The sequence below is a fragment of the Pleurodeles waltl genome, chromosome 2_1 (genome assembly GCF_031143425.1).
Source record: "Pleurodeles waltl isolate 20211129_DDA chromosome 2_1, aPleWal1.hap1.20221129, whole genome shotgun sequence".
Classification (NCBI taxonomy): Eukaryota; Metazoa; Chordata; class Amphibia; order Caudata; family Salamandridae; genus Pleurodeles; species Pleurodeles waltl.
Window position 1 is genome coordinate 598,317,884 of NC_090438.1, and position 72,089 is coordinate 598,389,972.

A 72,089-nucleotide genomic window follows, 5' to 3' on the forward strand; every position below is an offset into this window, starting at 1 on the left:
TGTGGAGCCTGTGGATAGTGAAGACGAGGAAGCAGAAGAAGAGGACATCGACAACAGGAACACAGTGATCCTGCAATACTTCCAGTGAGACACATGTAAGAAGACAAACCTACCTGCTACATCTAATTTAAATCTACTACCTCTCTACTGTCTGTCATTTGATCACTGAGTTGACACTTTCCCTTACGATTTCACAGATGTGGGTCCCACTTTGTGACATCTGCTTTGTTTCCTCATGGACTAGAGCTGTGTGACATAGGTATGTTGACATTACATTTGAAAGAGCATTTTGGCACTGTAATTGCTAATGTAATATTTCGAAATCACAGACGACTGTAAGGGTGTTTATTTAAGTGCTTAATATTGGAGGGGGTTGTAAAATGGTGAGGGGTGATGGCAGAGTCCAGTCTATTAGTCTCACAGGTGCATTGTCCAAAGGGGCATAGGAAGTGGAGCTGGGGCAGTTTAATTATGGACAGGGTGACAAGGTGGGACAGAAGGATGACAATCAGGGTGGTCTCATTTCTTGGCGGGGGTCTTGGTATCGTTCTCTGTCTTTGTCCTTGATCTCAGGGACCGCTTGCGGGGTTGTTCTCCCTCTGCAGGGGGTGGGGTGCTGGTGTGGTGGTCCTGTGGCGGTGCCTCCTGTCCACTAGCGCCTGCAGAGGTGGTGGGCAGTTCATAGTACAGGCTAGTGTCAGGGGCCCCTTGTAGAGCCACAGTGTCCCTCCTGGTATGGAGGAGTTCCTTCAGCACCCCTACAACGGTGCCCAGGGTAGAATTAATGGATTTGAGTTCCTCCCTGAAGCCCGAATACTGTTCCTCCTGCAGCTTCTGGGTCTCCTGAAACTTGGCCAGTATCGTTGCAATCGTCTTCTGGGAATGGTGGTGGGCTCCCAGGATGTTGGAGAGGGCCTTGTGGAGAGTGGGTTCCCTGGGCCTGTCCTCCCCCTGTCGCACAGCAGCCCTCCCAGTTCCCCTGTGTTCCTGGGCCTCTGTCCCCTGAACCGTGTGCCCACTACCCCTGCCCCCAGGTCCCTGGTGTTGTAGGGGTGTAGGTTAGCCTGGGTTCCCTGTAGTGGTGGACCCAAAGCTGCTTGACGTGTCCTGGGGACAGAGGTATGGGCCCACTGGGTGGGTGTTGTGCTGGTGTTTCCAGAGGGGGGAAGCTCTGTAGTGGCCTGTGGCTGTGTGAGGGGAACCGACAGTCCCGAGGTCCCAGATGGGTTGGGCTTGTTGTCTAGATCCAGTTGGACAGAGCTGCTGTCATCTTCTGTGGGTGGAGTGGACATGTCTTGACCCTCCTGTCCAGTGACGTTGGGTAGAGGTCCTGCAGGGATGTAAAAGCATGATTATTGCATCTGTGTGTGCCATGGTGTGCAATGGGTGGGTGACCGTGTACCCCAGTGCTTGCATTCCTGTGTAGGACCTTGTGTGATGATGGTTTAGTGGGGTGTATGGGTATGAGCAGTGGCCATGCTTTGGTGATGGGTGTTCATGCTTTGGTGTTACATGCAGGGCTTGATTTTGGGATGGGTGGTTTGTGATATTGGGACATGTGTGAGGAGTAGGAGTGATGGGAGTGAGGGTGAGGGTGGGGGTATGTGATGGCATGCAGGTAGGGTTGGGGATGTAATAGTAAAGATTTGACTTACCAGAGTCCATTCCTCCAGCTACTCCTGCAAGGCCCTCAGGATGCAGAATAGCCAAGACCTGCTCCTCCCATGTTGTTAGTTGTGGGGGAGGAGGTGGGGGTCCGCCGCCAGTCCTCTGTACCGCGATGTGGTGTCTTGAGACCACGGAACGCACCTTCCCCCGTAGGTCGTTCCACCTCTTCCTGATGTCATCCCTATTTCTTGGGTGCTGTCCCACTGTGTTGACCCTGTCCACAATTCTTCGCCACAGCTCCATCTTCCTAGCTATGGAGGTGTGCTGCACCTGTGATCCAAATAGCTGTGGCTCTACCCAGATGATTTCCTCCACCATGACCCTGAGCTCCTCCTCAGAGAACCTGGGGTGTCTTTGCCGTGCCATGGGGTGGTGGGGGTGATGTGTGGGGTGGTGTGTGTTGTGATGTGTGGGGTGATATTTAGTGATGTGTTGTGTGAGGTGCGTGGATGATGTGTGAGTGATGGTGTTGAGTGCCTGTGGATGCTGGTTTGTAGATGGTGTTGTCTCTCTCTGGCCTTCAGTCACAATTGTTGTCGTAAGGGTTTGTGGGTGATGTGGGTGTGTGTTTTATATTATATTGGGTGTGTGGGAGTGGTGTGTGTATGTGTATCAGGTGTGTGTATTTTGAATTGTCCAATGTGGTAGTGTTTTGTATATGTGTGTGTATTTTGAGCGCGGCGGTGTGTACCGCCAATGGAATACTGCGGTTGAAAGACCGGCGCGTGGATTCGTTGGTCGTGATAGTGTGGGTGTATTCCTGTTGGCGTGACGGTGGAGGTTTTGTTATTGCCAGTTTATCACTGATCTTTGGTGTAGCAGACTTGTGTGGGTGTCTAGATTTTGGAGGATTCCGGCCTTTGGGTCATAATGACCGTGGCGGAAATCCGCGGTCGCGGCGGTGTGTTGGCGGTCTTCTGCACGGCCGTATGCAGCTTTTACCGCCAATGTTGTAATGACCCCCATAGAATCTTGACTTACTTGAAGAGGAGAGGAGTACACATTGCATTATTGCAGGAGACCCATCTTAATTCCAGTGAAGTTGACAAATCACGCTGTAGATGGAGGGGGCAGGTATTTGCCACTACGCACTCAACCTTTGCACGAGGCGCACTAGTATGGGTAAGAGCAGGGGTCCTGTTCGAGGCTACGTCTGTTGACATTGACCAAGAGAGCAGGTTTGTGATTGTTGAAGGTAGGCTACATGGTAAATAGGTGGTTCTAAGCTGTATATATGTCCCCAATCAGGACCAGGTCCATTTCTTGTGCCGCCTCTCCGGCCACCTCACCAGGCAGCTGGTGGACAATTAGTGGTTGGAGGGGATTTTAATTGTGTCCTCCATTAGCTCAGGCACTAACATTCAAATTGGCTAAGGGGTTGAGAGACTGGATGACTCACTGGGGACTGGAGGATGTGTGGCAAAATCAGCACCCAGGGGAGAGGGATTACTCCTACTACTCGGGTTTGCACCAGGTGCATGCCAGAATAGATAGAGTAGTGTGCACTGGGGAATAAGAACGCAAAATAACGCATTCAGAGTACCTGGGACGCACCCTCTCAGACCACAGCCCTCTACTTATTATCTGGCGCTGCGCGTGGATTAGATCGCCTATCCCGATGTGGAGACTTAGGCCAGGAGCTTTAGAGGATCCACCCTATAGGGAAGCACTCAGAGCCCATCTACTGGAACAAATTTTTGTCAATAAAGGGTCCACAGATGCCAGGTGTATGGAATGAGAGGCCTTTAAAGTGGTAACCCAGGGACATTGCATGGAACAGACAGTGGGGATCACACGACACTGGAGTGTGAGCTTGTCAGCCTAGAAAGGATGATACATGAAGCAGAGAACTTAGAGGGCAGGGACCAGACAGCACGGAATAGGCTCCTCGAGGCGAGAGCATCATACAATTTAGCTGAAAATCAGTTCAGGCATCACAGTTACCGGAGGTATCAGGCAGCCATACATGCGGGGGAGGGCAGATGGGCAGGATGCTGCCATGGCTGGTGAGGCTTCAGGGGGGAGGTGCCCCAATAACGAGCGTATGTAATACAGCAGGAGTCCGTGTACATCGGCCGGCTGAAATTAATAATGTATTTTTGGATTACTGTAAGACCCTGTACAGAAAACCAGTAACGGCCTTTCATGAGGCGTTTGGAGCTCATTTGGACTCATTGCCCCTGCGCACCCAGGCGCTGGAGGATAGAATCCCTTTGGGGAGGCCAGTGACACTAGAGGAAGTTAAGGTAGCTATATTAAATTTAGCAGCGGGAAAGACGCCGGGTACGGATGGACTTCCTATGGAATTTTACAAGACATACTCAGATATCCTATCGCTCATGTTAGTCGAGCTCTACGCTGCTGTTGGGTAAGCTAACTGAGACAATGAGAGAGGCATTGGTAGTTCCCCTGCTCAAGACTGAGGAGCATGAGGCACCAGTGACTGCCTTTAGGCCACTTTCTATGCTGAATTGCGACTTTAAGATACTAAGGCCCATATTTATACTTTTTGACGCTAAACTGCGCTAACGCAGTTTAGCGTCAAAAAGTTTTGCGCCGGCTAACGCCATTCTGCAGCGCCATGCGGGCGCCGTATTTATTGAATGGCGTTAGCCGGCGCAAGCAGACCGGCGCTGCCTGGTGTGCGCGAGAAAAACCACGTACACCAGGCAGCGCCGGCGTAGGGGGAAAATGGCGCATGGGCGTCTTAAAATGGGGCAAGTCAGGTTACGTCGAAAAAATCGTCGTAACCCGACTTGCGCCATTTATTTTCGACGCCCATCCCCCATCAACATGACTCCTATCATTGTAAAGATAGGAGTCATGCCCCCTTGCCCAATGGCCATGCCCAGGGGACTTCTGTCCCCTGGGCATGGTCATTGGGCATAGTGGCATGTAGGGGGGCACAAATCAGGCCCCCCTATGCCACCAAAAATTATTTAAAAAAAATAAAAAAAATACTCACCTGAATGTCCCTGGGGTGGGTCCGTCCAGCCTTGGGTGTCCTCCTGGGGTGGGCAAGGGTGGCAGGGGGGGTCCCTGGGGGCAGGGGAGGGCACTCTGGGCTCATTTTGAGCCCACTTGTCCCTTAACGCCATGCCTGACCCAGGCGTTAAAAAGCGGCGCAAATGCGCCGTTTTTAGCAACGCCCACTCCCGGGCGTCTCTTTTGCCCGGGAGTATAAATACCACGTAAAGGCCTGGGAGTCATTTTTTAGACGGGAACGCCTCCCTTGCATATCATTAACGCAAGGAAGGGGTTCACGCTAAAAAATGACGCACATTCCGGGAACTTTGGCGCTATTCGCCTCTAACGCCATAGTATAAATATGGCGTTAGTTTGCGTTAGTTTTGCGTCGAAATTGCGTCAAAAAAAACGACGCAATTTCGGCGCAAACGGAGTATAAATATGCCCCTAAGTAAGATCCTGGCTAGTAGACTGGTGCAACATATCCTCTCCCTGGTCCATGAGGATCAAAATGGTTTTATACCAGCACGATCCACATCCCTCAATCTTAGGCATTTTTTTGCCCTCCTACATATGCCGAGCACCGAGAGACTGCCCGGAGTGGTGTGTCCTTTGGTGGACTTGGAGAAAGCGTTTGATTCTGTAAGGTGGGACTACCCTAGAGCAGTGATGCTTCGGATGGGCCTGGACGAAGGGTGGGTGAAGTGAATTGAGCTGCTGTACAGTGAACCAATGGTGCAGGTGTGGATGGGCCGTATGGTGTCAGCCTCCTGTCCTATATTCAGAGGTACTAGACAGGGATATCTGTTGTCTCCTCTGCTGTTTGCACTGGCTGTCGAGCCCTTAGCAGCTAGGTTTTGGGCGGAGGGCCGGGGCAGAGGAGTGATGTGGGGTCAAGTTGAAAATAACATTTCACTCTATGCGGATGACATATTAATATACCTGAAGGAGGGTGAAACTGGGATTCCATGGGCACTTCAGTTGCTGGAGGAGTTTCACAGTCACTCGGGTCTTAGGCTCAATAGAAATAAGACTCACGTCTTCCCGTGGGGGGTGGGGGATCCGCGGTCACTATCCTGTCAGGAAGATATTAGATGGGCGCCCAGTACTTTTAAATGTCTGGGGGTACAGGTGTTCATTATCTAGGGGACCTACAGGATGGTAACCTGGGTAGGACTCTGCACTCCTTGAGGTCTTCAGTGGCGTTTTGGCGCTCTATTAAATTATCCACAATGGCACGGATCTCCCTCTCAAAAATGATCATGTTACCCTGTCTGCTATTTCATTTTTCCAATATCCCGGTAACGATCCTAGCAAGTTGGTTCAGGGAACTGAATACATTGCTTTGAGAGCCTATATGGGATGAGGGCCGTAGGCGAACCACCTTATCTGTCTTATGTCGACCTGTTGAAGAGGGCGGGCTCGGGTTTCCAGACTTCGAGCTCTATTACTTATTGTGCCAACTACAATGGATGGCTAGATGGTTTATAGGAAAAGGACGACTGGACTGGGTGACTTCCAGAGGAGAGATCAGGGGGGACTTGATATTGGCGGGAATGCTTAATAACCGGCGGCAAATGTCCTGTTGACAGTGGCCTCCGCATGTTGGAGGAGGTGCTTGAGACGCATGGGAACGAAGTCAGCTTATTCACTGGTGCTATCCTTGGCTGCGCTGCCCCAGGGCACCTCATGGAAGGTATTACCAAGAGCTCAAGTTGGGGCCTGGACACTGGCAGGAGTAGGGACCTTGGGAGACTTCTTTAGGGACAGTGTGATGAGGTCCTTCACTAATATGAAGGAGGAAAGTGGAATCCCGAGAGGTCAATTCCTGCTATATCAAGCACTGACACACTCCATTAAGGAACATTGGCACACTGTGAACGCTGAGCCAGAGGTTCATTCAATTCTTCACCTTTTACTGACAATGGGGTGAGATACTCACCTCATTACTAAACTGTAGAGGGCCCACTGTGTGGGAACACTTGGATCCCTTCAAGAACTTAGGGCAAGATGGGAGACAACACTGGGTAGAAGCATGACAGACGCGGAGTGGCGGAGGGTGCTGGCACATCCCAGTAGGATATCACGCAGCACCTGCCTATGGTACATCCAGTACAATTATGTCCATAGAACATACATTACACTGCACAGGATACAGGTGATTTACGGGGGAGACCCCCGGTTATGTCCCAGATGCGGGGATGCATATATGGACCTAGACCACATGTTGTGGCACTGTTCTGAGATACAGAAAGGCTGGCGGCGTGTCAGGTGACATGGAAAGGGTGTTGGGAGTGAGTGTGCAGATGGACCCCCCTGTGTGTTTGCTGGGTCTGAACCCAGGATCGGCCTCCCGGAAAACTAGAGGTAGATTCCTGGAACTGGCCCTGGCACTATTTAAAGGCCGAATTGCTATGCATTGGAAGTCCTCTGGCGGCCCTTCAGTGGTGGTCTGGAGACGCGATGTGTCAAACTGGGCGCAAGCGGAATTGCAGGCACTGAGGTGAGAGGAGGCCCGGGGAGACCGGCAATGCCCAATCGCCCCACTCTGGACTGAATTACTAGAAACTAGGGAGGCACTGATCTTAGAGGGAGGAAATGGATCACAGAATAGGGAGGGAGTGGTGGATGCAGCCCACCTGGGGCCCAGTACGGACAATACAGAGGGCTGAAGTGGACTAGGGGGGGAGAGAGGACGGTCACTATAAGAGAAGACTCTAAAAGAGAATAATGTGATACTAAGTAGAGAGCACCTTGAACCCTCTAGGTGACATTCATGATAACTAGCTGTTGTATAATGTGAAGACATCCCAGTGGAAATGCCTGGGGGAGGGGCAGTGATGGGTAAAGCCCGCCCTTAGGTACGGGCCCTGTTTACCCTTGACCACAAGTCAGCATCAGAACTGTCTTACCAGCGCCTAGTTAAACTTCCTAGTTATAATGATATATCAGACATGTTGATATAGTGTTGCAGAGCGGGAAGACATATAATGGGGGAAAATTATGTGAACTGTTGCAGCAGAGGACAGGAGAGTTGTAACGAAGTGTAAATTACATATACTAGCATATTAAGAGATTTCCTGTACTGCATACTAACTGTAGTGAAGTTAAATATAACTGCATTGATATCTGGATGCTCTGTAACATATCTTGTTAATCCTAAAAATACTTCTTTTACGAGAAAACTGTCAATAAATATATCTTTAAAAATGAATGTCTTCGGGATCCTAGCAATCTGCTTCTGGTTATAATCGTATATGGTGTTGGAGACAGTTTCGATGGTTCTCCTCTGGCATTGAGTTTATGCAGCAGCTACCTATAATCACTGACCAGGAGAACCAGAATAAACACACAATAAAACCCTGCCCCCTCCTTTCCCTGAATAGAGAAATCAATGCCCTTATTTGCAAGCAAAACAGGGAATACACTTTAGAAAGGCAGATTCTGCTGGACCTGTTAAAAACAAGAAGAAGGTGTTTAAGAACATGATTAAAAAGAGATGCAAATGACAGATTCTGAATTAATGTAAGGGAAGCAGCTTTTAATGGTGATTCAAGGAGTTTCTGGGCATTGGTAGCAGCTGGGTGTGGTTCGAGGGCTGGTTCACTTCCAACGGTCATCAACAAAGTTAGTTTGTCTACTTTTATATCTGGCCTCAACACGTCCAACGGAATCACTGTGGAGCTTCAGACAGCTGGTAATAATCCCTCATATACCCACACCTCCAGAAAAAGAATTGAGGAGGTTAATGGAGGCATGCGCAGCTCTGCAGCAATGGGTCCGGACGAGATCCCCATTCTGGTAATAAAATATGACATTCTTACCTGGAGTAAAATCTTGTACCAGGTCTTCCAGCGCTGCTATGAAACTAGAAAAATTCCCCTGTCCTGGAAGGGTAGTATTATTGTTCCTCTATTTAAGAAGGGGGGCCGCAGCTGTCCCAAGAACTACAGCTAGATCGCTCTGTTGGATGCGGTAGGCAAAATATTTGATAAATATTTGCTTTCTCAGATTAGTGACTCGGCAGAGAGGAACAAAATCATCCTTCTGGAACAAACTGGCTTCAGAAAAAAGCATGGTACAATTAATAACATTGGGCCCTCCAGGTAATACATTTGATGTACATCTCCCTAAGAGGGGGTAATCTATGCAGCCTTTATCGATTTTTCTATGGCATTTGACAAAGTGGGCTGTTCCACGCTGTGGATAAAGCTCTCAAGTTTTAGTATGTCAGATATCTTTTTAGATCTGGCAATCACTCTGCACTCCTCCACCTGGTGTAGGGTGCTGTTGGGGGGCAATAGAGGCATGTCCCACAAAATGTTAAATCAGAATAGTTTAAAACAAGAGTGCATGTTGGCCCTGCTGCTGTTTTCCTTGTACATTTCTGATTTACCCTCTCACTTAACTCGGGTGAGGGTTTTGCCCCCATATTGGGAAGAAGACCTATATCCTGTTTGCTCTATGCTGACGATAAAGTCAGTCTGTATCGTACACCTAAAGGGCTAACCAATCACCTCTAAGCCTGATGGCAATTCACAGAAGCTCACTTTTTAAAAATGAACTGCTCCAAAAGCAAAATTCTGTGTTTCCATGGTAAAAAGGCTTAAATATGGTCATTTCCGCAGGTCATTGGGAGCTCAATAACTTGAAAAAATAAACTCATGCATCTTCTTGGGTAAAGCCTTTTAAGGGACCCTCAGAGATAGGGTGCACATAGAATAGAACCAACAAAAGGCTCTATCTAGGAGACATTTTAAACATCTTTTAGAAGTTTATCCAGTGAAGACCTCCCTCCTTACTTTATGGTCTAGAGCATATAGGAGTTTCTAACTGGGGTTTCTTAGATAAACTAGAGGGCTTTGTCCTGAGGAGCCTAACATCTGTAAACTCAGCACTCTCAGCAGCAACCCTAAGGCTTAAGATGGACTTGCGTAGTCCATATGTGCAAGGACTAGCCGGGGTTATACGATGAGTGGTTAACCTGATGAATAGTGGTGATGATTTTCTGAGGTCACTGTTAAAAAAAAGAAATCTTAGTTGGCAGCAGGGCTAAATACACCATTGACCGGAATTTCAAACATGCCACAGATCTATTACACTTAGATCCTGCTTCTATTTACATACTTTCTCCATTACAGCTACAATCTATTATAAGTCAAGCAACCTGGTCTGCAAGCCTTCACCTGGATGAGAAGGCCTGTGCTCACAGGCGGGGTTTCCAATCTGTGACTAATACTATAATATTGATGAAACTGCAGCCCTTTCATAGCTGGACCCTGCCTCACGGGGTCAGGCGATTCTGGCTCCTATTTCGACAGGGGCTGCTCCCTTTCAATACTTTATGGGCTAAATTATATGGTACCTCAGCGATTTGTAATTTCTGTAAAAAAGGTGATCAAGATCTGAATCATGTTGTATTCATCTGTCCGGTCTTATGGCCCTATCTGCTTACAACTTTCCCTACGCACTGCATCTGAAGTTATGCGGGCCTTCTTTACTCCCTCAAATGAAATGTTCTGATATTAAATTGTTAAGTTTATTAAATGCTTTTTAAGTTTGCGTTAATCTTAATATCAAATTGTTTTGTGGAAATGAGGAATGTAATGTGTACAATAAGGTTTTGGGTCCCTACTCTATGGTCTTTTTAGATATATATCTTATGTGGACCTCCATGGGAGTTCCGTATCATAAATAAAATAAACTGCAATAGAAGTCTTTTTTGCACAGTGTCTTACATTTGGAAGAAAAAAATTTAGGGAATGACAAGGGCCAATAACACTTGTTCTGCTATTCTGTGGTACCCCAAGAATCCCGATAAAAATGGTACCTCACTTGTGAGGGTAGGCCTAATGCCCGCAACAGGAAACGCAACATGGACACATCACATTTTTACATTGAAATCTGACATGTTTTTTGGAAAGTGCTGAGCTGTGGATTTTGATCTCTAGCTCAGCCGGCACATAAGGAAACCTACCAAGCCTGTGCATTTTTTTAAATTAGACACCTAGGGGAATCCAAGATGGGGTGACCTGTGGGGCTCTCATCAGGTTTTGTTACCCTGAATCCTTTGCAAACCTGAACATTTGGCCAAAAAAACACTTCTTCCTCACATTTCGGTGACAGAGAATCCTGGAACCTGAGAGGAGCCACAAATGTCTTTCCATCCAGGATTCCCCTAAATCTCCCTATAAAAATGGTACCTCACTTGTGTAGGTAAGTCTAGTGCCCGCGACAGAAAATGCCCCAAAACACAATGTGGACACATCACATTTTCCCAAATAAAACAGAGCTGTTTTTTGCAAAGTGCCTAGCTGTGGATTTTGGCCTCTAGCTCAGCCGGCATCTAGGGAAACCTACCAAACCTGTGCATTTTTTAAAACTAGACACCTAGGGGAATCCAAGATGGGGTGACTTGTGGGGCTCTTACCAGGTTCTGTTACCCAGAATACTTTGCAAACCTCGACATTTGGCAAAACAAAACACTTTTTCCTCACATTTTGGTGATGGAAAGTTCTGGAATCCAAGAGGAGCCACAAATTTCCTTCCACCTAGCGTTCTCACAAGTCTCCCGATAAAAATTATACCTCACTTGTGTGGATGGCCCATGTGCCTGCAACAGAAAAAGGCCAAAAACCTGTAGAGATTGAGGGGATAGCACAGCAAGTTGATAAGCACATATTTTTCTTTTATACATCTTTAGGCAGACTCTGCTTTGGTGATCCACACAAGGGAGGTATCATTTTACTTGGGAGACTGAAGGGAACGCTAGGTGGTAGGAAATTTGTGCCTGAGCTGTGATCCTACAAAGAAAAGTGAGGAAAATTTGCTTTTTTAGCAACTTTAGAGGTTTGCAGAGGAGTCTAGGTAAGAAAATGTTAGGGGGATCCATGCAAGGCATACCTCCCTGGACTCCTCCGGGTATCTACTTAAAAAAAATCTGGGTTTGGTAGGTTTCCCTAGATGAAGGCCGCACCCAAACATAGGTATTTTTGTAATAGATCATTTCGATGTTTCCACATACTTCTGGGATGTTCCAAACACTAAAATTGTGAAAAGAAATGCACTTAGGTTATGTTAAAAAGACCCTCACCCACCAACCAAGTTGGTGGCATGCTTCATCATCAATGTCCCACCAGAGACACGTAGGTTGTCACGGGAGTGCTGCAACACCTGATTTCAGGTTTTGTCATTTTTACCGCACATACTGGTTCGATTTGGCAGGAGGGTGAGTGATGGTTCAGTAGATCAAATTTTATTAACAAGAGATTTCACAAAAATTAAATGTACTGTTAATAACGAAAGGCCAAAAAAATTAACCAATGACTCACAGCTCGTGAGCCGTAAAGTTGCGACAAGGCACCAACCGCTTCACAAACCATTCACACACCTTTCATTCATGACATGTGCAAGGCCATTCACGCAGCCAGCCATGGGCCCAGCACATTACAACACTCGCATTGATGGACAGCGGCACTCAAGGGCCCATCCCTTTTACATACCCTCACGCCTGATACAGCAATCACACCAGTTGATGGGAGTGTGTGGACTGCTGTTTGGCTGGCACCGCCAGCCAAGCACCACTCCACGCACGCCACCAGCAAAACACCACTCCACGCACACCGCCAGCCAAGCACCACCCCACACACACCACCAGCCAAGCACCACCCCACACACACTGCCAGCCAAGCGCCACTCCACATACGCCACCAGCCAAGCACCACTCCACGCACACCGCCAGCCAAGCACCACCCCATGCACACTGCCAGCCAAGCGCCACTCCACACACACCGCAAGCCAAGCACCACTCCATGCACACCACCTTCACTTTTTTCTTTTTAAACAACAAAGAAACCACTAACTAATTATAAATAAGTACAAAACTACAATCACAAAAGCTCTAACTCAATACATGAAAGTAATTGCAACTGTGAAACTGAATACATGAAAATATAAAACAGCAGTTCACGCTCATGGTAGCTCCCAGTAAATCTTCTGTGTGTGGTAACTCCTGAAACAGCCAGCCACACACACAAGGCCTAGGCTTTGAAGGACAGTCCGGGCAGTACATCCGGCTCTCCCTTCAGATACCTCTTCTGGTATAGACTCTACATTTCTTAGTGGGCAAGTTTTTTTGGGGAGTGGGAGGAATGTGATCAGGAATGTGGCAATCTTTCAATCTAGCCAAATCCTCCACCACTGCTACTCTAGGAACTCTTGCCTGTTCCACCACAATAAAGTTTTTTATCACTGACTCCTGAAATTTAACAAATTTCATCATTGACTCAGGGGAACAGTCCTTGTACACAATAAAAGCATTAAAAGTTGCCAAATTAACAAATGGATGGCCAACTTTATATACCACACGTAAGACTTATGAAAAGCAGTGTAAGGTTCTAACCTCTGATCTACTCTATCAACAAAACAAATGTGCTTATTGTAGTCCAACATGCATGCAGGTTTGTGCACTTCCGCAACCTGCCCCAAACAGTCACAGGTGAAGTACTCTCATCATGGATGGTAGTTAGCATGAACACATCCTTGCTGTCTGCAAATTTCAGAGCTAGCAGTTCATTATTACGCAAGGCACTACACTGTCCCCTCTCAAGTTTTTTTCAGACAAGTTCCCTTGGATAGCCTTTCCGGTTAGAACTGATTGTGCCACAAGCAAAAGTGTCCTTTATGAAATATTCCTTGAACAACTGCACTCCAGGGTAGAAGTTATCTACGTACAAATGGTAACCTTTGTCAAATAGTTGTCTACCAAGTTCCCTCACAATTTTCTCACTAACTTCAAAAGTGGGTGGACAACCAGGGGGGTCAATACTGGAATCCCTACTAGTGTAGACCCAGAAATTACACACATATCCTGTAGTACTTTCTGACAGCATATACAATTTAATTCCGTACCGTGCCCTCTTGCTAGGAATGCACTGCTTAAAAACAAAACGCCCCTTGAACAGGACCAAAAACTCATACACACACTTATTTCTTTGCTTGGAACATACACCTCTGAAAACCAATCTACAAAATGATCAAGGACAGGTCTAATCTTAAATAGACAGTCACAATCAGGGTGATCTTGTGGGCTAAAGCTAAAGCATTGTCAACAAAATGCAGCATCCGAAGAAGAAGCAAATACAGATTACGAGTCATGGTTGCAGTAAATAATGCCGTTGCCATCAAGGGACTAGTAGACCAATAGGAAGCCAGTGACGGCTTCCTTATCAACCCCATCAAAAAAGTCAAACCCAAGAACTTTTTTATCTCTTCCAGATTTGTGGGAATCCACTGGGTAGCTCTAAACTGAGGCCTACGTTTGGCAGTGATGTCCCTCAAGTACTGCTCCACATACAAATTAGTCTGCTCAACAATCTCTCCCAAAAATACATCGACCATAAACAACTCAAAAAAATTGACATGCAAAAAGTTTTCCGTATTTACTCTACACCAGTAAAGGCAGGCAACTGTGACTGTTCCATGTTTGGGGAAACCCAGGCGTCAGATCTTCCAATGGGAAACCTTTCAGTCCCAGGCAGCTAAACTAGTGGCACATCAGTGTCCTCCTTCAAAACATGCCCTTCAACTGCATTCAGAGTGTCTTCCTCATCAGAAGATTCCGCTCGGATAGAAAACTCACTGCCAGAATCTCTCACTTCCTCCTCTGCCTCAGATGTAGAGTCAGTCTCATAATCATGGTCAGAACATGACTTAAAAAGCATGCCAACAAACTGCTGAGTGGTCACTCTGTGGCTAGCCATGATCCTTTCTACGAAGTGTAACTTGACAAATGCGCCAACAACAACCAGCACTGTCTAAAACAAGCAATAATCTAAGGGCCAGATGTACCAAATGATTTTACCCATTCTGTGTCTATGGGAAAAAACTTTCGTACATATGGCCCTAAGTGTGGCGTTATCAAAAGAGTTATGTACTCAAAAACTATACCACTCACTTGCCTGAATAAGCTAGACTCAGCAGCAACTACTTTGCACAGACACAGCAATCACCAATGATATCCCACTAAAAAGAAAAAAGAAAAGCAACTTAGAGATAAGACAACATAAATCTCATTGTGCACAAATCTATGGACAATTTCACACACACTCCTGCATTTAGTACAAGACCTACACACATGTCATTCATGCATAGCAACATTACTCCTTTGGAGTAAATTTTTTTTACTTACATAAAACATGCAAATACGCAAACCGCAGGTCAACTACTGCCAAAATCACAAGGAGCCACAGCAAAGAAAGCAAAAGCTTTGAACTAGAACAAAAAGAAGAAATAAACTGCTATAATCACAAATGTAAAACCTTTGCCAGTTGACAAACACCCCACCACCAAGCATTTAGACATTTTCCATGGTGCCTAAGTGGATTCTGTCCCCCTTGGGGCAGATGGGCCTACAAAAAATAGTCTGACCTGCCCCCAAAGGGGGCAGAAATGGCCAACAGTTATGTGCCCCCTTTGGGGGTCAACCCCTCCTAAAGGGGGTGCCCCCAACACAAAAACACAAATGGAAAAAAAAATTGCTGGTGTCTTGGTACCTTGTACCTTCCTTGGGGCAGATGGGCCTAAAAGAAATAGATTGATCTGCCCCCAAGGGAGCAGAAATGGCCATCAGTAATGTGCCCCATTTGGGAGGGGGCAACCCTTACCAAAGGGGCCATCCCCCCCACACAAAACACACACACAGAATCCCTGGTGCCTAAGTGGGTTCTGCCTCTCTTGGGGGCGGATGGGCCTAAAAAAATAGGGCTATCTGCTCTCAAAGGGGGCAGAAATGTCCAACAGTTATGTGCCCCCAACACAAAAAACAAAGGGAAAACAAATCGCTGGTGTCCTGGTAACTCGTACCCCCTTTGGAGTAGATGGGCATCAAAAAACAGGCTGATCTGTTCCCAAAGAGGGCAGAAATGGCCAACAGTTCTGTGTCCCCTTTGGGGGTGACCCTTGCTAAAGGGGGGGCCCGCAACACAAAAAAACTAAGGAAAAAAAAGATCTGTGGCGTCTTGGTGGCTTCTAGGCCTAAACAATATAGGCCGATATGCCCCCAAGGGGGCCAGAGATGGCCAACTCTAATGTACCCCTTTTGGGGGGAAACCCTTGCCCATGGGGTGCCCCCCCAGACACAAAAAACACACAAACACACACAACAGAATCCCTGGGGCCTAGTGGGTTTTGACCCCCCCCGGCATAGAGATCGGCCGAAAACATGGCTGACCTGTAGAAGGAGTCACCTTTTACAGGTCGTCTCTCTCCACGCGCAGGAAGCAAATGGCTTCCAGCGTGTCCCCGGCAGCATTTGATTTTGTTGGCGTGCTGTGAGCGCACTGACGTCATCAGATTGGTGGGGGAGGTCAGGGAAGCAATTCCCTTTCCATCTGTTACCGGGGGGGTGGGTGGTCATCCAGGGCACCTGAGGGGTAAAGATGAGATTGATGACCACCTTCTGGATGTTGTCACTTGTGCTCCATGTCTGCTAGTTTGCTGTCCTATGTGTGTGTGTGTGTGTGTGTGAGCTGTCCTCTTTATACGTGTTACTCTCTTTGATCACTATACTTCATCTGCATAGTCTGTATACTGACCTCTCCACTAAGTGTGCTGCCCTGTGTGTTTATTTATTTATTCGTTCATTAGTTTTTTTATTTATTTGTGTGTTTGTTCATTTATTTATGTATTTATTTATTTGCCGTTTCATATAATGCACAGTCAACCCCTTGGGGGAATCAGAGAGCCCTACTTTACCGTGAGAGAACCAAAACCATAATGGTTTTACAACAGTAAGATAAAAAAGATCAGACCTGTAGAATAACATCTAAAATATGATAATGTTGGTCACAGAATAAGAATTCATGAATGGCTGTAAAGGGTCTCTTTTTGAGACTGGTATTCCCCTGTTATATTGTGAGAGGTTGCTAAATGAGAAGGACTTTAACTTCTCTATTGATATGTACTCATATCAGCAATTTATGGTAAGAGTAATGGCATTCCATACTTTGAAAGCGTTCACCAATAAAGTTTGCTTCAGGGTTCTAGTTTTTTAAGTACAGCAGTTTCTAATGATATAGAATCTGTACTTCGCAGAGAGAAGAAGACTCCAGAGTTGAATACTTGTTTGCCATGTAGCTTGGTGACCTTCCATCATAGACTTGGAAACTATGTAGGACATTTTAAAAATGAGCAGAAAGAAGTGAGCAATGGAGAGCCACTTTAGTGTGACAGAACTGGGGTGATGTGCACTGATCCTCCAGAGCGGGAGAATAGGCATGCTGCAGAATTGTAGGCTATTTGAACTTTGGGAATGCCAGTTGTTAAACCTAGCATCCTTGGTGTGGTTTCCTCTGTCTTTTTGCCTCTGCTTCCTTTATTTTTGACTGCATGCTGGACTTTGTTTCTGCTGGTTTTTGGTACTCTGTGCACTTTATTACTGCTGACCAGTGCTAAAGAGCAAGTGCTGCCAGTATAAATTGTAATTATGATTGGTTGTCCTGATTGGAATATTTGATTTACTAATAAGTCAATAGTAAATTGCACTAGAAGTGCCCAGGGCCTGTAAATCAAGTGCTACTAGTGGGCCTGCAGCACTGATTGTGCTACCCACATGAGTAGCCTTGTAAACATGTCTCAGACCCGCCACTGCAGTGTCTGTGTGTGCAGTTTGCACTGCCAATTCGACCTGGCAAATGTACTCACTTGCCAGGCCCAAACCTTTCCGTTTACTACATGGAAGTCACCCCTAAGATAGGCCCAGGTGACTCAATGGGCAGGGTGCAGTGTGTTTAAAAGGTAAGACATGTACTGGTGTGTTTTCCATGTCCTACTAGTGAAATACTGCCAAATTCGGTTTTCAGTATTGCAAGGCCTATCTTTCCCATAGGTTAATATAGGGACTACTTTAAATATCTCTCAAGTGCAGTTTCTCATTGGGAGTAGATAGAGATGTGGAGTGTGGGGTCTCACAATTTAAAAATTGATCTTTTGGTAGAGTTGGTTTTTAGATTGACTGTTTGAAAATGCCACTTTTAGAAAGTGGCCATTTTCTTGCTCAACCATTCTGTGTCTCTGCCTGCCTTTAGAATCCACTTCTGGGTCAGACTGACAGTTGGGCTGTTTGTGAATTCTCTCTAGACATTGACACAAAGGGGGCTGAGGTGTGCCCTACATATCCTGATGAGTCTTTCTGGACTAGAGTGGGGAGGGAGGAGCTGACACCTGCACCTGAAAGGGAGTGTGTCTGGGGACATGCCTGGGCAAGGCAGGCATCTTGTGAACAACAGAGACTTTCCTTTGATGTTTTCCTACTTCAAAGAGAGAATATAAATAGTGGACCCAAAACCCCAGACTTTTTTAACCCTTCTGGATCAAGAGGAACCTCTGCCAAGGAGAAGAGCTGAAGAGCTGGAGGAGTACTGCCCCTTTGCTGCGTGTGCTTTGCTGGGTAGACCTGCAGTTGATGCTTCTGTCTTAAAGACTGGACTTTGCTGTGTATCCTACTTGTGATGTTTCTCCAAGGGCTTGGACTGAGCTTGCTTCCTGTTAAGAAGTCTCAGGGACATCAAAGAGTTCACCTTCCAGCCTCTGGGTGCGCTTGTTGTGGGCCCTAATTCGCTAGGTGGTGCCTATTCCAGTATCTGGGACCTTGAGAGTGAAAGCTTGCCCAAAAACAAGAAGAACCAGGTGCACCAACTCCAGACATCTCCAGGACTGATGCTGCTGCCCGACTCTGCGACGCGCCTGCAACGAAAGCTGTGGTCCCCGCTAGAGTGTGACAATTGCGACTGGCACAGCAGGCCCAATGCCACCACTGCCCCACTGACACCCCACAACTCTGTGAGCCCAGAGTGCTGTGTCACCGATGTCTGTGACACCCAACTCCGCCATGGCGTATGTAGCCCTGTGACGTGATCGCGACCCCGTGAGGTCGTCCAACGGATCTTGACCCATCGGATTCATCAACCCTGCCGGATCATCATGAACCAACGTCTTGCACTGACGCTGCATCCCCTCCACTGCAGTAAGGAACCAATGCCACACTGGATTTAGTAATGCCTCGCCTCCCTGACCCCGTGCACTGACTTGTTTCCTTGTTTACCAAAGATACTGTACCTGGGGGTCCATGCAACTCTGTGACCAGCACCGCCCTCCTTGCGAGTGGTGTCAGATGTGTTGGGAATGACTCCGTCAATGACGTTGTGAGAGCCATAGTTGGGGCTATTGTGTTTCTAAGCACTACAGTTTAATCTTTGAAAATTTGTATCTTTGATTGTGTATGTTGGATTTGTGGCATTTGGATCTTTTTTTACTCAGATAAATAGTGGCTATTTGTCTAAATTGATGTCAAGTGTTTTTGTGGTATTTTCACTGTGTTTATTGTGTGAGTTTGCACAAATACTTTACACGTTGCCTCTGAGATAAGCCTGAGTGCTTGTGCCAAGCTACCAAGGAGTTGCAGAGGGGTTTTCCTAGGTGTGTGTTTCCCTTACCCTGGCTAGAGTGAGGGACCCTGCTTGTTGAGAGTGCAAACTGACTGCTAACCAGAAACCCCATTTCTAACATTGGTGATCAGCAGTGAGGATAGGACTTGTATTTGTACTTTACATACAGTGATTGGTGTACACTGCTGTTTTATTGCAGACCATTACACCACCACATACTGTTTTTTTCTCTTGAATTTCTTTTGCTTTTCTTCTTGTCCTTTTTGGAATCTCTCTGCCTTTTGAGACTTTGCACCCTTCTTGAACCTTGTCCACAAACATGTCTCAGTCTGGGGAGCCATCAGCAGTTGTTGGAAAAGTGGTGTTTGAGCTGGAGAAATTGGAGGATTACACAGTGGCCCAGCTCAAGCAATTTTGTAAGGAGTTCAAATGCCCAATTAAAAGCTCCATCAAGAAGGATGAGCTTCAAAAGGCGCTGAGAGCCTGGTTGGCAGCAAATGAGACTAAGGAGCACACCGCAGAGGAGAATATGGCTGTGGATGAGGAGGTGCAGAGCGTGCATGGTGATTTGGTGGATAACCTGGACTTTCCTGGAGGGACTGCCTCCAATGCAGGCAGCAGTGTTTCTTCTAGAAGTCTGACCACAGAGAAACTGAGGGACAGACAAGCAGAGAGAAAGCATATTTTGGAGCTTGAGAAGCTCAGGCTGGAATTGGCCAAACTGGATAGAGAGGCAGACGCAAAGAAAATGGTACTGGCCATAAAGGAGAGAACAATGTTGTTAGCTCATGAGCTGTTAGCTCATGAGCTGAGCTTAAAGTTGCTGCATCTGAAGGGCAGATTCAGCACAGATCGTGGCAGCAGTACCCCAGTGTAACCTGAGAAAAAAGTGCACATTCCCAAAGATCTGGTAAAGGACTATAAGAGGGAGGATGACACATGTGAGGTTTAAGGGTATGAGTCAGCTCTTCTGTTGATTGCATGGGAGCACTAGTATAGTCTTCTCTAGAGCTGTGCAGGCACCTAATTGACAGCATGACTGACCACAGCAAGCTTATCCAGGAAGCTGACCAGGGTCCAAAAGAGGTATGGGGGAGACTCCGCCAAGGGTGGACAGGGTCCCCATCAGACGAAGTGAGAGGGTAAGGGTAAATAGGGAGGGTTCTCTAAAAAGCCCAAACCAAGTTCCCATGGTAAGGGTTCCCATTACCCAATTGGGAAAAAGCCATGGATCTCTACAGCGAAGCGTGCAGAGAGGGGTCCCGTAAGTGCAATGCGTGTGATCAGGAGGGTCACATGAAGGGGGATTCCACTGGTGCACGGTCACAGTGTTTGGCAGGTGTAGCACTTCGGGTGGAGTTGGTTCCAGGAGAAGGGTGGGAGCCAGCTGAAATGACCCTTGTCTCACCAGCGGACAGTAAAATGGTCCAGAGGACCCTCATGCATGAGAACACTAAGAAATACAGGCAGTGGGTGACCATCAATTGACAGAGGGTAGAGGCTCTGAGAGACATGGGAGCCAGTGGTGTGATTACTGCCAGGTGTCACCTGGTGTCTGAAGAGCAAGTGGTTCCCAATGTGCTTCACCAAGTAGTTGCTCTAGACAACTCAGAGCACCCCTGTCAGGTGGTGCAGGTTCCTTTTGAATCAGGGGTCTCAGGTTCCTTAAGGGTAGCTGTGAGTCCAACTATGCCTGATGATTGTCTGCTAGGTAACAACCTGAAGGATTCCCCTTGGAGTAAGGTGGAACATCAGAGACACTTGGAGATGATGGGTCTGCCTGGGTGGGCATGCATGACCACTCAGTTTCTGGCAGCCAGTCACGGTGATCAGGAGGCCCTGAAGTCTGTAAGAGTGGCACAGGTGCCTGCCAGGAAGAGGAAGGGCAAGGGGCACATGAAACCCACCCCATAAATTCCACAGTTCTGGAGGAGGCTGACCCTGAGGGGGACACCCTGTAGCCTACAGGTGAGCAAGTGGCTGAACTGGGGCAGGTGCCTGAGCTCACCCATTGGTAGCAGGAAGGGGGTCCCACCAGGGAGGAGTTCTGTGAGGCACAGAAGTCATGTCCTTCTCTTGAGGGTCTGTGGCAACAGGCTGCAGATCAGGCATCTGGCAAGAAGTCTTGATCACACTGGATTCACTGGGAGGATTGCCTCCTGTATAGTGAGCCTAAGGTTGCTGAGACTGGGGCAGCATGTGTGCTGGTGGTACCTGAGCACTTTAGTACCTTCCTACTGGGGCTGGCTCGTGATGTGCCTTTTGCAGGACATTTGGGGCAGTTCAAAACTTTTGGGAGGATTGTTACCCACTTTTACAGGCCCCAAATGTGCAGGCACTCTGATACCTATTGTAGGTCTTGGCAGATGTACCAGGCATGTAGCAACTGTGGGGGCGGGTGTATTCAAGGTTTCCCTCCAACCGTTCCCTGTTGCCAGCATCCCTTTTGAGCAGGTGGGGCCTCTGTTCCCCAAGACAGCCATCTGCAACAGGTTCATCCTGGTCTTGGTGGACCATGCCACTCTGTACCTGGAGGCCATCCCTCTGAGGTCAGTGACAGCCCCGTGGTGGGCCAGGCATTAATGGGGATTTTTACTTGCATGGGGTTCCCCCAGGAGGTGGTATCTGACTGGGGTACCAACTTCATAACTACCTATATGAAGTCTCTGTGAAAGGAGTGTTGGGTAACCTAAAAGTTTACCACTCCTTACCACCCCCACAGAAATGGTTTGATTAAAAGATTCAACCACACCCTGAAAGGTATGGTTATGGGTCTGTCAGAACCCATGAGGCGTAAGTGGGACGTCCTCTTGCCATGCCTTCAATTTGCATACAGGGAGGTACTGCAAAAGGGAGACTTTTTTGCCCCGTTGAGCTGTTTTATGGCCAGTCTATGAGAGGACCTCTGGGTCTGGTAAAGAAGGGCTAAGAGAAAGCTCCCAATAGCCCCCCAGGATGTATTTAGCCATGTGCTGGCCTTTAGAAACCAGACTGCCTGCTTCACAAAACTATCTCAGGCAAACCTAGAAGGCAGCCTGGAGGACATGAAACGGTGGTAAGAGCAGAATGCCACTCTGTTTGAGTTTCAGCCTGGCCAAAAAGTGTGGGTCATGGCCCCAGTGGAGCCTCGTGCTCTCCAGGACAAGTGGACTGGGCCTTTGGAGGTGGTAGAGCGCAAGAGTAACGTCAACTATCTGGTGAATTTGCAGATTCCGAGGAACCCTTTGAGGGTCCTACATGTGAACCGCCTCAAACCACATTTTGAGAGGTCTGAACTGACCATGCTCTTGGCAACAAATGAGGGGATGGAGGAGAGTTAACCTTTTCCTGACCTCCTGTCTGCCCAAGACAAAGATGGGTCTGTGGAGGGTGTGAACCTCTCTACAACACTGACCCTGGAACCGCAGAGGGACTGTCACCAGTTGCTGGGACAGTTTGCCTCTCTGTTTTCCTTCCCCACAGTGGTCACTCAATTGTGTACAGATGATGGGGACAGTCCACCTGTGAAGCATAAGAACTACAGGGTGACTGGCAAGCTAATAGCCAGTATCAAGGATGAGGTTTCCAAGATGCTAGAATTAGGGGTGATAGAGTTCTCTAGCAGTCGTTGGCCCAGCCCAGTGGTTTTGGTTCCAAATGCTACTGCCCCGGTGCTTCTCCTGAACTTATGTTCTGCGTAGACTACCAGGGACTCAAATGTCACTACGACTGACGCGCACCCCATCCCCAGAGATGATGAACTCATAGATTGGCTAGAAGTTGCCAAGTTCCTCAGCACGTTTGACTTAACGTCTGGGTACTGACAGATTGACTTGACCGATGTCAGAGTCATGCCCTTTGGGTTAAAAAATGCCCCTTCACCTTTCAGAGGCTGGTCAACCAGGTTTTAGCTGGGCTGGAGGATTTCAGTGTTGCCTATCAGGTTAACATTGCAGTGTTCAGCTAGAGCTGGGAGGAACACCTGCAGCAACTTTGCCAAGTATTGAGGGGCCTGCAAAAGGCAAGCCTCACTACTAAGGCTAGTAACTGCCAAATAGGGCAGAGATCTGTGGTTTACCTGGGACACCAGTTGGGGAGTGGCCAGGTGGCCCCTCTGCAACCCAAAATTGATGTCATTCTGGCTTGGAAACCCTCCCCAGGACCCAGACAAAGTAGAGAGCCTTCTTAGGTCTTACCAGTTACTACAGGACGTTTGTCAAGGAGTATGGCACCGTTGTTGCCTCCTTGACAGAGCTGACTTCCAGGAAGCAGTCCAAGAAAGTGATCTGTACTGAGGCTTGTCAGACTGCTTTTGATGCCCTGACGGCAACTATGTGCATGCCACCTGTGCTGAAGGCTCCCGACTTCTCCAAGGAATTAGTTGCCCAGACTGACACTTTAGAGATGGTGTGGAGGCAGATCTAGCACAGCTAAACAAAAGGGGCCTAGACCAGGCAGTAGCCTTCATCAGTAGGAGGTTACTCCCCAGGGAACAGAAGTGGAGAGCAATTGAGAGAGAGGCTTTTGCTCTGGTCTGGGCACAGGGGAAGCTGAGGCCCCACTTGTATGGGACTCCTTTCTGGGCTCAGGCAGACCACAGGGCTATCAGATGCTTAATACAGATGCGGGGTGAGAACCCAAAACTGTTGAGGTGGTCCATCTCCCTACAGAGTGGAATACCGCCCTGATACAGAACACGCAAATGCTGATGGTCTGTCTAGATTCTTCACTTTAGTGATGAGAACTCCCATGAGGTTGGGTAGTTCTCTCCACTTTCAGATGGAGGGGAAACATGTTAGACCTGGCATCCTCGGTGTGGTTTCCTCTGTCTTTTTGCCTCTACTTCCTTTATTTTTGAATGCATGCTGGATTTTGTTTCTGCTGTTTTTTGGTACTCTGGGCACTTTACCACTGCTGACTAGTGCTAAAGTGCAAGTGCTCTCTGTATAAATTGTGGTTATGATTGGTTATCCCTGACTGCCATATTTGGTTAACTAGTAAGTCACTAGTAAAGTGCACTAGAGGTGCCCAGGACCTGTAAATCAAATGCTACCAGTGGGCCTAAAGCACTGATTGTGCCATCCACAGTAGTAGCCCTGCAAATATGTCTCGGACTTGCCACTGCAGTGTCTGTGTGTGAGGTTTTGCACTGCCAATGCAACCTGGCAAGTGTACTCACTTGCCAGGCTCAAACATTCCCTTTTACTATATATACGTCACCCCTAAGGTAGGCCCCAGGTAGCCCTATGGGCAAGGTGCAGTGTATTTAAAAGGTAGGACATGTACTGGTGTGTTTTCCATGTCCTGATAGTGAAATACTGCCAAATTAGGTTTTCACTATTGCACGGCCTATCTTGCCCATAGGTTAACATGGGACTGCCTTTAAATTTCTTTTAGGGGCAATTTCCCGTTGGGAGCAGATAGCAATATGGAGTTTGTGGTCTTTGAACTCACAATCTAAAAATACATCTTTTGGTAGAGTTGGTTATTAGATTTTCTGTTTGAAAAGGCCACTTTTAGAAAGTGGGCATTTTCGTGCTTAACCATTCTGTGCCTCTGCCTGCCTGAGGAATCCACATCTGGGTCAGACTGACAGTTGGGCTGTTTGTGAATTCCCTCTAGATAAAGACACAAAGAGAGCTGAGGTGTGTCCTGCATATCCTGAAGTGTCTTCCTGGGCTAGAATGGGGAGTGAGGAGCCGACACCTGCACCTGAAAGGGCTGTGCCTATCCTCACACAATGCAGTCTCCAATCCCCTGGAGTGTGTCTGGGGACATGCCTAGGCAAGGCAGGATCTTGTGAACAACGGAGACTTTCCTTTGAAGCTTGCCTACTTCAAAGGTAGAAATTAGTATAAGTAGCGGACCCAAAACCTCAGACTTTTAGAACACTTCTGGATCAAGAGGAACCTCTGCCAAGGAGAAGAGTGAAGAGCTGGAGGAGTAGTACTGCTCCTTTGCTGTTTGTGCTTTGCTGGGTTGGCCTGCAGTTGCTGCTTCTGTCTTAAAGAGGACAAAAACTGGACTTTGCTGTGTATCCTGCTTGTGAAGTTTCTCCAAAGGCTTGGACTGAGCTTGCTTTCTGTTAAGAAGTCTCAGGAACATCAAAGACTTCAACTACCAGCCTCTGGGTTTGCTTGGTATGGACCCTAACTTGCCAGGTGGTACCTATTCCAGTTTCCTGACCCTTGGGAATGAAAGCTGGCCTACAAACAAGAAGAATCAGGTGCATTGACTCTGGACGACTCCAGGATCGATGTCGCTGCCCGACTCCGTGAAGCCACCTGCAACCAAAGCTGTGGTCCCTATGGAGTGTGACGACCGTGACTGACAGCACAGGCCCGATTCTGCTGCAGCCCTGCTGACACCCCGTGACTCCGTGAGTCCCAAGTGTTGTGTCACTAACATCCGCGGCACCCAACTCCATTGCAGTGCCTGTAGCCCTGTGGCGTGACCACAACCCCATGAGGTCACCCAACACATCTTGACCTGCTGGATTCATTGATCCCACTGGGTCATCGGGAACCAGTGCCCTGCTCTGATGCTGCATCACCCCCTCTGCTTTGCAGTAAGGAACCGAGGCCTCACATGATCCAGCGAAACCTCACCTCCCTGACCCCATGCACTGGCTTGTTTCCTCGTCTACCAAAGGTACTGTACCTGGGGACCCATGCGACTCAGTGACCTGGCACGCCCTCCTCCCAAGTGGCAATGGATTGTTGGGAATGACTCCATCAATGACATTGTGATAGCCCAAGTTGGAGCTATTGTGTTTCTAAGCGCTATATTGAAGTTTAATCTTTGAAAATTTGTATCTTTCCACGTGTATCTTGGATGTTTGTCATTTTAGTCTTGTTTTACTCAGATAAACATTGGCTATTGTTGCAAACTGGTGTTGAGTGTTTTTGTAGGGTGTTCACTCTGTGTATTTACACATTGCCTCTGAGATAAACCTGGGGGCCAGCATGAGTTATCCTAGGTGTGTATCTCCATTACCCTGACCAGAGAGAGGGTCCCTACTTGGACATAGTGCAAACTGACTGCCAACTGGAGACCCTATTTCTAACTTCAGTCAATAGCGAATTGCCCTAATCATGTCTAGAGAGGACTAGTGATTGAATACCAGTTTTAAAGTCACCTTCTGAGATAAAAGACTTAATAAAACTGAGGAGTCCAAATTGGTGCTGTTTCTTCTTTGCTGTAGGGTTAATGTAGGTGTGGGGATTTAGGTTTTTGTTAAGAGTAAATCCAAGGACTTGGCATGTTCCAGAATGGATGGTTTGCATTCATGCAGGTCTGAAGAACCAAGACAGGCATTTACCAACGTGCTGCAGCATGATGTAGAGAGAAGAAGGAACTCTTTTTTGTGTTGGTTCAGTTTGAGGTGATAGACTTGTATCGAGGATTGGATGTTGTAAAAGCCTTTTTTAAATTGGCTATGTTCTACTGTCAGGAGACCTTCAAGTACAGCTGTTTGTCAACTATAGATGAAACCATGTGTTAGATTTTTTCAGGAGAGAGCTGTGGGGTTCCAGTACAAATTGAAAAGTGTCTTGGTGAGGATGGGGGCATGGTATACTCCTTTGTGAATAGGTAAGGGGATGGAATGAAAATTAGCTAGTCTTACCTGTGGACGGATTTCTTCAATAATTTTCACAATGGAGGTGGGATTTACCGTGTCCAATTGTTCTGTGCTTGCTTGTAAGGATGAGGATCCCTTCTGCCACGGTGTGAATTCCCAAGAGTTTTTTGCTGCATGCCGTTTTGTCGCCTTTGAGGAAAAAGTTCTGTATTTTTGCCTTATTCCTACAAGTGTCGGGTGTGTTTCTTCAACTACCCCCAAAGTATCAGAAATGTAATGTTGTTTACATACAGTATGTCTTTTGTATCGTTAATGAATAATGAAAGTTTAAGTTAATATAATTCCGATTTTTGGGTTTCCGTTTAACAAAATAAACAAGTGGCAGAATTTGTAATTCCTAAACCTGACACTGTTTTAGGCAAAATATTGTTCCTAAATAACACGTAATAATAGGTTATAAATGTAACTTAAATTCAGTCATCTCCGATCAGTGTGCACAATCCTGGCTTGCACTGACCTTAAAAGGTTACACAAATGTTAATGAACCGGCAAAGCCTGATTTCAATGTAAGACATTTGGTCCAAACCATTCTCCGCCATCAACAGGTTAGTTAGGTTTACAATCTTTTGGGAAAAGAGAAAAGAGCAGTTTCTGTCCCCCAGAGTGGGGCCTAGCCTTCTATGCCCCCTAAGTGGCCATCCCTCTCAAGTGGAAAAGGACAAAGGATTAAAGGAGTGCCGAAGCGTTTGCAAAGAAAAAGTGACCACTGAAGTCTTGAACTAGAGGGGAATTTGACGTCAGTCTGATTTTCACCCACGATCACGATCAAAGTATTTTTTTTAAAGATTTATCACGGCTTTTATTTTTAAAATATCAAAGTGAAAACTACGCAGTTAATATTACATATTTGGTAGAATTTGTACCACCACTTTGCAGTATCTAATATCTTAATATATACTCACATTTGGGACAATCAGCTTCTGTCTGAATCCCTTACAGGTTGTACTGAAACCAACTGGGCTGCCCTGGGCAGGGGTATCATTGTGGACCTGCTTCATTGTTACATTCTGCTTCGATTTGAACAATTATGTTAGTCTTTATTCTTCTTTCAACATATTTTTTATTGAGCATGTCATAAAAAAAATGAAATAGCTTCAAGTATGCATCAAACACGTCACCAGTACCTCAAACAGAAAGAGACAATCTGCTCGACCCACTTCCTAGAATCAACAATATCAGCTCTTCTGAAACTGACAGGATACACCCAAAGGGAAGTACATCTAAACAAGCATTTACAATGCAATGGGTCTCGCATTTGCTTGAGTTAGAGCTATTAGCTTTGCACATGCATAACTGGACTTTTTTCGCCACAGAAAGTTTTCAACCGTGCTGCATAATTTGGTTCTCTCTGCTATATAATTCCAGTGGCACGGCATTATACCTAGGAATAGGGCGGAAAACAGTGAAGCCTCTCACTACAGCGCTTTGAAACTGGTATGAAACACTACATGAAAATAGACTAATATTATTAATACGGATAATAACAATAATTATAATAATAATTGTTGTTTTTTATTAGTAGAAGAGTAAGTGTTCCTATTATGAACTTTGCTTTTGCTGATATTGGCTATTTTGTCAAGGTCGCATCAGAGAATAAACGGGTCCCATGTCATAAGACTGCTTTCAATTGCAAACTAATTCAAGATTGCCCGACCTAGCATGGCCGTCTATCAGTCACTCACTGTGACGCCTTTGCCGAGCAACGGCAGAAGGTTTGATATTTGCTTTTATTGATAGTTTTGTGTTGGTGCCCGCAGCGCTATAAGCTGATATTTACAGACTTTAGAAGTGTGAAGACCAACGTTCATTTCTTGCCTAAGGTTATACTTTCAAATTAACGCAGCTCTCGAAGCCTCTTGACGTTCTTTGGGGCCTGCATCCTTCCTGCAGAGCCTGGAATGACCCTAATGTCTGCAGTGCACACTGATGGCTACCCACACTCGGGCTACAATTAAGTCGCCCACATATACGATTAATTTATGATTCTTTACTTTTGTCTCAGACAGCAGATGTTGGCCTAGTGAAAGTATCTTTTTTTTAAATTACATGCAGAATGCAATTTGTTTCCTCATTGATTCATTCAAATATTATGACGAAAGAGAAGACGGGGTGGCGTGTCATATCTAAGCAGTTTTGCACCAACTGTGACACATAGTACATTTGCTGCTGCGTGGAGGGGAGCAAAAAGTAGGGGATGCACCGAGTCTGTTAACTGCCCCCGATATCATTAGATGTGTTGAGATAGTCCACTGTTTTATGTCTATCTTGTAATTTTATCCGCATTAATAAAACACATGGCTGTTTACGTAACTCAAAGTACTATTTAAAAGGCGTAGAACAGTAGTTTCATGAGCGTCTCCGCTGCATTAAGAATGTCTCCATAAATGTGCAATGAAAATAGCATGAATGTGCGCTGCATGCAATGCAACATCTGGGTAATTATAGAAACAAATAATTAACACTGTTTATGCTGAGACAACAAACCAACCATAGAGCAGAGGAATACCTTGAAAGAGACGAGCAAGTAGCAGTTTATTCAATTCACCAGGCCCTTGTCAGTGCATCCTAGCCACAAGCAGCATCGCCGGTGAAACCCCTTCCGGTGACGACACGTATTAAGTGTAGGAAAAAGGACCCTAAAATCGTTAAGACTATGGAGTTCTGGAATGCTACAATTGGGGGAGAGGATTTGGGTTAACAAAGACAACAGGAGTTTGTCTCTAAACGCAAGCTGCAGCTTATTTGCATGCAGTAAGTCTGAGAAATTTTTAAAGGCGATTTCGTTCGGGTCGACCTTCGTTTTCCAGGGGTACTCCCTCTGAACCCTCACGTCGATCCCAGACCAAACATATATATCACAGCGGGAAACGCGCTGAGCGTACTGCAAAAGAATTGACAACACAATCTGAAAGCGATTACCACAAGTCCAAGTTTGTATGTGTTGAGTGCTTCAAATACGTGTTGTAATGCAGCGTCAGGAACTCACTGGTTTCGTTTTCACCTTATAACCCAGACACTTTATGTCTCGCACATCGAAGAAGTCTCGCTCTTTGTCAGACTCACGTGACATCAAGCAGCCACGCTCACACCTTGAATCCACATGTTTTCTAACACCAGTTCTAAGTAGAAAGCCCTTAAATTCCAAACATGATGACTGATGTGCATCACATAACAGCAGCTGGAATCCCCGTCAAAACACTTTTTAGCCATGCGATCGACCCAAACTGGTGCTCCCGTAATGCAAGGGCTGACAGAGCTGCGCCTAGAGGCCTTTTATCAGTGGAGGATCCAGATCCATGCTCTGGAGGATCACAGCAGAGTGAAGGAGATCTGCAAGCATGCCCTGATGTCACACCTGAATCACCAAGTAAATCAACAATACACCCCCACAGTCGAAGGTGCATACACTGCTTCCCCCCAAAAAAAACACAGAGATGCAGCTGCAAGAGGTGCGGGGCACTTTCAAAGCGCCTCTCTGATCGAGACACCCCGGCCACAAACCCTGGTACTGATATCCCACCTCTCTAGGCCACCCCAACTCTGCATCAACACACCACCACTTGGACTTCACCCATCGGTGAGAAAAACACTACCGCCCTAGACTGTAAATGCTCATCAGTCGGCCCTCGACGGCCCATCAGGGTCAGTAAGCTCTATATAAATACAATTACACATACCTGTTGCAAGCCAGCAGAGCCAAAGGAACAGCAGCGTCGGTGGGCGGAGTGGGCTGGGGTGTCGGTCAGCGCCGAGGGACAGGAGGCGGCCGCTCTCCTCATGCCCGTCTATTCAGGGCTCATCGGGCCAGGAGTTTGACAGCAGCAGGAGGATGTGGGCCTCCGTCCTCGGTCCCGATCACGTGGTACGGTCACCGGAGTCCAAATGCAGGAGCCAGGCAGCTTAATCGGCTGCAACAGAAACTGCAGCTCTTGGAATGCAATAGCCTCATGTTTGCTTGAGTTAGAGCTCATAGAGTTGTAAATTACTGACTGGACTTGTATTGCCAGACAGACTGAAAACAACAAAAGGAAGAGAGCGAGGGTGAACTGGCCTTGGAATAGCCCCCCTCTGCTGTTGGTTTATCTTTACAGAGGGAGCTGGTGGGGAGGAGGGATTGAACAAGCACCCTCACTGTTGAGATGAAACAGGCAAATGCCAAAAAAAAGTCCCTTACAGAAGAGATAAACAGTACACAGTACTTTGTGCTGCTCCCAAAGTGAAAAAAGGCAGGACAAAGAGGCAAACTGACCACTAGCAAGCAAGGATTTTTGAAGGACACTGCAACTAACAAATCAGAATGCTGGAACTCACTCTATTGTATACTTTAGTATACAGCAGGCAGAACGCTAACGCTGGACCTAAAAACAAAGCACTCACAGGTTAGGGGTAGGTCCCATGGTAGTGTTCACCCTGGACATTGCATTAGCAGTAAAACAAACTGATTAAATTCAGTAAAAGCCTGTATAGAATAACATAAGAAAGGTAGCGCAACACTCTGAAGCATTCGGACATCTACACCCAGAACAGTGGAGGGTACCTCTGGAGGGAGGGTGGCAACACTCACTTATCAGCGCGACAGGTGGATATCAGCCAACATTATGGAATTAGGCATCAAAACATGGGGCTATTTAGCCTATAAGAAGTGTGATGCTCGCAGAACTTTAATGAGGCGTTAGTCTATGGGTAAGGGGAATGTGAAAATGAAAGGTATGTGTGTCTAAGGCATCACAAATTTCATACATAAGATAGTAAGGGCTATTGATCAATATATTTACATGGCTAGGGCGATGGTAGGGTGAGATACCTGATATATATATAGGAGATGAATAGTTTCAAATCCAGGACCAACAACTGGGTGGTGAATGGTAGAAGATAGGCTTCCCTTCTTACCTTATGTGTGTAGTATTTGAGTGAGTGTGAGTATGTGGGCTGAGAATGGGTGTACCTGGGGAGAAAGTGTATTTTTTGACCAGTATCTACCCTATATCTGACTACTATGTGGATGTATTTGAAAGGAATGGGCCTCAAATGTCCTTGTGCACTTCCATGTGATCATTCAGTTTGTGGATTACTGACTCATGCAATGCCCTTGTTCCATTTCTCTGAGCTGTGTTTGGATTTTGAACAGACTTTTATGGAAGACGTTTTGTGGCATAAAACAGAGATACCAAATTATTTTTGACAGACAGTCTACAAGTCAGCACTACACTAATCTAATGCAAGCATCCCTAATGATTCTTGACTTCATTACACTCTAGTAGGACCAGGATTTCAAACCCTCTTCTGATCTAGAGGATATTAAACAATCACCTGCATGCCTTAGGTTGCTAAAACTATTTTCCTGGGAAATAAAAGATACGTAAAAATGCATGTTGAATTACTTTGAACAGATGTATATATGTGAACATGCTTGTTTCAAAATTTATCAAAATCCCTCTTTCACAAGCATTCTGAGGAGGAATGTGCAACGTTTTGATTACATGATTCTAGTCTTGTAGTGTTCTCCATTATTGCCCTACTTGTCGTTCACAGATATTCCTGCTTTTTCCATGCTTATGCACTTAAATAGTTTTCTCTCAGTGGTGTTAAATGGCGATGGTAACTCATAAGCATACTATGATTAGCGTTTCTCTCCAGTACTCTGAAAATAGGCCACACTGGTAACTATTGAGCGCTTTGTATACACCCAATGGTACCTAAAGAAACAGCTTAAGAGTGTTTAGAAGTACAGCATGGGTGTAGCCATTAAAGAAGCAGTATCTGGCTGTTGAGAGAGTATAATGCTGAAGAGCACAGAGGGAGTGAGCACAAGGAGAGGAACCTTCATTACTTAAAAGGAGCAATTGGAGGACACAGAGGAAAGAATAGCAGGAGCCTCTGACAGGCTTCAGCAATGGAATAATACGGTACACAATCCATAGCAGAGTGATGGAATTATTATAGGGTTCAGAAATAGAGGGGTGCCTCGAGAGACCTTCAAACTCCTCACCCACACTCACAACGCACTGCACAACACTGGACCAGAATACCTCAACAGATGACTCTCCTACTACACCCCGACCCGGCATCTCTGCTCCGCCAACCTCGCTCTCGCAACCGTCCCACGCGTCTGCAGAACTACAACCGGCGGTAGATCATTCTCACACCTCGCTGCCAAAATGTGGAACACTCTTCCCACCCACCTGTGCCAGACCAAAGACCTCCTTACCTTCGGGAAACTTCTCAAGACCTGGCTGTTCGAGCAGTAGCAGCACCTACCATCCCCTGGATCCCCCCCCCCCCCCCCCCCTCAGCGTCTTGAGACCCTCACGGTGAGTAGTGCGCTTTACAAATTCCTGATTGATTGATAGAGACCAAAAGGGACATTTGGTAGACACACAGGGAGGACACATGTAACTATATTGTAGTTTAAAAAGTTGCAGGTGCAGTCATTTCCAACATATTTACCCACTGTTTTGCATTATGAGTCACCCATATATTGTTCAACAAGTGCAGTAGTTCCTACAGATTCCTGGCACGGAATCTAAGTAGTTTTCGTTGCTCTGTGTGATAACCCTCTTTCACAAATGCATATCTTGGGGCTGTTTTTCCATTCCACTATTCTGAATTTGATTTCACATGTACTCAAACATGAGCTTACTATCACCATTATCTTCTTCTGAAAGTAGAAAAAACTCAAGCTTATTCCCCAGTCAGACCTCATGAGGTCTCTCATGGTTGACTTTGCCACTTACACCTTGGATCCAATGAGATCTGACTATTTGGTAACAGTTCTGCAATTTACTTCCCATCTGTGCACTCACAAGACATAATATGCTTGAAAAAGTTGAACGCACTGCAGCTCTGACAAATTTATTGCACGTTGTAGTGGATTTTAAATGTATATATATGTTCAGTGACCAGGTGAATCTTAGAATTTAAATCTATATATCAAGTTATTAACATCATATCAAGTCACGAAGCTGGACTCAGGTCCGAATTTAGGTTTAAGTGCTCCATGATTTCAGCACCCAGACAACCTCCTTTGCAGCTCCTTTCCCCAACACTGACACCTTTCTAAAAGTAGAACTCCTACTCTTATGTCATTATCACCAAAAAGATGTTTAACAAAACATTGTGGATTAAGGAGGGTGAGAGGGTTATGAAGCATGATGGAAACCAGCACCCCCAGACAAGTGACTATCTGTTCATTGATGCATCTACAGATTTGTTAACTGCACAATTTCTGAAGGTTGAAGGTGGTCAGAGTGTAACCTGCAAAATAATGTATACAAAGAGGAGAGGCTTTACGAAGAAATGTGATAAAGGTTTCTAGGCATAGTAGTCTGAGATTACCAACAGGTCTGATGCAGTTCCCATGAATAACTGAAGAAATTAGTAAAAAATAAAAAAACATGCTTTAAAGACTGAAGAGTTTGACTTCCCCTTCCATGGGGCCCTAGGAATAGTCATTTGTTCTGTATATACTCTATCTTACTTCTGTCTATTTCTGGATCTCAAACTTTAGCGTGCAATGCAATATTGTTTCGCACAATAGGGTTTGAGTTAGCAGGTGAGTAATAATATTCTAAGTTGTGCTGAACAGGGCCCCCAAAAATATGTCTTGCCCATTGTCCTCACAGCACTTAAGAGGACACTGTTATAGACTTCTTTCAACCAACAAATTGTTTAAAAAAGGGAAAGGGCAGCAGACAAGAGGAGAACACAAAAATGACAGAAGCCATAACCTTTACTTAGAACAATAACAATTAACTGCAGTTATTTGTTACTTTGATTTACAAAAACGAGGAAGAGCAAACTCGAATGGAGCAGATAAGACTACTTCTTATTTGTTTTAACTTTCAAGGGGGTCTAGTCATACTTCTTTTGCTTTGTCTTAGTTTTCTCATTTTGACCCTTAACAATTTCTGTCCTCTGTGCTGGGCTGTAAAAGGGAAAGAAACAGATATTTTTAAACCACTCAACTAAAGTGAAATCCACAGGGAAAAAATAATAAAATCGTATCGCACACGCACCTCCATCCACTTTATGATGTAAGTAATTTAATCATTTTAAAAGCACTTAAACAGTCAGCGGAGAATGGCAATCCTATGTCACCCGCCCCCACTTTCAACCCAACAATAGTGATTTCCCTGCCACAAAATGTTCAACATGTTCAGTTTTGGCACTGAAAATATGTATTTCTTTACGTAGCTCATGAAGGAAGTCGGAGGCACGATGTACACCCCGAACACGATTTACAAAATATGTCGAAGCCCTCGCTTTGTAAAATCAAAACCTTTGCAAAAAACAATAATTTTGTTTTATTATATAGGGCTTCATATTGCACCTAGGCCATTTTTGGGGGGCGCCCGTTAGAAGCTAGGCGGTGTTATATTCAGTCATTCCCCCTAAGGTTACTGATATAAGGGGCATCAGTAACATCGGCGGAGGGAAGGTGTCAATATTCCATGATATGGGATTTCGTTATGCAACTTTCCGGGAAAGGTGTTTGAGCACGGATAAGTTTCCGGGTGAAATATTCCAGAACCCCGTGTTCTGTGGATGTCGTAAGGGGGCGTGTTCTATTACCCGGGCATTAGGAATGAGATGCTAAATGATGTAATAACTTAGAAATTTAGTGAAATCAGAAGGATGCAAACGTGAGCTGGCATTGGCAGTATTCGAACTTGTGGCCCTCAGGTAACAGCAAACGTATAATAACGAACTGCCTTTACAGCATGCACGCATTTTTAGTTAAACTCCATATTTATACTTTTTTAGCGCCGCATTGGCGTCGCTTTTTGACGCAAAAACGGCGCAAACTTACAAAATACAATTGTATTTTGCAAGTTTGCGCCGTTTTTGCGTCAAAAAATGGCGCAAATGCGGCGCAAAAAAATTATAAATATGGTTCTGCAGGGAAATCCTAGTTTTCCAGACTCCTAATCCTCCTCATAAATCGCAAGTGGGTTTTCTACATGGCAAAATAGACATAGCTGAAATGTGCAAAAGAACATTTATTCTTAGATTTTTTTCTCTATAAAGGAAACATTTTTTCATGTGGAATACATGTTTCCTCGACACTCCATGAAAATGCATTTACTTAATTACTTATCTGTGAGCGCTTGGAGTCAAATCACAGTTATTTCAGAGCTAGGCACCTTTCGAAGTGCAAGTTCACGATTGAGTAGTGGCTCACTAACGCCTGTCGGATATTCCTCACTATCAGTTGTATAAACTAGTTAAAGGCTAGCAAGAATAACTCTAGTAGGAGATTCTTGGAATGAACATAGTTGGGTTCTGCCCTCAATGTTAGATTCAGAGTATGCGTGGATGTCCAAGTTAAAAAACAAGCATTGGCAAAGCCAGTCAGTCTCTGCAATGTCTGTGCTATTGGCGATGTCAATGTGGAATAAAGAGTTGAAGCTGTGTTGACTTTTTGCCTTGAAAGCGTTCACCAGAGAAACCCATAACCCATATCCCAATTGCTAATTGACATATTGTGCTCAAGTGCTAATTTAATTTATTGAATGCAAAAACACCTTTCGTGTTGGCCTAGCCAGTGTGCAGCATGGCATTTGTTGCACCCTCTCTGATTTACAGGGCGAGGGGGGCCGGGATAAAAAAAAAACAAGCATTGGATAAAAGCAAAAAATGTTACGTCTTTAAGAAGGGATAGTGGAGGGATACTGTACCTGATTAATGCTCTTGAGGAAGGGAAAACAGAGGAAGAGGCATGACAAATGCATGTCACGGACAAATGAGGTGAGAGACTGTGAGAGAGACAGTGGTGCCAGCAAATGGGAAGTCTGTGAGTGGGCTAAAGCCCACAAAGAAGATACAGCATGTCTCAGTTTGAGGCAGTGCATGCGCTTCATCTAGAGCCAAGACCTAAAAAAGTGTAGTGAGTAGTTACTTTTGTTATTCATCACTCATCTGCAGAAGAGCTGCCTGGGTGCATGCATTTAGCCAAAGCTATAAAATGCGCAAAAAGAATGTTGCCTTCACCAGCGTTACTTAAACCTTGTTCAAGCATGTCGCTTAAATCTGCTGACTAAAGTAGGTTGCTTCTTCGAGCCCCTTTAGAAGATAAACGCTCAGTCAATGCTGGTTGCTAAATAGCACGCGGAACCTGATAGTACCCACTGCATCAAGGTCACAAGAGCGCCTACTACCACATGGCTTTAACAGTATGTGAGAACCCCCTCGTAGTATCAGCGCGACCAGACAGCACACGTAGAGCACGAAATATAAAGTTACACACACACTTACATGGAGAATAAGGGCTGTGTATAAGCGCCTTGCAGAAGGAGAGAACAGACTAAGGCAAACATGGATGCATTACAGTTTCTCCAACACAACTAGTTGTACTAATAAGTGTGACAACTAGCTCAGCCTGAAGTTGCATCACAAAAGGTCAGCTATGTACTTGATAAACATCATTGCTTGGCATGCGGTCATAAGGCACTTAAAACTACAGAACAAATTTCTTGCAGCCCAACCCCCAAATTGCTTGCAGCTTAACATTCCTGAATGAAGCTGTTTAGAAACGCTGAAAACCATTCTAGGGAAGGGGAAGCAGGATCTAAGGTTAGATATGTAGCACTCATGTAACACCCACCTCCCCTGTTATGGGTAGGTTATGCTGCTCAGGATCTGGTAAAGAAGGCTCCAGCAAACAGCCAAAAAGAGTGAGTTTGGGTTATCATCCTCACAAGAATGACTGCACTCACCTCCCCACTCAAAAAAACAAGGCTAAACTGCACAAATATCACACACCTGGGCCGAACAAGCCAATTATATCCTTGACAAACTGGTTTTCAGAATAGTTTGCCTTCTTAAGGAATGACCCAGAGCAGTTTGCCAAATGTAGACCTTTAATGGCGTGCCGTTGAGGGATGATGCAAGTCGGGGGAAACAGCCCTTTAAGGCACATCAACGTGCCTTGGAAGGCCATTTTACCCGACTTGCATCACATCAATGTGCCCTCTATTAGGACCATCCCGTAATGTGAAAATCCAAATAAACGGGATAGGTATGTTATGAGCCATAGTGAGTATTACTAATCAGTTGTGCTTCTGAATTGGCAGGCGTCACCAACATTATACAAGCGGTAAACATCACTTGCATTTTATGAATTGACTGCCTCAAGGACACATATTGCCTAAGGCTTACTGACGTTACAAACGTAGGCCATAAAACAACTTAATGTTTTGCCTACAGTTCAGGTTGCAGAGCACAAGGCTAGGCTAAGCACTACCAGATACAGATTTCTAAAATGTAGTCACCCGATGGCCAGTATGGTTCACAGAAGCATATAATCATTCTAAAAAAAAAATCAAAGATGTTACTTGCAGCACAAGTGTAATTAGACCGTTGCAAAAAGGTGGAGGTACAGTCTAGATAAAGCTACTAGTTGAAAAACGGCTTTGAATGGAGCAGTACAAGTCACCCACACTTAAGGCACATGGAGCAGCCTTAATCACAGAGATACACTTCCAAATTCACACTCAGAACAGGTCCGTGAAAGTTCTCATCATTGGAAGACTGCTAGGAATTGTCTTACCTATGTAGTCAAAAATGTTTCAGTTTCGGGCCTGGCCCCTTTCATATTTAACTTAAGCAAGCCAGTAAACACAAGGTACTTTTACATTCCATACCTAGGCAAACACATTTCTAGAGGATAACAAAGAGGTACTCCAAAAAGGAGAGGGTCCAAAGACACAAACTTCCTGTATAGAATGCCTTATTGGTAACGTGGGAGCTTGACCAGAGGACATGGACCCAAGTCCTCCACAAGGAATACAATGATTAAGAATAGGTAAGGTCCCACTTAAGCAGTCTTTTTAAAGTCAATATGCCGTTAAGTTCAGTGGATTTGATGTATGAGATTACGACAAAACACCTTTGTTGCTCCAATGAGAATTTTTATTTCAGAAGACAAGTAACACCCAGTTGAGATAAAACTGGATGTGTTCTTTAGAAGAAACAGAGGATCAGCCAACACGTGTTTCGCCCCACAGGCGCGTACGCCAGGGCTTTCTCAAGGCATATATACAAAATGCAGCTTGCAGTGTAAACAAATCATATAAGCATTATTCCATTCTGCTTGTCTGTATAAAGTCGGTGCTGTGAAATATTAAGGCAATCGCATCCGTCGCCGTAATAAAAAAAAAAAAAAATTACGGCAAAGGTATTACGACCTAGTGGAGAGAAAAAGTACTAATTTTAGCCTCCCTTAAGTTGACATGAACCTCCAACAACAAGGAATATCTAAAAGAAGGGAACAGTCACTATAGCACCAAAGGCCAATTCATATGACTATCGTACACATCTTTTTAATGGTTATTTCAATCTGTGTGTCCATTCAACATTACATGTCCCTTTTTAATGACGCTTCTTTACCCCTTACAGTGCACATTTGAAAATCCATAAAAATAAAAGTGCATACGTAGAGAAAAGGTAAGCATTCTGGAATTTTCTCTGTTCTGCTCAGTGATTTTATTTTCTTCAAGGTTCAGCAGAGCCCAGGAGAGCACTTTGCATCAAGGCCGCTCAAGAAAAATGTTTAGAATTTTCATAAGGTAATCACATGGTCGGGGAACCTGGATCATTTGGGTGGTTTTGGTTGAGTGTGTGACCAGAAGTTTGTGGACTGTGGAACCTAGTGGCTATTTTCCAGATTGCCTGGATCATCCATGGCTCTTCCTACCTGCTGCCTCTACAGTATGACTGTCTATTGACCAGGATGTATGATCTTTTAAAAATGTAGGCCAACGCTTTTAAATTAATTGTTGGAACTTCATTGTCATCATTCAGTGAACATCAGAGTTTTGAGGTTATGGTAGATGCAGGCTGGATTTATTTATAGGGTATATTTCATCCATTGTTAATCTCTTTAACTGTCAGGCTATTGATTTATTTCCTTCTGACTTGCATGGGTCACTGTTTCTTGATTTTGTATTCATTGACATCTCTGTTAAAATCTATCACTCCACTTGTTGATTATTTGTGAAAAGCTCAGGCAGAAGCACTATTGAAATCAATAAATTAAATAAAATTGAGTAAAATGAAATGTAAATATAAATGGTATTTATATGGTGATAGTAATGCAACAATTAAACAATCCTAAAGTAGCCAACATTGCATACTTCTACACTTACCTGTGACACAGTCCTACTGAAGCAAATTTAGATCTCTGGCACACATTTGACTCTTATCGAAAACAAACCTTAGCAGTGCCAATGGGTCATGCTTATAAATGAAAGGACCTCTTCAGTCATTGATGGGTGTAGGCACTCAATAAGCCATCATACACGCACTTCCATCACACAGATTTGCTCTCACTCACTCATTCATCCATACACTGAATTTTTCTTACATTCACTGACTCACATACCTACTATGAAACACACACACAAACAGAACATTTACCTAGAGGGCATTTGCTTGAACTAGCAAGTAAAATTAAATGGGTGGTTGTCTTGCAATGGTACTGTATATATTGTATTATTGTTTTAAAGTTCCAGCATGGCTGCCATGTTTAGAACCAACACGTTTGCCATATTGAAAGTAGAACTATGACAATACCATTGCATGATGGTTGTTTGATTTAGAGGTAGTGACTGTACAGAATGCCCAGCACTGCAGTTGAATTGAGCTGCAAGCAACCTATTAGCTCTGTCTTGGGAGCTATAGTATTCTTTTAAAAAAAGAAAATAAAAAGAGGTGAAGGAAAGAAATTAATGGAACATATAAAGGAAGAAAATATAACACTAATGGACTGGCCCACCTCCCCTGGCACTGAAACACACTCATCTACAGGTATGTATGCACATGTGTTCAGACAAATGCCATGACTCACAGGGCAAGAGAAGCAAATGGCTGAGCAGACTAACTTATTAGCCCATAGACAGTCATGAATGGAAACACAGTATAAATACCACTCATAAAGACCAATGGGTGAAGAGGGCTAACCCAAAGCTCCTCTATCTATGCATAAGATATGTATTTATAAATATATATATGTATGTATGTTTCGATAATTCTTTTTTATTACAAGTTCCTGGCAGACAACTAAGCCTGTAAGGCCACAAGGCCTTTGGGTGATATTCCACCATTAATTATTGCAGCACAAATCTTCTGTCCCGCTTGTTTGTCAAAGAGGATAATCAGCACACATTTTCTTGCCTATAAATATAAGCTGTGAGATTTTGTGTAACAAAATAAATCTACAGGCTTTAACAAGATGCTTTAACAATCCATCCTTAAATTTATATTTAGCTCTAAAATATGCCTTTCATAGGGTAAGCTGTGAGATATTGTGTAACAAAATACATGTACAGGCTTTAACAAGATGCTGCAACAATCCATCCTTAAATGTCTATTAGATCTAACAAATGCTTTTCATAATGTCCAAATCAAGCCTACTGTTTTTGACATAATGTTTCATAAAACAACAAATAAGACACATGGCTCCTGAAAACGCTTTTGACAATGAACCAGTCAAGACACGACTAATCATGCATACAGACTTTACATTTTACATTGGATTGTCACCATATCTAACTGAAACCTACTTTATTGAGCATAAGCGTTCCAAACCACCAGGTGCACCGTAATAAAATTGCAAATATGTTGCAAATTATGTTTGTAAAACAATACAAAATCCATCCTAAAAGGATCTAACATTGATTATTATAGTGGAAATCTTCTATTGCTTAATGCGCCACCAGCACCAACATCCCTGTATACAATAGAAATCTGTGAGGTTCCATGTAATGAAACACCACTCTACAGGCTTTAGCACAGTATGATAACAAGCCACAAGTATTGTGAAAATGCTTTTCACTATAAGTCAGGCTTACTGGATTTGTCATAACTTTCCGTTTTAGGCATATCAAATCTATGTAATATGATTTTCCAAATAAACTAATGAGGCCTACAACCTCTACCAGTCGCTTGATGCTATGTATACAGTTAAACAATTACAAATTGACAGCCGGTAAACAATACACAGCCCCTTTTAAAAAGAGCTAGAAAAAATTACCATAGTGAACATCTACTCCCATGTTTTGTAGGGGTTGACCTTTAGTAAAATCCTTGTTGTTTTAAACAGAGTGATCACAATACACTCTTAAATGCCTATTGATTTAATGTATGCTTTTCACAATACGTACCTCAGACCTACTGTCCGTATCGTAACTTCCATTAATAAACAGATTAGGCCCATAACCTTAATCATTGGCTTGCTTCCACAACCAGCTCCGACATACTGTATTGAGCATAAGGCAAAATATAATACAAGACCTATATATCATTGGAAACATGCAAGATCTGCTCCACCAGATGCCTTTCTGTGGACTACCAACATGAAGGCAGAGCCTAATCCCCTCATTCAATAGTACTTCCTAATTCTCTTTATCTATTGATCTCATAAGGAATGGCAACAACTGAGATGTATAGCTAGACATAGTGAGGCAGGAGGTTTCCTCCTGCACAATCCTGCTCAATAATACATTACATGACAAAATAATAGAATTCAATGCTCAATGCCAGGCATAAGAATGGTGGCCTTTGTTACTGGAACCGGTTACCTGAGTGTCAAAATACATCACTGTTAGTATTAATCCGATAGATAGTTTTGTATCAACAAATGACAGCAAAACCAACCAAAAAAGAAAAATACAAGTGTTTGTGTTTTCATGAAGATTTTAGTCACCGATTATCAATCCCTGATATTTTGATATTCATTTAACCACTGGAGAACCACTGTTCCAAATGGGAGATGTTGAGTCATTTGACATTCTGGAAAATTTTCAGAGAACTACCAAGGTGCTTCTGCATATCCTTGATCCAGGAAACTAGATTAGAACACAAAGGGGGATTCTAGCAGCACACTTTTTACGGGAATAAATGTGCTTCCCATCAGTGTATTTTTTAATTCAATACTCACAAACTTAACTTTGCTCAATATTGTCATTGGTCACAACACCACCAGGTCTGTGACTCTGTTAATATCCACGTTATTGTCATTGATGTGTTTCAAGTGGAACAGTTGGTAACTTCAGATTGTTCAAATAATTGCTGTGCACATAGCAAAATAAATTAAATGTTTTCTCTCTGTCTATGTGTGACACTTTGTTTTCATGTATGAGAAATTGGCCCTGATCCACATGGTATATATGAGAAGTAGTTGTGACTTATTCTTGCAATACTGCTGTATTATTCTGGAATTTCAGGAGTTAGCAAAGGGTAAACCTGGCTTACTCCTGGAATTCAGGTGTAAGATAGGAGTACTACAAGAGTAAGTCAAAGCAAAGTCTTTGTGGATCAGGCCACAACATTTTACAAATATGTACTAAATAATTTGAATTACGATTGTTGGTGATAATGTTGCGAAATGCATTTAATTGTTCAACGCCATAGTTATATTTTTGTTACGATTTTAGATTATTTATTACAGTATTGTTTATGCTGATCATCACGTTTATGGTGCATAATGTGCTTTTCCATAATCAAATAAGACTTTTTTTGCTAAATTTAGTCCCACATTTTCAGTCTCTTCATCTTGGTCATGGTAGTCTTTTACATGCTTTAATCCTCTATTTTATGATTGAAAGTTCTGGATGCGGTTCATATCTTCTCTGGTTCTCCCTTTTAGATTTTGTATATTTCTTTATTTATTTTTTGTCTATAATACAGACTTGGATATGCCTGGTTTGACAAAGAAGCATTTTGGAGGTTTCCAGTTTGTTTTTTGTTTTTCTACTTCTTTTAGGCACTATTTTTTCTTTTGTGTTTGAGGTGCAGGCTGTTTTTGAAACATTTCTGTGGAGCAGCTTCTTTTTTGTTTTGCATCATGTGGCTTTACCTGTATTATATGTTTTCAAGCTTTTTTACTATATTAATTCTAAATTTAGGAATGTAGGATCCCTTGATGCCTAGGACCTTGAATAAACTTTTTTTTTCTTTATATTTATTAATTCAATAAAAGTACCAAAGAGCCTTCCAAATAATACATAGTAGGTGTTGAAAGAAAATTCACTGGTTCATCAATATCAAAATTAGTCACAGCTGTAAAAATTAATGTATTTAGTCTTCTTTAAAACATACTATTTTTATATGTTTTCTATTCTAAAATATGCAATATAGCTAAACAATGCCACAGGTTATTGCACAGTTTATGCAAATCTTTGTTTATATGTGAAATTAGATTATCATCTGATTCTAAATGGGGAGAGGACTGGTAGTTCGGGCTGGACTGTTCCCATGGGGAACAGGGTCAAGACTGATTTGCATATGGCTGGGTCTAACCTGGGGTGGTGTGGTGGGTTAAAAAAAGATGGATGAAACCCAGATCTTTGTGACTGGGGGTGAATGTTTGATTTGCTCTGCATTCTGTCCATCATCTGTTCTTTTTGCATTTGTTGCCCCAAGGGGGAAGGATATGTCCAGATGTGGGTCCGGTGCTCACTATGCCACCAGATTCAAGATAGCCTAGCTGATGAAGGGTGATACCCTGAAACCGGTCCCAGGAAGCTTGTTTCTGGTCCAGGGAGGACCTGGTCTGGCAGTTCGGGCTGGACTGTTCCCATGGGGAACAGGGTCAAGACTGATTTGCATATGGCTGGGTCCAAACTGGAATGGCATGCTGAGCAAAAAAACTGATGGATTAAACCCAGATCTGTGACTGGGGGTGAATGTTTGATTTGTTCTACATTCCGTCCATCAACTGTTCCTTTTGCATTTGTCGCCCCAAGTGGGAAGGGTATGCCCAGATGTGGGTCCCGTGCTCACTATGCCACCAGATTCAAGCTAGCCTGGCTGAAGAGGGGTGATACCCTGAAACTGGTCCAAGGATGCTTGTTTCTGGTCCAGGGAGGACCTGGTTTGGCAGTTCAGGCTGGACTGTTCCCATGGGGAACAGGGTCAAGACTGATTTGCATATGGCTGGGTCAAAACTGGAATGGCATGGTGAGCAAAACAACTGATGGATTAAACCCAGATCTGTGACTGGGGGTGAATGTTTGATTTGTTCCACATTCCGTCCATCAACTGTTCTTTTTACATTTGTTGCCCCAAGTGGGAAGGGAATGCCCAGACGTGTGTCCCGTGCTCACTATGCCACCAGATTCAAGCTAGCCTGGCTGAAGAGGGGTGATACCCTGAAACCGGTCCCAGGATGCTTGTTTCTGGTCCAGGGAGGACCTGGTCTGGCAGTTCGAGCTGGACTGTTCCCATGGGGAACAGGGTCAAGACTGATTTGCATATGGTTGTGTCCAAACTGGAATGGCATGGTGAGCAAAAAAACTGATGGCTTAAACCCAGATCTGTGACTGGGGGTGAATGTTTGATTTTTTCTACATTCCGTCCATCAACTGTTCCTTTTGCATTTGTCGCCCCAAGTGGGAAGGGTATGCCCAGATGTGGGTCCCCTGCTCACTATGCCACCAGATTCAAGCTAGCCTGGCTGAAGAGGGGTGCTACCCTGAAACCGGTCGCAGGATGTTTGTTTCTGGTCCACGGAGAACCTGGTCTGGCAGTTCGGGCTGGACTGTTCCCATGGGGAACAGGGTCAAGACTGATTTGCATATGGCTCTGTCCAAACTGTAATGGCATGGTGAACAAAAAAACTGTTGATTTAAACCCAGATCTGTGACTGGGGGTGAATGTTTGATTTGTTCTACATTCCGTCCATCAACTGTTCTTTTAGTAATTTAATTACTCCAGCATGTATCCCAGAGAATCAGAAGAGAACATACCCATTATGTTTAAATGTAGGGCAGTTCCAGATTGTTGATTCTTTATGAAACTATGTTTATCCTTGCAACAAGAAATGTGATTGCTTTGTTTGTGGAGTGCACATTGTCTGAATTAAAAAGTGCACCAATATTTAGAGGACTCAAGATACCAGATTCTACTGTCATCAAATTACAGGGATTGTTTACTCTAATAGTGCTGTTCAACCAACTGTCCCCAAGTAAAAGAAAATGTGTAGTTAACATGAATCAGGGAATCTAAAGTTACCACTCTTCCAATCCCCTTTTTTATATCCCATGAGAATAATGATGTCTTTCCCTGACCCCATGGAACTCCCCAAGCAATGTAAATGCTGGTGTTATTTTATTTCTCAATTAAATATGGTACTTAAGTAGAATGGCAGAAGCACTTTAGGAATATTTTAATTCAAAGAATATTTATCCTACTCTAAAAGGTGATAGTTTGGTTACCCCATCCATCACATTCTGCCCATCCTTTTTTAACATTCGGTAAATTAAAGGATATAGGGGGTCATTCCGACGGGGACGGAGGAAGCACCGCCAACAGGCTGGCGGTGCTTCTGGGGCAATTCTGACCGCAGCGGTAAAGCCGCGGTCAGAAAAGGGGAACCAGCGGTTTCCCGCCAGTTTCCCCCTGCCCCAGGGAATCCTCCACGGCGGCGCTACAAGCAGTTTACACCGCCAGGAAGAGGCTGGCGGGAACGGGTGTCGTAGGGCCCCTGGGGGCCCCTGCAGTGCCCATGCCACTGGCATGGGCACTGCAGGGCCCCCTAACAGGGCCCCATTCAGATTTTCAGTGTCTGCAAAGCAGACACTGAAAATCGCGACGGGTGCCACTGCACCCGTCGCACACCAGCAACTCCGCCGGCTCCATTCGGAGCCAGCTTCATCGTTGCTGGGGCTTTCCCGCTGGGCGGGCGGGCGGCCCTTTGGCGGTTGCCCCCCTGCCCAGCGGGAAAGTCAGAATGACCGCCGCTGTCATTTGACCGCGGTGCGGTCTTCTGGCGGTCTCCGCCCGGTGGGTGGCGCCCGCCGGGGTCGGAATGACCCCCATAATCTTAGAAGATATTTCATTATTTAAAAGCCCACCACACAAATAAAATGTTTTCCTGTTGCTAAATCCACCTGATGTGCTAGAGTACTCAGTAATGAATGCAGCTTTAAAAATTGCAATCTTGTTTAATCAGATCACTTTGGCAACAATGAGAATATGTTTAGTATGTTAGGATACTTTTCAATGTTCAAAATTAGCTGTCATTATACAAAAGGCTAAAGTTTCTTGCACTGTGTTTGCATTTGTATCTAAGATAATCACATTACAATAAAACAGTCTTAGGCCACGTTTGATTGACAATATGTACTCATAGGATTTGTAGCTGTGCATCACGTTTATAAATCGTTAACATGTATCTCAGAATTATGCCATTGTGTTGCTTCTGAAGATGATACGTAAGAAACGCTTTAGATCTTTAGTACAGTACTGTCACATTCCTTATGGAGAAGCACCAAGCCATGTTGCCAGCTCACAGGAGCAATGTCTAACAGCACCACGACTATACCGAAAGAGAATATACCCCATGCTTTCCCTAAGATTCATTGAACTTCTAATCACTGCCCTTCATTTACCAAGTCAGCTTATAAAAATGTTTAAAAATAGGGACTACCAAGCAGGCCTATGTATTATTTAATAGGTTCAGAATATTACTCCTTTTACTCTGAAAAGCTAAAAAAAATAATGCCGCCCAGGTCTCTTCATACATTTCATTGATACTGACAAACCATCTAAGTGGCCTCCCATTTTTCTTCAGAACCTCTCTTTTTTACTGTGTTGAAAGATGTAAAATAACAACTGTCCATCCACACCACATATGCACAACAAACCATCAAAGGCATCACATTATGCATCCTGGACATCCAGGTACGAAGTCTCATCTGAACCGTAACCACACTGATGAGCATTTTACTCACTCCATTCAGTGGCTCACATCTGCTTTCTAAACACTAATTACACATGGGAATCAGTTTTCAAAAGTTGACAGTTATAGAGAAGGCCACCATCCTCTTTCTTATAGATGGTTAAAAGTACCAACCCCTACAAATTCCTACACCTTCCCTGTCTCAATTTCAGCCCCAAATAGAGCCACCAACAGGAACATGCAACTATCAAGATGGACTTTAATGTTAAAATAGAACTACCCATCTGGCCCCCAATCAATCAATCAATCAATCACTGCATTTGTAAAGCGCGCTACATACCCACGAGGGTTTCAAGGCGCTGGGGAGGGGGGGGGGTGCTACTGGTCGAAGAGCCAGGTCTTGAGGAGTCTTCTGAAGGCCAGCAGGTCCTGGGTCTGTCGTAGGATGGTGGGGAGAGTGTTCCAGGTCTTGGCGGCGAGGTAGGAGAAAGATCTGCCGCCGGCTGTGGTTTTTCGGATGCGGGGGACTGTGGCGAGGGCGAGGTTGGCTACGCGGAGGCTTCGGGTGGGGGTGTGGAAGCTGAGTCGGTTGTTGAGGTAGGTGGGTCCGGTGTTGTACAGTGCTTTGTGTGCGTGGATCAGGAGCTTGAAGGTGATCCTTTTGTTGACGGGGAGCCAGTGCAGGCCTCTCAGGTGGAGTGTGATGTGGCTGTGGCGGGGGACATTGAGGATGAGTCGGGCCGAGGCGTTCTGGATGCATTGGAGTGGTCTCAGGAGCTTGTTTGTAGTTCCTGAGTAGAGGGCGTTCCCGTAGTCGAGTCTGTTGGTGATGAGGGCCTGGGTAACATTTTTTCTCGTGTCGAGGGAGATCCATTTGAAGATCCTGCGGAGCATACGGAGGGTGTTGAAGCAGGACGCGGAGATGGCGTTGACTTGCCTGGTCATGGAGAGAGTGGAGTCGAGGATGACCCCCAGGTTGCGTGCGTGGTCCGTAGGTTCCGGGGCTGTGCCTAGTGACGTGGCCCACCAAGAGTCGTCCCAGGCTGATGGGGTGGGTCCGAGAATGAGGACCTCCGTCTTGTCTGAGTTCAGCTTCAGTCTGCTGTCCTTCATCCAGTCGGCTATGGCCTTCATTCCTCGGTGGAGGTTAGCTTTGGCAGTGTGGGGATCTTCGGTGAGGAATATGATCAGCTGGGTGTCATCGGCATAGGAGATGATGTTGAGGTTGTGTTGTCGTGCGACGTGGGCGAGGGGGGCCATGTAGATGTTGAACAGTGTCGGGCTGAGGGAGGATCCCTGTGGTACGCCGCAGATGATCTCAGTGGTTTTGGAGCGGAAGGGTGGGAGGCGGACGCTCTGGGTTCTTCCAGAGAGGAAGGATGTGGTCCAGGCCAGGGCCTTCTCTTGGATACCGGCGTCATGAAGGCGTGCTGATAGGGTGCGGTGGCAGACCGTGTCAAAGGCTGCTGATAGGTCCAGGAGGATGAGGGCGGCTGTTTCTCCTTTGTCCATCAGCGTCCGGATGTCGTCAGTGGCGGCGATGAGAGCGGTCTCGGTGCTGTGGTTACTGCGAAAACCGGATTGGGAAGGGTCCAGGATGTTGTTGGCTTCGAGGTAGCGGGTCAGCTGTTTGTTGGCAATCTTCTCGGTCACTTTTTCCGGGATAGGGAGCAGGGAGATGGGCCGGAAGTTCTTGAGGTCCTTGGGGTCCGCCTTGGGCTTCTTCAGAAGGGCGTTGATCTCGGCGTGCTTCCAGCTTTCTGGGAAGGTTGCTGTCTCGAAGGAACAGTTGATTGTTTTCCGGAGGTGGGGCGCGATGGCTGCGCTGGCTTTGTTGAAGACGTGGTGAGGGCAGGGGTCCGATGGGGATCCGGAGTGGATGGAGTTTATGGTTTTGATGGTGTCTTCGTCGCTGACGCTGGACCAGACGGTCAGGCGACTGGTGCGAGTGGTAGTCGCAGGGATGGTGGATTCGGTGGTGGGTTCGGGGGTGGGTCAGGGTTGAAGCTGTCGTGGATGTCGGTGATCTTGCGGTGGAAGAAGGTGGCCAGGGAGTCGCACAGGTCTTGAGATGGTTGGATGTCGTTGGTGATGGAGCTGGGGTTGGCGAGTTCTTTCATGATGCTAAAGAGCTCTTTGGTGTTGTGTGCGTTGTTGTCTAGGCGGTCCTTGAAGGCGGTCTTCTTGGCGGTCCTGATGAGTTGGTGATGTCTGCGGATGGCGCTCTTGAGGGCTGTGTGGTTGTCTGGTGTTCGGTCGTGGAGCCATTTCTGCTCTAGCTTCCGACAGGTGTGCTTGGAGATCCGGAGGTCCTTGGTGAACCAGGCGGCTTTCTTGTTGGTGTGGTTGGTTGTAAAGGTCTTGAGATGGGCGAGGGTGTTGGCGCAGTTGTTGATCCACTGTGTGAGGTTGGTCGCGGCGGTGTCTGGGTCGGTGGGGTCGGTGGGTGGTCTCAGAGCGAGGGTGGTAGTCAGTTGGTCCTCGGTGACCTTGCCCCAGCAGCGGCATGGTAGCTGTTGGGTGCGGTGGTGTGTGGTGGGTTTTCTGAAGGTGAAGTGGACGCATCTGTGGCCGTTCCAGTGTGGTTCGGTGGTGTAGTTGAAGGAGACATGGGGGCTTGCGGAGAAGATTGGGTCGAGCGTGTGTCCAGCGGCGTGAGTGGGTGTCGTTACGAGCTGTTTGAGTCTGAGGTTGGCGAGGTTGTCGATCAGGGCGATGGAGTTGGCGTCGTTGTTGTTCTCGCAGTGGAAGTTCAGGTCCCCGAGGAGGATGTAGTCCGTGGAAGCGAGGGCGTGGACGCTGATGAGGTCGGCGATGGTGTCACTGAACTGTGGGCGGGGTCCGGGAGGTCTGTAGATGAGAGTTCCTCTGAGGGTGGTGTTGGGGTCGGTGTGGATCTGGAAGTGCATGTGCTCGGCGGTGGTGAGGGTGTCATCGGTGTTTGTTGAGATTTTGATGGAGTCTTTGTGGATGATGGCGATTCCTCCTCCCACTCCGTTGGTGCGGTCTCTGCGGGAGATCTTGGTGCCCTGTGGGATGGCTATGGCGATGTTTGGTGCTGAGGTGGCGTTCAGCCAGGTCTCCGTCAGGAAGGCGACGTCGGGGGCGATGGAGTCTAGGAGGTTCCAAAGTTCGATGGCGTGCTTGCGAGCGGAGTGGGTGTTGAGGAGGATGCAGCGGAGGTGGTTGGGTTCTCTGGCTGGTGGTGTGGAGGGTTGGATGCTGGTGAATCTGCAGTTCCGGCAGGTGAAAGGACCCTGGGTGAGTTTCGGGGTGGCACGGTAGCAGGGGTGGCCTCGTCTGGTGTTGAGTGTGTGGAGTGTGCTTGCGTCGTAGTGCAGTCTGGCGTTGCGGGGGTGCGTGTTCCAGGGGTTCTGGTGCTGGGTGAGGTCCAGGCGCAGACGGGCGCAGACGGGCTTGCCTTAGGCGCGCCAGCGGTGTGCCCGCTGCGCGCGTCCGCTTCGCGGCCTCCCTATGAGGGCAGAGGGAGGGAGGAGCAGCTGGGAGGTGGGAGGTGGGAGCGGGGCGGCCAATGGGAGTGAAGGGGGCGGGGCAGCAGGGGCTCAGCAGCAAGAGAAAAACCTGGGGAAAAACCCAGGGGAAAACCCGGGGAAAAACGGCGGGAAAAGACGGCGGCAGAGGGACAACAGAGCACAGGGGTACAGAAAGCAAAACACAGGGGCACAGAATGAAAAAACGAAGTGGCACAGAGGCCAAGCGCAGGGGTACAGAAAAAAGGGAGCGAGTAGTCAGGCGGCAAAAGTGGCAACGGAAGTTCAACCCACAGGGGGCTGCGTGGCAGATGGGGGGAGCGTCCTGCCTGGTGACAGGGTCAAAGGTCACTCTCTACCACCGCTTCGCGCCCTCCATAATAGGGCACAGGGAGGGAGGAGCAGCTGGGAGGTGGGAGCGGGCGGCCAATGGGAGTGAAGGGGGCGGGGCAGCAGGGGCTCAGCAGCAAGGGAAAAACCTGGGGAAAAACCCAGGGGACAACCCAGGGAAAAACGGCAGGAAAAGATGGCGGGAGAGGGACAACAGAGCACAGGGGTACAGAAAGCAAAACACAGGGGCACAGAATGAAAAAACGAAGTGGCACAGAGGCCAAGCGCAGGGGTACAGAAAAAAGGGAGCGAGTAGTCAGGCGGCAAAAGCGGCAACAGAGATTCAACCCACAGGGGGCTGCGTGGCAGATGGGGGGAGCGAACTGCCTGTTGACAGGGTCAAAGGTCGCTCCCATAAAAGGTTTCTCATTTGCCTAGAGTTAACCTTCGTAAGGTGAGATTTATACAGTGCCAAATCCACTCAAAATACTGCAGGTTTATCATTCAGAAAAAAACAGCATAAATTTGACTCACTCTGGTGAGAATAACTGAGCCCAAGTGTTTCACATATTTCTCAACTACACCATCAACATTAGTGCTTCAAATCTTTTGTCTTGGGCATCACAAATTATAGAACACATTTGACAGCAGTCCCTCTTGCACATCTCCTATTTGTTATGCTAAATAATGTTTTGAAGTCTTTGTTCTGGATACATATGCCTTATGAGGATAGTTCCATAGAATCATATTCCATGAAGACAAGGATTGAACGATTATTAATACATTCCAATTAAACTCTAAACAATTCACATTTGACTGCCCAAATCTTTACCCTGTAATATAAATATCTGCATGACTCCTTGATATCAAAATAAGGTTGCTAAAGGTATGAATCTTAGCAATTGGTAGGCAATACAGGCCCATCTTTTGATACCTAAATCTGTTCTTAAGCATAATATCACTTCAGTGGCACATCCACTCTTCTGCTCTATGGTTGTCTAGTATTATAACAACACTGCCCTCTCTGGCCAGCTGAAACAGCAATACAGACAAATCAACCTCAATACATTGGTCACAGTCATAACTCTCCAAGGAAAAACACTTCCCTAATGGTCAAAAGTAACCACAGCTAAATTATGACTACAGTGAGGACTTTCACACTATCTGGACAACAGGGTCCATATTAGAGAAAATGCTGTTGGGGTGCACCGGGCATGGACACCCACTATGTGCAACAAGGGGCACTATGGTATTACTCATGTGAGCCACAGAAACGTGTGCAGCCCTTCTATAACCCTGGTAGCAGTGGGGCCCATTTAGCACCAGCGCTGTTTTCAGAGGGCATTCGCTCATTTGCATGTAGTGTGGCTTCATGCAAATGAGGGAATCACTTTGACTCTGCGCTTGTGCCGTATTATGGTCACGGGCGCAGAGGCAAACATGTCCTTAGGAGGCGCACTGACAGTGTACCAACTCCTAAAGTATGCACTGGAGCAACCAGAAAACAGGAATCCCCAAGGACTTAGCCTATTTCTTCCCACTTCTAATGAAGGCCTTTGCATATTCCTTCAAGGGACGTGATTACAGTGAGTACTAATACACATTTAGAATACACATTGTTAAGCCAACACTTGAAAACTCTACGAATTCCATAAAATATAGATCAACAGTCATTATTTTATGTACTTTGAAATTAACTAGCCCCCTGTCTTTTGTCATTTAACATGAATTTAATGGTGACATGGAATGAGTGGAAAACTCCAATATTCCTGAACCTAACTTGATAACTGTAGATATTACCATCATTTTTCAAAAATGTTAGCAATATATTATTTGTCTCCCCATAATTTCGGAACCAACAATAACAACATCTGTGTGATGCAGATTATTGAATTCCACCCTTCCAGGGGTGCGTCAATGTGTCCCTGCATTTTACAAAATTGAAGTGCTAAGGAGTTCGAAGAATATCAAAAAAGGTTGTGCAGTGTCAAATTAAATATATTCTCAACCTAAACTGTGACTAGGGTTACTTTCTCAAGAGCTGCATCTTCTAATGACTAGCTCAGCCTTATCATTAAATTATGGTTCAACAGGAAAACATGCACAGTAACTATACTAAGGCCAAGCACATATATTTAAGAATGGCCTCCTTAAAAGCTCAGGATTTGTCCCTGCCAGAGCTATCTTCAATCACTCCTCTGCATCTGAATTATTCCAGAGTGGCTTCAAGACCTCTTAGATTAGAGATATTATTAAAAAAAAGGTAGTGGAACCATAGATCCTTCTATATGCCAATTTCTATAGATCAATTTTTATGGAAGTTCATGACCAGTTCTACTTTCATCCAAATGTCACCACTGCATTCATCAAAGGAAACAGAAATTCCTTTGACACCACTGTAAGAAGAATACCCACAAGATCCTCAAAATCAGCATTGAAGGAGCCATATCAGCTGTAGATTTAGTAACCGCAATATAAAACTGTGACACTTCTCTTCTTTCTAGCACCGAGAAGCACCTTGAAAAGGCCAATCAACACCTTTAGGGGGCAGCTAACATGGCACTAGGTCACATGGTCTCTCGGTGGTAAATTGCTTTCTGCCAATCCCAAACCACCACCTCTTTATTCTACTAAGAAACAATTTGAAAGGGCCAATCAACACACATGCAAGGGCCAGAAGAGCATCCAATTTAAGATTGCAGCAGCAGGTAATTTGTCAGTGGAACTAACCTGATCCTTCTGATTCAGCAGGAGAAATGATAGGCCTGCTTCTTCCCAGTGCCCACCCTGAAGACAATTGCAGTGTATTACATGCAGCTGGTCCAGGAATGAAGCCAAGGAAAAAGAGGAATTTGAAGAGAAGCGTGACTGACACAATCATGGAGTTCACAGCCCTGAGTCCAACCACTAACCACTTTGAGAAAGGTCCCAAGATGGGTGGCAAGGTACATAAGGATGTGTAAGTAGAAATTTTAATAAATGCATAAATACAGATTTTAATACATAAGAATATGTATAGAGAGAGAGTCATAAAAATGTATAAACACAGATTTTAATAAACATATAACACTTTACTGCCTAATATGCATGTATAAAGTCTAACTCATTAATAAATAAAAATGCTCCTTGTCAGTATACTCTTTAATGTTAAATTGTGATCGTTTTTCTGGTTTCTGTGTTTTCTTATACTACTCACTAGAAAATTAATGCACATGATTATTTAATGTGCCACAACCCCTGTCTTCTATTCCTTGGATTTTGTATGTATTAAGTTTTACTCTTAGATGCCTGATATTGCACACTGTTATTTAGTTAAGACAGAATACCCATGTTGCCTCACAGGTGATTTGCATAACTCATTGTTCTTGAAGTTATTTCAGAAATGTCTTAGTTTCTGTCATATTTATCATGTAGTGGTTCCTACAGACATGTGTAGTGTGTCTGTTTTTTGTCATCTCTATTTTTTATTGTAGCTGTGTCTATCTGAATTGTACTCCTATTTTCAGTATTTCAAGCTCAGCTTCAGTGGTGCAAATATTTGGTAGGAAGACGGCATTGTTGTTACTGTTGTATTTTATTTCAATTGTGCCCTCACATACTAACCTGGTTTCTAATTATTTGATTTAATCTCTTTATAATTTCAGTTTCTCCTAAAATGTGTATTGTTGCAGATCATGAATAGTCTCAATCCAAAATGTACATGTCAGGCTTCTGATAGACAGGACTGGGTCTTGACACCTGTACTGTTCATTTAGATTCCTGCTTGATTAGCAAATCAATCAAGATCGAATGTGGTTCATGTAGAAACACCCAAAAAAGATCACCACTGAGTTATGGTGTTCCAGTGAGTTCCTAGAAATGTTGTGTCCCTTAAAAACTCTAACTTTCACTACATTATCTCCTGTGAATTATATTCCAGCAAATTCCGGAAATGACTACAATGTGCTTCCGTTAGATTCCATTGCCATTTCTGTACTACCGACAACCAAACCAAATTCCATTTAACTCCTTTAAACACTCCAATAACATGGAACCTTGCTCTAATAGGATCCTCTGGGTGCTATCTCTGCAATCTGCCTGTGGATGCTACACCTGGATGCAGAAAAGACTGTGCTGCCTTCCGGTTTAGTGTTGATACTGCTGCACGAGATAAAACAAAACCAAAGGTGCTTTTAAAAGTTTTTTTTACTCATAGGCACTGCGTTATACAACATTTTTAGAGGGAGGGAGGACCAAAAGGGAATTTTATCGGTTGTCTGCTATGCCTAGCCCATCTGTTACAGAGGGTCCATTTCTTGGCAGACATTTTTGCTGCTGCTCTAGTCATCTCACCTCATTAGGTGAGGAGACTATTTCATCTGAATGTAGACATGACCACACAGCAGGCGTGCCAAAGGCATGCCTGTCTGTGCCTGTCCGTGCACTGTCCATGCACAGTTCCAGCCAATGTGGCAGTTTTTCCTGCAAGCCTGCATGTCCTTCCAGCTGTAGATTCACTTACACCAGAGAGCAATTATTACTACTGGGTAAGCGGCCAAATACTGACACTTTAATCTTAGGGGACTTTAGTGAAGAACTTACCTACTTATGCCCTGCTACATCTACTAGGTCTTTGAAGGACAGTCAGACGAATGCTATTTTCTATACCAAACATTTACCGGAAACGAATCTGTTCATCAGCTCTCTGAAATGCAGACTGATCAATGCACTTTTTTTAATCTGCTGCTACAGAATGGAAACTGGGACATTGTGTTTATAACCGAAACTTAGACCACTTTGGATTCTGTTATTGATCTTGGTCTAACCTGATTTCCAGGTTATAACATCCTCCACAAACCTCGCACCTCTAAGAGAGATGACAGCGTTGGGATTATCTTTAAAGATTGTTGGCATCTGGTATCTTTACTTACAGATGAACTCCCCTCGGCCTAGATGTGTTAAGTTTCTCCTTGCAATCCAAAACAGATTGTCTAATACCAGGAATCTTATGCTATCGTCCTTCTGGTCTTCCTGCCTCTCACCTCCAACCCTTTACAGAGACCATCTCTAATATGGCATTAGTTCACTCTTATTGTTTCACTCTCAGAGACTTTAACTTGTGGGGAGAAGAACAGCCTCCCTCCTGCTTATGTAGAAAATTCAATAGCTCATGTAATATCTTAGGACTACAGTGGGTCTCTGGCCACACACATTCTAGTGGTCACACACTCGATCTTATCTTGGCCTCTGAAGGCTTAATTTCTGTCAAGGACATTCACTCCCTCTGCTGGACTGACCATGCCCTTATAAAGCTCCCACCTGTGGGTTAAAGAACTTTATTCTGCCAAAAAGATGGCATACACCATGCATACGGGCATGCCATGGCATAAACTCAGAATGTTGTTTTGCTCTGGGTTATCCAATATATCAAACTCCTTTGATCCAGATAAATCGGTAGTTGAAATTTGTAACCTCGTGGAGGGAAAATTCAGTGAAGTTCTTTACACTGAAATTCCTATGTGACTCATGAGGAAAAGTGGTCGTCCATCTGCCCTTGGGTACAATTCTTCATCAAAAAGCTGAAATTAGTTTTTAGACAGCTTGAAGAAAGATGCTGCAGATCCTGTAAAAAGGAGGATAAACTACAGCTAAAAGCCTCGTTATATGATTATAAAAAAAGAGATGAATAAAGCAAAAGCAAATTATTATGCCACTGTCATTCTGAATGCTCCTATCAATACTAAAAAACATATCATGCAGGATGTATCTAATCCCAACCGTCTGAAACGAGTCTTTACTCTTCCCAAGAACTATGTGATAACCTTGGTTTGCTGTTTGAGGAAAAGATAGGTACAATTCTGGAAGACATAAGTGAGGCCATCCAGTCAGACGATCCCCCTGTAGTTACAGCCCAGCAAGAAAAAGTTATATTAGGAAACCTCTGTGTCACACTACTCACATTCCACCCAACACAGGGAACATACAGGACATGTCAAGGCCAAAGCTACATTTTTTCAAAAGTAACCCTGGTGAAAGCTTCCCCTCTAGACCCTCTGTAGCACAGGATCTGGAAAAACATGACGGAAGAGTTCATCCCTATGTTAAAGCAGATCTGTAATCAGTTGCTGGACTAGTTTCCCACGCCTGGAAAAAAAGCCATTGTCTCCCCCATTTTGAAAAAACCCTCCCTGGATGCGTCATTCCTCAGCAATTTTCGACCAATCTCGTTGCTGCTTTTTCCTGTTAACGTTCTTGAATGCAATGTCAGCAAAAAACTCTCCGGCCATTTGGAACATCATACTTTATTAGAGCAAGAGCAATTTGGCTTTAAACCAAGACATGGAGTTGAGGCTGCCTTACTTTCGGCTATGAAAAAGTTCCAGATGCTTTTCGATTGCAGCCAATCAGTAATTCAGATTCTTCTTGATTTATCTGTCAGGTTCAGAAAGGAAAACCACAGCATCCTCTTAGAGAGACTAGCTCAAGCCAGAGTGGGAGAAACAGCATTGAAATGGATACGCTATTCGAATGCAGCCAGGCTATTGCTCTCCCACCTTTTAGATAAGCTTTTAGGGAGGTGAAACATGGTGTCCCCAGGGGTCAGTTCTCATTCCAATTGTATTTAACCTCTCTATGAGACCACATGTTACTCTCATCAAATCTCATAACCTTAGGTTGGCCAGTTATGGAGACAGTACGCAGTTGATTCTGTCACTAGAAAGCGATGACCAGACGTCTATATACATCTTCCACAAGTGCATGAAGGACACATCCACATGGTTGAACTCTAATTCCCTTAAATTCAACCGCAATAAGGCGGAATTTCTCTGCTGCTCAGCAAACACAATTCCTCTGAATCTTTGCACTAAGTTGTGGCCTTTACCAGTAAAAGATGAGCCATCTCCATCCAACTCAGTTTGCCATTTGGGAGTGATTGTTGACAACTCACTTTCCTTCTGAGAACATATTACAAAAGTAGCTGAGACTTGTTTCTTGCTTCTTCGGGGTTTGTGAAAACTTCTCCCCATGTTGCCATCCTACACTAAAACACTGTGCACAGTGTGATTTTGGGTAGGCTTGACTACTGCAATTCTCTCCTTTTAGGCGCTCTGGATTTTTAAATTAATAGATTCTATACAGCCGAAGCTGCTGCGGACAAACTTGCCTTAAACAGGTTCAGAAAATCAGATTTTTTAGATGCCTTCAAGGAACTATATTAGCTAGCAGTGAAACAGAGGATATGTTTTGAATCTTTATGTATTGTCTTCATAGCTCTTGAAGGCGCTGGCCCAATCCCATTGCAATACCAGTTTTCAAAAATATGCCCCAAGTATATGTTTGAGATCCTCCTCAACCAACCTCATTTCCATCCCCAACTTCAAGAAAGTCATCCAGGGAGTCAGACAGGTAGAACGGTCATTTTCAGTGAGAGCAGCCCAACTCTGTAATCAACTTTCAGCTTCCCTTAGACTCTCAACAGATCTCTTACACTTTAGGGAAACCTGGCTCTTTCTTCAGTAACCTTCCATTCCCTTGCTGGTTTGTCAGCTGCAGCCTGACACTCTCCCTGGTATTTAGGCTCCAAGCGGCATGATATTTTTTGGTGATATGTGCGCTTAACAAATGTTTATAATAATAATGACAATTATAAAGCACCCAAGGATCCGCTTAGTATAGAACCGTGAACTTACCATGCAACATTCCTCTCTGCCAATCCCAACCCACCATTCCTTCCCATCACTAAGAAACAACCTGAAAAGGTCAATAAATCCACACAAATACCAGATAAATGTAAGCTACCACTCTTCTCATGGCCATTATCACAGCCACTTACTACTCAGTAGCACACATGCAATACCCAAATAAGAAGGACTCCAACTCATACTCACTCATCAGTGTGCACTCAGCAGTCACCTGTAGTGACTCACACAGATATATTTGACATCATCACATATCACCATCAAGATGCACTCTAGCTAGTCTGGCTGAAGATGGGGTGATACCATGAAACTGATCCCACAGAGCTTATTTTTGGTCTAGGGGCCAGACCAGCCTTAATCGACAAGCTCTCAAGGTCGGTCTCCCAGTGCAGGCCCCAAACCAAAAAAGCCCAGAGAGGTGCATGACGTTGGGGGAGCACCATTACCATTATCATCATCAATCCCCCTGTCTCCAACAATAGTGATCATGGAGAAGCACCCATCTATTGGGGGATTCAGCCGATGTTGCCCCTGTGGATGCCCCTGTAGATGCCAGCATTGTAACAAGAAAAACTGGAGTGAGGGGTTGCCCCCTCCAGGTATCAGCAAAATCTCCAAACTGGCTAAAACCTAGAAGGTAATCGAGAAGGTAACTTGCTCTCATCAGTATCCCCCCATCCTAATTCCTGCAATGGTTAACCCCCATGATACCCTTAGTCCATTCGACGTATCTAATACATCAAGCTTTGACTAAGGGTTGGCTGCAATGGCGGAAACCATGGAGCTAGAGGGACATGAGGAAGATCCAGCCCCCAGAAAGACTCACCCAAAATCACCAGGTGCAATGCTCCACTTCTTTCCAGATTACAAGTTAGGAAGCGGATAAGCGGATCAATCAGATACAAGAGCCTCCATATCAATAAGGGGGTCTGCGACAGGGCGTATACCACTGTCAGAGACATGTAACATGGATGAAAACTCAGAAGACCTAAGGGATCCCCCCACAGATATCTCTCATTCAGTGGCAGCAGGAAGTGCGACTAGTGCAAATTAAATGTGGGCTGTCATTTTGAACTCAATGCAGCAACTGTAATGGCGCACTAGTATCACTCGAATAAAATGGATATCCAGGTAGACCTACTAAACAACCTGGCAGTGTTCTTCTCCAGGATAGACAGCAAACTTGAAGAACTAAATGCCCTGATAACACGAGTCCAAACAAAACAAATCAATGACTTCACTATCTGCACATGAAAGGAGGTAGTGGATAGGCTGTCTCAACTACCGAAAACCATGGATGGAATTTTAAAAGAGGTTTGCTCTTCCCAGATCAAGGAGCAATTACACGCTACTCCATTATCTAACAAACCTGCTCCGCATGCAGAGAAGCATAGTCAGCATATGCCCCAGCTTGATCAAACTATGGGCCAATCTATGGATCAACCCAAGGAGCCTCCCGGAAAAACAAACCCGGAAGTAAACAGCATCCACTACCATGTGGCTAATTCTGTCAAGGACGCCGGTAAGGACACGTCCCACTCACACGACGAAAGGAACACTGGAAGTCCTGGAAAGACCTCTCCCCTACCCTTAACAAAAGGAGAGAGAAAACACAGAGAAAGGGCAGGAATCGTACAAATCGTACAAACATTACAATGGACATGGTACCTGGCCCAGAAGAACCAAATAAAAAAGACATACTCACTGACCCTGAAGAAATATGTAAAGAAGACCAACCCTTAAGGGAATGGCAGAATCAGAACAATTCCTCACATTTTGATCGGAATGTAGCAGTAAAACACCCTTCCAAGGTGTCAAGCGCTGTGGAGGAGAGGGGTACCACCTCCAGGGACCCACAAGACCTAGAGCTGGGGATTGGCACCGTAGAAGGGGTCGGCTCGCCAACCCCAAGCCATGTAGAAATCTTGAGAAACGAGATCCCAGGCCATGCAGCAGCCAAAACAAAACCCAGATACACAGGAACAAATTCCCCAACTGCTCTGGATCCCAGAATTTATATCAAGAACTTCAGCAGATGTGCTTAACCATTCTTCCATCTAAAGGCTTATAAAAGGGCTCCCGGGTCTCAGCCATGTTACCACTGATGATATTGCTGCGATAAAATTCATGCAAGCAAGAGGCAGACAGCACACGGACCCCACATTGGTTATCTTTTTGGCCCCTGACTTACCAAACCAGATCCATAAAAGAAAGGATCAACGGAGAGCTTGGGGCATTGAGGTGTCTATATATCAAGGGGACAGATATCCCAATCCAATATGAGAGGACTATCAGCCCAACAAAAAAATTGGGCCATTGTCAGTCCTGCGAGGGGCAAGTAGCGTATCTAATAGAAATGAAAATACAGAGGGAAAAATGACTAAAAGATCAATAGCCCAGCCGCCCTCAACAGTCCAAATGTGGAAAGAAGAGGGACGAAGAAAGATACTATCAAGCCATGACCCTTCAGCTAAATGGAGCTGGCTCACGTCAGTCCTAGTCACAGGAAGGGACCGCAAAAGCTGAATAGGAACTGATAAGCAAATGCCACCAAGTGGCATACTGAATGTTTGCTCATGGAACATAGGTGGCCTGCAGACACAATTGGAAGACTCTGAGGTAACACAATTTCCAGGTGCCCATGATATTATAATGATACAGGAATCTTGGGCCCAAGTGTCTATCCCTCTTATTGGATACAGATAATATATGAAACCAGCAGAGAAAACCAGTAGTTCTGAAAGGGCAAAGGGGGGACTAGTGACTTACATTAGTACTAACCTAGTGAAAATATCAGAACCTATTAGGGAGGACTCACCTTTTTTGCTGGTATGATTGGATGGCTTGGGGAAAAACACTCAGGTACCGATAATATTCGTTAATATATACATTAACCCCAAAAAGAAAAAAATTGAAGCTAACAGCCTGACAAATCAACTACTTTTCATAAAAAGCACAATATCTCTGGCACACTGATTGATCTCGGGTAACTTCAACCACAATTTATTCCATAGTCCAGATGAAGAACACAGTCAAATGGTAAAAGTGCCAAGTCAAATCATCCCATCGAACATAAAGAAGGACAAATTGAGAGAGAAGTTAATAAAGAGTTGCAAGATCACAGGTTTCTTCTCCCTAAATGGACGGATTCCGGCAAACACGCTCCCCACATGGACAAGGTTTGACAGGAAAATGGTATCGTGCCTGGATTACACCTTGGCTAATTTGACACTGTATAACCGGGTGAGGGATTTCAAAATCCTGGAGCAGGCAGAAAGTGATCATAATCCACAGATAATTCAGATACGGTCCAAAAGGAGTAAGTTGTAAAAAGTGGAATGCCTTATGGGGGAAGTGGCAATGAAAACCTCAAATGACTAAAATGGTCCGCCAACTCCATACAAACCCAAGCGGAAGAGGCTCTGCGGAGACTGGAACTCACAAATATGAGGACTATAAATGTGACTTCAGCCTGGGAGGTCTTTACCAAGGACTTCACGAGCCAGTACCCTTTGGAAAAAAACAGAAAGGGAGTCAAATTGAGATATTGGAAGAATGCACAGTGGCCACGTGCTATCCATACAAAGAAAGCAGCTATATGTAAGCTGCTTAGGCAACTAAAAAGAGCCCCCGAGGATGGAGCACTCATCAGCACACTCTGAGATCAAAGGAAACTCCTAAAAAAGGAAAAATGGTGCTTACAAAATCTCCAGCAAGAAATACTTTGGGCTAAATTACATTATGTGGCACGTTTATCGGACTCAATACGCTTTTGGAGGCTGATTAATAACATCAAAATAGGCCCAAAAGCCGCCGCATATAATGCAAACATAACTGAAGAAGTCTGGGCCAGCTTCTTGAAAACACACTTCAGGGAAAGCAACACTGGAAGACAAATGCAAACTCAATGGGAGAAAGATGACATGAATACGCTGGAGATCACTGTGTCACAGATAACAAAGATCATTTGGAATTCCAGATCTGACTCTGCGCCCGGCCCAAATGGTTTACCACAAGCAATATTCAAAGAATCAACAAAAAGATGGGCAGTGTTTCTGGCAGCATTGTTTAATTATGTTCTGTCAACTGGAAACGCTCCGGCAAGTTGGAAGGGCTCAATAATCCATCAGGGAATGGCTGCCTCCCCAAACAATGATAGACTGATCGCCCTCCTAGATGTGGATCTTAAATACTTCTCTACATGCTTGCTACAGCACCTTGAATCATGGGCTGCTGAAATTGGTAAGCTTCCAATAAATCAATCGGGCTTCGTCAAAAACCAAGGGAAAATAACGAACCTCCTGGCTCTGGGTCTGACCATCAGTAGGGCAAAGGCAACCGGGACTCCACTATATATGTGCTTTGTTGACTTTAAAGCAGCATTTGACTGTGTACCCTGTAGTAACCTATGGACAAAACTACAGCTATGGAGGCTTCCCCCAAATATTCTAAATGCTATAAAACTATTGTAGTCGGATAAATGGGTAAAGGAAAAACTCAGGGATGGCACACATTTATCCAGGGCTGTTAAACAGCAGTCAGTCTGAAAAAGGGCTGCATTCTAGCTCCAATACTTTTTAATCTTTATATTGCAGATCTCCCCACAAGGCTAAATAGTCTATCCGCCCACTCACCCACCCTAGGAAAATTTCAGCTATCCAACATACTCTATGCGGATGACCTGCTCCTGTTAAGTAATACCAAAGTAGGAATGCATAAACTGATGGATAGCCTGGTGGAGTATACTAAAATAAATGAGCTGGAGATAAATCAGAACAAAACTAAAATTATTGCTCTCAATCGCAGGCCCTCTTATCAATGCAAATGGCAAGACAATAGAGGAGGTGGCTACCTATAGGTACCTAGGGGTCACAATAGACTTGAGAGAAAATTATGCATGTCACAGAGAAGGGATAACGAACAAGACACACTCACTTATTCACGCTTTTGGAACCCTAGCTAAGATCATCCGTGGGCACTCCCTTAAGCCCTTAACAGCAGTAATGAGAGTAAAACTACTGCCAACACTGGCTTATGGTATGAAGACGATGAGAGGGATCGAGACAGCATTCTTGGATAGACTCCTGGTAAAATCATATAAGCATGTTTTTCAACTTCCCAGAGCGGCTTCACCAGCCCAGGTCAGATTGGAAATCTCTCTAGTAAAGCAGACCATAGCTAGACCGGCGGCATTTGTCAAATACTGTCATCAGTTGTGGCAAGCCTCTGATGGGACGCTGGCCAAAACTAGTATGGCAGGAAATCAACCTAGAAAGGGGCAACAGTAACTGTAAGGAATACCTGGAAATAGTCCTTAAGCAGTTAGATCTGGCAGATGCCTGGGACCTGTCATTGTCCTGTCCAGCATTTAAGAAGGTGGTGAACAAATCAAGCAAATTGCATAGCTGGCTAGAAGACAGAGAGGAACTGGCCAAAAGGTTGCATGGCTGGTTAGTCCTTGAATCGTATACAATGCATAGGGAATCATTATTGCTGGCTGCACTGTCAGACCTGAGAATTAAACAACGCTTTTTAAAACTAAGGTTAGGGGACATGCCTACGTTAGATTTTCTACCCAAACGGAAGAATGAGACACAATGAGCCAATCAGGAATGTTGTCTGTGCCACTTGGCCGTAGAGACATTGTAGCACGTGGTTTGCATCTGCCCAGCCTTGGTGACTCAAAGGAAAAAAATGATGAATAATGAATTTAACAACCTAGGGATCAGAACATGTAGAAACGCCTTAATTGAAGCGTTCAATCCCAGAAATGAGATTCTAAACATTAGGATGGTTCACTTTTTGGAGACTTTTACCTCACTTACCTCTGTATCCCCCAGAACTTAAGGAACGGTGTAGGGATTGTGTGCTAGTACAATTTTATTAATGGCCTTTTGGGGAGTTGGGGGGTTAGGAACCACGTAAAGAAGTGCCCATCCATGCTCTTCAAACATAAAACATGTTACTCATTTGTTTGTCTACAAACAGGCATACGAGGGGCTCATGGGCTGCATATGCTGTTGTAATCAAGATTGTAATGTTGTTTGCACTCATAAATAGCCACCAACTGAGGGGTTTATGTGTCCATTGTATAGACTTTGTCCTCTTACTATTCAATTATAATTTTAACCATGTTTTATATTTGTAAACCAAATGAGGAGTGTACGTATTATGTATTATCAAAGGTTATAATGTTTTGGATCATTCCATAGTGAGGGATGGATTTTATGGTTTTATGGATTTTATTTACTAATAAACTAATATTTTGCTCTCATTGCACTTTTTATCATGGAAACAGGTTCACATTAACCGCAACATACTGTACATCTGAAACATCTTCTCTGCTGTAAACTACAGCATCCAATAGTTGGACTGCACACACATTGGAGCTCACGTGCCACTTCCCACTCAAAGCTCTCAGACAGCCTCCTGCCACCTGATCTACAGTCCACCCAGACTCAACAAGAACTTCATAGATGAAATATAAGATCCAATCAACTCCGTCTTCACTCAGCTCACAAACCCCATAATCCTCCCAGATATCATCCTGCTTAGGAACCATAATACAAAACACAATTAAGGAATCCCTCAACACACTGCTCAGCATACTGGGTGTTAGGAGTGGGGTCTATAGTTGGCAGTCGGTTTGCACAATGCCCAATTAGGCACCCTCACTCTAGTCAGGATAAGGGAGATATCCAGCTGAGACAGCCCGTGCTCACCCCTTTGGTAGCTTTGCACAAACAGTCAGGCTTGTCTCAGAAGCAATTTTTAAAGCATTTGCACATAATACACAGTAATACAGTGAAAACACTACAAAAGGACAGCACATCAGTTTCACAAAAATAGCCAATATTTATCTGTGTAAAACAAGACCAAAATGAGAAAAATCCAACACACAAGACGAAAGATATGAATTTTGCCAAACTTAACTTAAAAATACAGTTCCTTGAAGTCAATCGCTCCATCTGGGGCTATCATAGCGCGGTGAACAACAAATCTAACAGTTCAGGCCGGTCCCGGTGTCACGGCCCAGCTACGGTGTTGGGAAAACCCACAAACAGTACCTTAGAAGTGTAGGGCGTTGTGATCCTTGTGATGAGATCCGGAGTGCGGCATCGCAGACGTTGGTTCTGGAGGTTGGTGTGGGGGTTGTCGGGCCTTTGAAGTCACACGCATTGCAGATCGAACTTCGGACTGATGACGAAGTCAGGAGTACTGGTGTGGATGGCGTTGGGGCTGCAGTGCGAAGGGGGATGATGCAATCTGCGGTGCCGACAGGTCACAGTGCAGGCAGCAGCTCGGTGACAGCGTCCTGTGGTGTCGGTGAGACCAGGACTGTGGTATGAAGCAGGGTGGTGCAAAGTGCTGTGTCTCCAAGTCACAGTGCAGGCAGCAACGTCGTTGTTGCTGAAGCACTGTTGTCGGTAGCCCAATGGTGGTGGTGTGGTGTGGGGAGGGCTCCGTGCGGTGCCCACAGGTCACGGTGCAGACAGGGTTGTCTGTTGATGCCACTGGAGTTGATGGTGCTGGCGTCGGTGGACCACGGCTGTGGAGCTGGATGGCATGGTGCATTGTGTACCTCACGAACTGTGACCTCAGGCCACGGTGTAGGCAGTGGCATCATTGTCAGTGCTGAGTGGTGTCATCAGGGATGCCAATGCTGCAGTGTGAGCAAGGCGATGTGGAGTGCGGGGCCCACAGGTCACGGTGCAAGCAGCGGTTTGGTGGTGGCATCAGTGAGATGAGGGTTGCTGTGTGATGTGGGGCACATCAGGTCACGATGCAGTCAGCGGCGCCGTTGACGGCATCACAGTGGTTTTTCTTCTGTTGCAGCACAAAACACACATAGTGCCGTAGGCAGATGAAGCTGAAGTCTTTGATGTCCCTGAGACTTCCAACAGGAGGCAAGCTCTACGCCAAGCTCTTGGAGAAAGTTCACAAGCAGGGGACACAGCAAAGTCCAGTCTTTGCCCTCTTTAAGGCAGAAGCAGCAACTGCAGGCCAACCCAGCAAAGCACACAGAGCAAAGAGACAGTAATCCTCTTCCAGCTCTTCAGCTCTTCTCCTTGGCAAAGGATTCTCTTGATCCAGAAGTGTTCTAAAAGTCCGGGGGTTTGGGCCCACTACTTATACTTCTTTCTGCCTTTGAAGTAGACAAAATTAGAAGGAAAGTCTCTGTTATTCAGAAGATCCTGCCTTACCCAGGCCAAGACCCAGAAACACTCCAATGTGTTGGAGACTGCATTGTGTGAGGACATACACAGCCCTTTCAGATGTAAGTGTCAGCTCCTCCCTCTCCACTCTAGCCCACGAGACTCATCAGGATATCCAGGCTACACACCAGCTCCCTTTGTGTCACTGTCTAGAGGGAATTCACAACAGCCCAACTGTCAGTCTGATGCAGACGTGGAATACACAAGCAGGCAGAGGCACAGAAGAGTTAAGCAAGAAAATGCTCACTTTCTAAAAGTGGCATTTTCAAACTGACAATCTTAAAACCAACTTTAACAAAATAAGTATTTTTAAATTATAAGTTCAGAAACCCCCAAACTCCATATCTCTATCTACTCCCAATGGGAAACTACACTTGAAATATATTGGAAGGCAGTCCCCATGTGTTAGGACTCACACTCACACATGCATGCTTCTTGCTGCACCCTCACAAAATAAATCAGCATGTATGAAGAACAATAAAACATGTCATGAATGTGTTTACAGCACAGCACTTCCCTGTAACTTGTGAGGAAAACTACATGGCATGTTTGTTTATGTGGATAAAAGCAAGTGTTGTTCCATTTGTGAACTGTGTGCCAAGTGGTTTATGGAGATATCGAATTCCTTCATATGAATCATCAGAAGTGTTTGATGACTCATCACCAGCATGTGTCTGATGACTTATCAACAGTCTATAAATAGAACTGCCAGGGTGTTTCCTATGCTTGGCTTTGAGTCTTCCTACACTCACAGGTGTTCCCAGTTCAGATAGAGTTTCTGTGATTCTCTCTGGAGTCGTAATTTCAGTGTGGGGCTTCATCAGAGCTTCCCTCTCTGGAGTGGCTGGAGAATTTACGAACAGTATTCCATCTCCCTCAAATAATCGAAAACATTCCAGGAGAAGTCGGTTCGTGAGTAATCCTCCTCTTGTTTTCCTGTTTTCAAACTTCTCGAGGTTAGTGATCTTTCGGTGCATTATGAAAAACATTCGTCAATGTTGAGAAACCCGTGATACAAGACTATTTCCCAAAGACAGTTTGAGAAGTATTTTTAAAGGCAGCTTTGAAGTTAAGTGTTGTGAACTCCTGAAAGCATCGCTCGATATCTATGCAAATTTAGACATTTATTCTGATTATTTTTGGAGTGAGTCTATTGTGTGAAAACGAATAACAAAAGACAAATTTGTAAGTTTGATTTTATAATGATTTTGTTGTGAGTTACAAAAGCGTGTTCATGCTAATAATTATTGTGATTTTGCTGAAAGGCTAGGTGATTGTCAATCGGATGATAATAATTATTGTTATTTTGCTGAAAGACTTTGTGATATTTGTAGTTCTTTTGTTTTTTATTTGTTTTTGGTCCTAGAAATTCCAGCACCAAACCTTGAGCCAACTTTCTTAGAACAACAGTGATGCTCCTTTGTAAACCAGTGCTTAGGGGTGAGGGTTTTTTCTCTTTGCTCCTGTGGAACCTGGAATTCAGGTGAGTGGACATGGTCTTGTCACCATGTTAACCTATGAGAGACATAGGCCTCCAACATTGAAAAACAAATTTGGCAGTGTTTCACTGTCAGGACATGGAAAACACATCAGTATATGTCCTAACTTTAATATACACTGCACCCCGCCCATGGGGATACCTAGGGCCTACCTTAGGGGTGCTTTACATGTACAAAAAGGGATGGTTTGTGCCTGGCAAGTGGTTATACTTGCCAGGTCGAATTGGCAATTAAAACTGGAAAGACACTGCCTTGGCAGGTCTGAGATACGTTCACAGGGCTACTCATGTGGGTGGCACAATCAGTGCTGCAGGCCCACTAGTAGATTTGATTTACAGGCCTTGGGCACACATAGCACACTTAACTAGGGACTTATGAGTACATTTAATATGCCAATCATGGATAAACCAATCACCAATACTATTTACATAGGGAGAACTTGCACTTTAGTACTGATCAGCAGTGGTAAAGAGCCCAGAGACAATAAACCAGCAAAAACAGAGTCCAGTATAAAACTAAAACAGGAGGCCAGAAGGCAAAAAGACAGGGGAAACACACCAAAAGATGCCAGGTCTAACACTGGGCATCAAGCAAATCATCACTGGGTTACCCACAACATGCTAAACTCTCTACTGCCTTTTGTCAACCTTATCAATAATATACTGTAAGGTGGCCATACTGCACCAACTCCTTCTTTATTCTTCACACCACACCTTTGGTGTTCAACTGAGAAAAGAAAAAAAGCAATCTGATTTCTCAAAGAACTCCCTGTAGGTACCCTCAAAGAGAATTCATCAACCTATGTAACTCCTGATGCTCTTGTCAGATGTCAACACAGTCAATGATATCTGCAACACAACTTTGAAAAAACATGCAGTAATCACTACATTAGTTGAAGTGTGATCTTCTAAAGTGAAAGACACATGGAAAGGAAAATTACCCTCTTCAAACCTTTTTTGTTTATTGCTATGTCACCCCTTGTAGGCCCAAAGGGCAGTGTGCCTCATATCTAAAGATCATGACATATTACATATTTGTAATAAGTGCCTTCACAATAACTGGAAGCCAATAAGCTCTTTTTACTGTGTAGATTTATACTGTATTGCCTTGGAGCAGGCGTTGATATAACTAAAATTATTAGTTTGATTCTCAGCTTTGCAAAATGCTGGCAAAATAGAACACTATTTCTTACTGTGGGCTCTATTGAGATCTTGACAGGTGGCCTGTTTCTCCACCTGGGTTACAGAGTAAATTACTCAGTCACGCTGGCGGAGATTCTACTTACCGAATTCAGAAATGAACACTAATCAGGTGGTCATTCTACAGCATTGGTGGGAATCTCCATCACTGCAGTTCCTGTTAATGCTTTTTACAGTTTGGAACAAGGTTCCATCAACAGAACAAAGCGTTGCACCTAACTGACTTCTCTTTTATTGTCAAAAAGAAAGCCCTGAAACTTTGTTTTAAAATAAAAAAGCTAATACTTTTCTATGCCATTGGAGTTATTTTCCTTGGCAAGGACTTTTTAGTTTTTTACTCTCATGTACCACCAGAGTTTGCCTGACAGTTATGGACAGTAAAAAAACAGCTTTATGTACACCCATCCTAATTGGGTGAATGAACTTATAGCCAGTTCTCCACCATTGTCAAACTATAGTCAGCCCACATATAAATCAGGCAGGCAGGCCACTGTGTTGGTGGGATGGAACTCCATTGCCATTACAACAGAGGTTCCTCTCCGACAACATATAAATTGTACCCTTATTTTTCAAAATGCACTTTTGGCTGCTTAAGCCAAAACTGTCTTAGAACCAGTTCTGCCACTCATTTCTCCACCAGAGGCCAATACACAAACCTGACTGGAGTTAACAACCTGGACCTCAAGAGGACAATATATGGCATCCTGGCAAAGAAAGGCAGGGATGTTGTTAACAACTGGCCACTTAGCAGGGAAAAGTCACTTGGGAGTGGACAAGAACAGTTCACAGAACAAAGAGCAAACGTAACACTACCTCTTTTAGCCAAGTGTGGCATTAAAGCAAAGAAGTGTTGCAAAATGAGATGGTCTTTGGACAAGAAAGGAGACATGATTTGGTAGGGTAAATCTCCAGTAATACGCTAGTTCAATTAAAGATATTTGGGGAAATGTTGGGACTTGATTTGAGGCAATACATCTGACAATGGAGGGTACCTTGAGAGGTGGATCTACCCCTACCTTCTGGTGGCAACCATTTGTATCAGTATCTTAATGGTCATACATATCTCTTAATCACTTTTTAGCAGAGTGATTCAGGCCCTGGCGAATACCCACTGCACCTTCTCTTGGGCAAATTGAGGGCTGAAACATGTGGATCATGTCTTAGATTCAGGGTGCTAGCCCCTCCCTGCTTTACATATTTGTTTTTAATCCTGTCCCCCGTAGACTGAATAAAATTGGAGGGTCTGACCAAGCGGTGGCTTTATTTTCACCACCTTTCACTGTTGCATTCTGCCAAAGCTCACCCACATCTCACACTCTCATAGGGTAGACAAAAAAATCCAAGAGCATTTTCTAGTCTAGGAGTTGTAGCCCACGTCACAATAAGCTGTTGTGTTGTGAGGAGGAACCCTATGAGGAAGCATGCCACCTTATTGTGGGTGAGGATCATGTCATAAAGAATACTTCCTCCTCTTTTGTTTGTCTGAGGCATCACCTCTTAGTAATTTTCTTAACGTTGTGATTTGCTTTAAGTTGTTAGACCCAGGTAATTTTCTTTGCTTGTTTGAGACTTGATTGAATCCAGCAAAGTCATGTTTGCCCCATTCTGTCCAAGGAGCTAAGTTGAGACTATGGGCCTGATTCCTAAAGGTAAACTTACAGTTTTGTATAGGACATTCCTATATTTTTATGTGTAGCGGTTCTCCAATCATAAATATACTACTAGTGAAATACCATTGTGAATAGCAGACAAATATAAACTTTCACAAAAGTTTAAGTTTGCCTTCATGAATCAGGGCCTATGGATGTCTCACCCTCACCTGGGAGCAGTTTGCTTTCAGATACCTCTGGTGCTGGTCTTCTGGACTGAGTCTGATCTAATATGAGGAAACATAAACAGAATGCTTGTCTGACTTTTGAATGTGACGTGCACTCTCAGCCCCTGGCAGAAGAGTGATAGGCTTGCTCTGCTTTAAACAAGACACCTCTGTGCCCGTCTAGGGAAATTAATATTGTACTTACTATGGGTTGATCACATATATAGGACCTCATTGGATGAACAGCAGCTTCCCGCAACCAAAGGAGGACTGGGGGCCGCAGATATTCAACTATATTATCTGGCAGCTCAGCGCTAACAGGATAGTTCACAGGCACAGGGAATCCAGGAGCACACTAAGGCGTGACCTTAGTTTTGACCGGCTTACTGGCTGATTGAGACAGGCACAACAAAGCCTCAAAGCTATTGGAGGTCACCTGGTACTGATGGAGTAGGATGCTCTGTAGAACAAAAACCAGA